The 71,275-nt window shown below is 40.5% G+C and overlaps 3 protein-coding genes and 3 long non-coding RNA genes across 10 annotated transcripts; 2 read left to right on the forward strand and 4 right to left on the reverse strand.

Moving 5' to 3' along the window:
- Positions 1–5,688: 5,688 nt before the first annotated feature.
- LOC128253251 (uncharacterized) lies at positions 5,689–11,356 on the reverse strand. The gene is made up of 3 exons (XR_008267418.1): positions 11,255–11,356; positions 6,189–6,399; positions 5,689–5,897 (listed from the first exon to the last, which is right to left on the reverse strand). It is a non-coding gene; the product is annotated as an uncharacterized LOC128253251 (long non-coding RNA).
- On the forward strand, positions 8,370–10,196 carry LOC128253228 (probable cytosolic Fe-S cluster assembly factor GL21135). Its single transcript, XM_052981488.1, has 4 exons — positions 8,370–8,522; positions 8,581–8,673; positions 8,735–9,392; positions 9,448–10,196. The coding sequence occupies exons 1-4, from the start codon at positions 8,460–8,462 to the stop codon at positions 10,062–10,064; spliced, it is 1,431 nt and encodes a 476-aa protein (XP_052837448.1). The 5' UTR covers positions 8,370–8,459; the 3' UTR covers positions 10,065–10,196.
- Positions 10,128–11,818, forward strand: LOC128253229 (transmembrane protein 53-B). Of its 2 annotated transcripts, XM_052981489.1 has the most exons (4): positions 10,128–10,236; positions 10,413–10,806; positions 10,862–11,222; positions 11,287–11,818. In XM_052981489.1, the coding sequence occupies exons 1-4, from the start codon at positions 10,128–10,130 to the stop codon at positions 11,659–11,661; spliced, it is 1,239 nt and encodes a 412-aa protein (XP_052837449.1). In that variant the 3' UTR covers positions 11,662–11,818. The 2 variants fall into 2 exon arrangements, with proteins under 2 accessions (XP_052837449.1, XP_052837450.1); XM_052981490.1 differs by lacking the exon at positions 10,128–10,236 and having other exon boundaries at positions 10,334–10,806.
- Positions 11,819–28,511: 16,693 nt separating this feature from the next.
- On the reverse strand, positions 28,512–29,966 carry LOC128253244 (uncharacterized). Its single transcript, XR_008267409.1, has 4 exons — positions 29,668–29,966; positions 29,553–29,614; positions 29,044–29,487; positions 28,512–28,845 (listed from the first exon to the last, which is right to left on the reverse strand). It is a non-coding gene; the product is annotated as an uncharacterized LOC128253244 (long non-coding RNA).
- A 6,136-nt stretch (positions 29,967–36,102) lies between these two features.
- On the reverse strand, positions 36,103–37,586 carry LOC128253242 (uncharacterized). 4 transcript variants are annotated; one of them, XR_008267405.1, is made up of 4 exons: positions 37,369–37,586; positions 36,947–37,259; positions 36,438–36,881; positions 36,103–36,238 (listed from the first exon to the last, which is right to left on the reverse strand). It is a non-coding gene; the product is annotated as an uncharacterized LOC128253242 (long non-coding RNA). The 4 variants fall into 4 exon arrangements; XR_008267406.1 differs by lacking the exon at positions 36,103–36,238 and having other exon boundaries at positions 36,294–36,881; positions 36,947–37,008; positions 37,062–37,259; positions 37,369–37,583; XR_008267407.1 differs by lacking the exon at positions 36,103–36,238 and having other exon boundaries at positions 36,294–36,881; positions 36,947–37,248; positions 37,369–37,585.
- A 22,839-nt stretch (positions 37,587–60,425) lies between these two features.
- Positions 60,426–62,022, reverse strand: LOC128253231 (protein CNPPD1). The gene is made up of 4 exons (XM_052981492.1): positions 61,865–62,022; positions 61,514–61,807; positions 61,220–61,342; positions 60,426–61,168 (listed from the first exon to the last, which is right to left on the reverse strand). Exons 1-4 carry the CDS (start codon positions 61,898–61,900, stop codon positions 60,497–60,499), a joined length of 1,125 nt encoding a protein of 374 aa, XP_052837452.1. The 5' UTR covers positions 61,901–62,022; the 3' UTR covers positions 60,426–60,496.
- Positions 62,023–71,275: the final 9,253 nt, after the last annotated feature.

Consider the following 71,275-nt stretch of genomic DNA (forward strand, 5'->3'; position numbering starts at 1 on the left):
TCGACAAAATTATTGATGTCTGGGCCCCATTAGACTTAAAGAAGAAATTTCTTAAAAATGAGCAAACTTTGGAGGAGGTCGTAAAAACATGTTGCATAGATGAGCAAGTAAACAAACAAACGCAGTCTATGGCCGCACCAACTACCTCAAGCAGCATTAACAAAATTATACAGCACGATACGGGTATGGAGTGCGGAAGATGTGGTAGAAGAGGGCATCGGGACAACAGGGCGGAATGCCCCGCTAGGAACATGAGGTGCAGGAAATGCGATAGACTCGGGCATTTTTGTAAGAAATGCCGTACGAGGGTACGAAAATTAATCTTCGGTATGGAAGAATCGGATCGAAAACGGCGACGTCAGGGAAATACTAAGATACAATCAATAAGTAATGAAACTCAAAATGAGTATGGCGATTCAAAGTCTACCAACCTGTTTAGAGTAGCAAATGAGCAATCCGGCGAGGAAGAGATTCGGTGTAAAATAAGTGGTCATACGGTCGCCATGATTATTTATTCGGGCTCAAAGTTAATCATTCGGATTGGCAACAATTGCGCGAGGGAAAAGCAGTCATGTTTAACGCTCGCACAGAATCAGTAAACCAATTTCGGTACGGAACGATTCCGAACTGATTGCTACTTTTTACGTTATTGAAAATAGTAAACAATCTTTGTTAGGACTGACACAGCTATAAAACTCAACGTCTTAAGACTGGGACTAAGCGTACATAGAGTTGAAAAAGATGAACCGTTTCCCAAATGGCGTGACGTTTCAGTCAAACTTTCGATTGACGAATCCATTACTCCCATCCAACAACCCATTAGGCGTGTGCCGACAGCGTTGGAAGAAAAAATTGATAAAAAAAAACTCGAAGAAGCATTAAGCATGGACATTATTGAACCCGTATCTGGTCCAAGCGCCTGGATATCACCTTTGGTTATTGCATTTTAAGATGATGGTGATATTCGTTTATGCATAGATATGCGGCGTGCAAATAAAGCTATTCAGAGAGAAAACTACCCATTGCCAACTTTTGATAATTTTATGACTAAACTAAGGGGTGCCAAACATTTTTCAAGGCTCGACCTTAAAAACGCCGATTATCAATTGGAATTGGCCGAATCCAGCAGAGGAATTACAACATTTATTACGCACCGTGGTTTATTTCGATACAAACGTTTAATGTTTGGGGTGAACTCGGCACCTGAAATATTCCTTGTCAAAATGCCTTAAACTACATTGACGACAAAATAGTCTTTGGGAGCAATATGGAAGAACATGACGCAGCCCTAAAAATGGTAAGGACAATTATGAAAAATAATAATGTCTTGCTGAACGAAAAAAAATGTGCACTAAGAGCTCAGAAATTAAAATATTTAGGCCACATTTTGTCCGAACAAGGGATCGAAGTTGACCCAGAAAAAGTTAAGGTTATTACTGAGTTCAGAGCTCCCAAAAATATAGAAGATATACGCAGTTTCCTTGGTCTAGCTACATACGTGGCTAAATTTGTGTTTGACTTGGCAGACAGTACTGAGCCATTAAGGAAATTACTAAAGAGTCATGAACCATTTGCTTGGGGTAAAGAACAGGATGAAGCATTTAAAATATTAAAAGAAAAAATTGCGGCAGTACCAAAACTCTCATACTTTAACCCTAAAGACAAAACCTGTTTAATTGCGGATGCTAGTCCGGTGGCTCTTGGTGCTGTATTAGTACAGTTTGACAAATCTAACAGCCCACGAATAATATCATTTGCCAGCAAGAGCCTTTCACCGGTAGAAAAAAAATATTCGCAAACCGAAAAGAAAAGCCTGGCGTTAGTGTGGGGTGTGGAAAAATTTTATTTTTATTTGGCTGGTTTAAAATTTGACTTAATAACTGATCACAAGCCGTTAGAGACGATCTTTAAACCAACATCACGACCCCCGGCTAGAATTGAAAGGTGGTTGCTGAGGTTACAATCTTACCGTTTTCATGTTATTTATAAAACGGGAAAAAAAAATATTGCTGACTCGCTGTCAAGACTGTGCCAACATACTGATGCAGAACCTTACGACTGGGCTGGAGAGGAGCATATTTTTCGTGTACTGTCAACATCCATACCTAAATCCATCTCCATATCTGAAGTCAGCGAAATGAGTGTCCTAGATGAGGAGATGGTGGATGCAATGACGTGTCTTAATCAAGACTCATGGAAAGCGAATTTGTCAAGCCCGTATTACCCGTTTCGGCTGGAACTGTCTATAGTCGGTGATATCCTACTTCGAGGCACCCGGTTAGTAATTCCACGAAAACTACAAGGAGTAATCCTTAACCTTGCTCGCGAAGGCCATCTTGGAATAAGTGCCATGAAACGAAGATTGCGTTCAAAGGTTTGGTGGCCATGTTTGGACAAAGATGCTGAACAATGCGTTAAGGCGTGCCGAGATTGTCTTATAGTGTCAATGCCATCAAGGCCTGCTCCGATGCAACGACACCCGTTTCCGGATGGACCCTGGAAATGTCTAGCGACTGATCTTTTGGGACCATTACCTAACGGTAAGAATATATTAGTCCTCATAGATTATTACTCAAGGTATATAGAATTCAAATTAATCAGATCTATATCATCCAAAATAATTATTGATGAGATGGAGGAGATATTTTCACGGCTAGGATTTCCAGAGACGCTAACGACTGATAATGGTAGGCAATTTGTAAGCGCTGAGTTCAAAAGTTTTTGCCACACAAACGGAATTAGGTTAATGCCTACACCTCCCTACTGGCCCCAGGCTAACGGCGAAGTAGAGAACATGAACCAATCTCTTGTGAAACGTTTGAAGATAGCTCACGCGAATAACGACAGCTACAAAAAAGAAATCCAGAAATTCGTATTGATGTACAATGTTACTCCACACGGTACCACAGGCGCTTCACCGACGGAACTAATGTTCAACAGGGTGATTAGGGGTATATTTCCTAGCATCCAGGATCTTGATGGCGTGATGACAGACTCAGAGGAAAAAGACAGGGATCTGCTGGAAAAAGAAAAAGGGAAACAGTATGCAGACAAATCCAGGAGCGCGGGAAACTTGGATATTCGAATTGGCGACAAAGTACTTTTAAAGAACGTAGTATTCCCACACAAATTGACACCTACATTTGATACGACCACTTATGAGGTTACTAAGCGAGAAGGAAATGTTGTCCAGATACTCGGGGGTGGTAAGACGTATACCAGAAACGTTGGTCATTTAAAAAAGATAGTAGAGACTAAATCTTCTATGTCGAAAAATCCGGTGGACGTCGACGCCGACTCCTTTCCTTCAACTTCGATATCTTTACAGCCAACGCCAGAGACTTTAAGCTCACAGGATGTCTCGAAATTCTATGCTTTAACGGGACAGGAGGATTCGATGTCTAGTAAGCAGCATATACCAAACGAGGACCTGAGACTCCGTCTAATGTTCTCTCCCTATCTCCACAGTAGGTTTGGCTGGTACTTTGCCAATCCGTTGGCAACGCCTTATTATTAGTTCCAGAGTCACCGACCAGAGCGGATGGTCAATAAAGAATATAATTATCAGTTGATATAAAGTGTTTTCATTCAGAGGGAGATCGTGGTCTTTTCACATATGTACGATTCAACCACAAAATTTTGGAAAATTAATTTTCGAAAGATATATTTTGTATTTATAAATAAATTAAAGCATCATATATGTTTTAAGTTATTTCTAAAACAAATGTACATTTTCCTAGCAAGTGTTAACATAATTGTAAAAAATAACAGTCTCGCTTATGTTTCTATATTTATTTTTAATAAATATTTAATACACAATAATATCAATTTGTTTTTTTTAATATAATATATGCAATAATAAAGTTATGATATTAAAATAGGAAATTTACAACAAGGTCGATTTAACATAGCTATAGCCGAACCCAAGCTACTTTTTGGTTAAATTCCCACCAAAGTGGTTAAATAGCATCGAAAGTCCGTCAGGAAGAAACGCTGTGTGGGCGCTGGAACTGAAGCAATATGATTTCGAGATCGCTTACAGAAAGGGACAACTGAATAATCGCAAGGGTAGCGGGAAGACGCCGTTTTCCAGGAAGTACGCACAAAATTGTGAGAGCTACTTAAAATACAAGCCAAGCAAAATGCTCACTCAGATTCCAGGTGAACTATGGGCCACGGTGTGCGGGGATTTCATTGGGCCACTGCCCAGGGCAAAACTCGGAAACGAACGTTGATCGACCGATGCTCTAAGTGGACCGAGATAGTACCGATGCGAAGGGCAACGACAGAAACACTGCAGAAAGCGATTCGAAAAGAATAATTGCAAAAACCGAAAGTTCTAATTACTGACAACTGGCTGTAATTCCTAAGTAAATCCTTTAAAAAGTTTGCAGAGGAGCTGGTGTTCGACACCAGTTCACGGACCCATATACGCCACAAGAGAACCCGAACCCGAGAGTACGCAGGGGAAGACCAAAGAACCTGGGACAAAAAATGGCCGCAACTGCAGCTTGCAGTGAACACAAGTATAGCAAACTCCACGGGGTATTCCCCAGCATTTATCGTGCAAGGAAGAGACCAGCGACTACCGAAAGCACTATATGTTAAGCAAACAGTTTGAACAGGACAGCAAACGCAGAAACCGACAGAATACGCTGTAAAGCTTCAAGAAATATTCGAGTTAGTTCGAAGGAATATGTAAAAGACAGCACAGGACCAAGGTACAGAACAGAATGTCGGGAACACGGTATTGGCCAAGGAACAGCATCTGTCGAAAGCAGTGGAAGGGTTCGCAGCAAAACTCGCGCCGAGGTACGATGGGCCGTTCAAAATGATCAGTTTTATATCACCGGTGATATGTAAGCTTAGGGACGACATAACACACACTGACTAAGCCGCACACACAAGCGAAGTAAAATCCCAACAGTCAGATGAACCCGACGAAGGTTCGAGAAACGGCCACTGAAAATTTAACGATCACAAGCCGAAGCCAAACCCAAATCTCGTTGCCGTCATCAGAACTAGCACTGCACCGGAAAAAAAGAGGAATGGCGATACGGTGTATCGTAGGCAATAACGGTTTACCAATATTGTTGAAATAACGGTTCAACACGATCTCGGCACGAAATCAACGAACAACAGAAAGAGGAGGACATAGAACAATTGAAGTTACGTCTTTCGAGGTTTACATCTTTCCCAAAACGTAGCACAATGACCATCCGCGACCAGCGAAGAGATTTCACCTACGTGGAGCTATCCGACAAGGAGCGAAATACGAGGAGGCCAAGCTGTAGAGCACAACCGCTAAGCAGTTATGGCAGTCGCTGGCGCAGCTCCCGCTCCCGCCGCCATAAGCTCAGTTCCGTCCCACCTCTCCGGCACCACCAACGCCGAATTTGTAAATTTTAATTAAAAGGTTTTTGTTTGTTTTATTCATTATTTTAGGCACACAGAAAAAAATGATTAGATATGATACCTATTCTGATGAAATTCCGTACGATTTTGACATATCAATTTTACACAAAAACAGTATCAATATATTTATCATTTTTTTATATTAAAATGTTGAATCGACCATGTTGTAAATTTCCTAATTTAATATCAAAACTTTATTATAGCATATATGATATTAAAAAACAAATTGATATTATTGTGTATTAAATATTTTTTAAAAATAAATGCAGAAGCGAGACTGTTTTTTTTTAACAATTATGTTAACACTTGTTAAGAGTATGTACATTTGTTTTAGAAATAACTTAAAATATGTATGATGCTTTCATTTATTTATAAATACAAAATATTTCTTTTGAAAATTAATTTTCCAAAATGTTGTGGTTGAATCGTACATATGTATGTATATGCGGTTTCTGCTGATACTTAAGCTTCTGGCTTAAATTCTGGAAAGAAAATATAAAGTAAAATGGAATTAGGTCCTGTTTTCTCGTTGTGATGATTGACTAAAAGTCGAGTTTTAAACTTGAAACCTTAAACATTTATAGTGTGTGAGTGAATACGCCGGCCGGCAAAAATAATGCATAAGTGACCTTATATTTCAAAAACGTGTATGTCTGGGATAGACACACATACACATACATTATGAAATTTAAATGCTAAAACAATAACTTTTTTAACTAGTTATTTACAATCCACCTATCACTTGTTTATAAAGTTTAAAAATCACTACTCACCTTTTCTTGCGCTGCACTTGTAAAACGCACTACCCATGTGAAAAGATTAAAGTCAAATCACAGAAAAACAAGCAATGCGAAAACCATGTAAGCAGGACAACACGTGTACAGCTCGGGAGTTCGAATTTCGTAACTGTCCTTCTCCCTCTAACTTATTTAATTTTTTGTCGCCATCTTGCAGGACTCTCTTTTCTTCGACTTTTTAAACTTGCTAAGATAAAGAAATTGAAAAATACCATTTTCCAACATCAAATTTACATTTTTCAATGGTTAAAATAAAAATCTCTTGTAATTATCAAATTGAACAGTCGTTATCAAATTGAACTATACGATTATTTTTTGTGTGTAGTACCTATACTTCAGTAATTTTAATTTCCATCCAATTTTATTTTTAAACTCCACTTCTGACAAACCAGCTTCGGTCATAGATAGAATATTTCATGGGAAATAGATTATTTTTCAATCTTTCCCATACATGTTATAATGAAAGGTTTCCTAAAATAGATGATAGAGCTCGACAAAATTCGATAAAATTTCTAAAACTGAAGTTCCGACAACATAAATTAATACTTAACAAATACAAGCCTGAAAACCGAAAATAATTGTATCAATTTATCTTGAAGATGGAACACTCACAAATCTTACAAGCTATTAACTCCAACCATCCGCCAACAATCTCTTCTTACAACAACAAACAATTACAAAAAAGCTGGCAATAGCAGGAGAATTTAAATTTTAATTGTAATTCTACAAATTGCTGTTACCTTCCCAGACGTTGTTAGATTTCATATACAGATCAAACAAAAAAGTTTTTGAGACACATACACTCTGGCGCACGTGTTTGCAAAAGTAGTCTATCGGTCAATTCCATTGCCGCATTTGTGGACTTTTTAAATGTGCCTGATTCCATTGGCGCATTAGCATTTAGCTAATGTTACTCCAGCTGATCTGGGTGTGTTTTCTTTTAAATTTTGGCAAATCCAAAAGAAAAAAATTAAAAATTATGAATATGAGTGAGTTTACTCAACTCTTTAATGCTCAGCAGGATATGCATAATGCGACCGAGGCAACTTGGACGACAAGGAAGAGAAGCTAATTGCGTTGTTTGACGGGTTTGCAATGGAGACCACCACTGTTTCTAAAAAATGCAAGGATCCCCGTATATGTGGGAGTTATTTTATGCCAGAGATCCACCAGTAATGCAATGTGGTACTGCGAGTAGAAATTGCAGCGTGCGCTCTTGTTTTCAGTAATTTTTATACAAACTAGATTTTATATTCAAAAGACATCAAAAAATGCCCCAACTTTGCATATAGAAAACAGCTGTTGAAGTGGTGGCACAAATAAAATATCGTTAAACATCGGTATTTTCCGTTTTTTTTTTTCTAAATACGTTCGGGACGAATAGTTTTTAATCTCATTTAATTATCGCATTTATTTGGAATGCGGCACTTAGCCCTGTGTAAATAACTGCGCATAAGGCTAAATGCGTTTCAATGCATCAATGGAATCAGGCTATTACTAAGCTATTATACGGACTTCACACAGCCGTTTGAAAGAGTTTTTGCAGAAAAGTTGTTGCGACCCACAGAAAAACAAGCAAACTGTTGCAAAAGCAGTTTATCGGAAAACCGAAAAAAGAAGGAGAGGAAACTTGAAATTTAATATTCTGCCATTAAGATGTTTAATTGCGTTATTAATCTCAATCTTTCTAAAATTCCAAAATTGCCAATTAAAAATCACATAAATTCTTTAAAAATACTTATTTCTGTTGGTATTTCATGACATACAGCACACTTATTAAAAGAGAAGTGGGGGTTTGAAGTTTAACGCTCCCCCAGGCAGCAATTATGTATAAAGAATGTAAGCCATTATATAAACGTTAAGATAACCTTTCAGCCATTATTCCACGGGATTTAATAAAATAAATTCAAGGTAAGGAGTTTGCTACAGTTAAAAGACCGCCTTCGAACAATGTTGTCCTCTGACTGTCAACTTTTTGGATGATGGCTCTGTGGGAACACGAGTTTTGCATCTTTCAAAAATCCCAACCGTTACGCTCGGATGGGCCCTGTGTTATTGGGCAACTAGTGTGAAAAGACCATAAGATTACATAAAAACATCGATATTTATATATTTGGGAAAAAATGTAACGATGTACATAAGTATTACATTTAGCGATAACAACAGTATATATATATATATATAAGGATATATTCTGCACCTATCAAACATTTTACTTATTGAAGTTTTCCGGATCAAATAAAGGTCATGTCTAGGTTCAGTGGAGCACTACAGCTCACCGATATAGACGATTTTATTACGCCTTCACAGGTACATTACACCACAATACTAGCGTATGTTAATATAATAAAATTTGATTGATTGTTAGGAATGCATTAAGCCCGTGCCTATAGATAGGACAAAGTCGAAAACTGGTGCGCAAATCACAGTGGAAGGAGAAAGCTGCTATGAGGAATCCGAAGTGGGTCGTTAATAGCTAATATCTCATGTATTATAATTGTATGTCGAAAATATTTTTGCAGAGTGGAAAGCAAAAGCTTCAGAAAGTGGAAATCACTCTTCAAGACTGCCTGGCTTGTTCGGGGTGCATCACATCTGCCGAAGGAGTACTAATCACACAGCAGAGCCAAGAAGAGCTACTCAAGGTCCTGCGTGAGAACGCTAAGAAAAAGGCTACTGGGGATTACGAAAACGTGCGTACCATCGTGTTCACCGTGGCTATCCAGCCTCTCCTGAGCTTAGCCCATCGCTATCAGATCAGTGCGGAGGATGCTGCGCGTCATCTAGCAGGGTACTTTCGCAGTTTAGGAGCTGACTATGTTCTATGCACCAAAGTGGCTGACGACTTGGCGCTGCTCGAATGCCGTCAAGAATTTTTGGAACGGTACCGTAACAATGCAAACTTAACAATGCTCAGCTCGTCTTGTCCGGGATGGGTGTGTTACGCGGAGAAAACGCACGGAAATTTCATTCTGCCTTACCTTTCCACTACCCGATCGCCGCAGCAAATAATGGGGGTGCTAGTAAAGCAATTTCTGGCAAAAAAGCTGAATATTCCTGGGTCACGAATCTACCATGTGACCGTGATGCCCTGCTACGACAAGAAACTTGAGGCCTCCCGGGAGGACTTCTTTAACGAACAGAATAAGTCACGGGACGTGGACTGCGTAATTACATCAGGTAGGTGAGGCAATCATGACATTCGAGTTGTGATCAGTATATATACCTTTTGCAGTCGAAGTGGAACAGATGCTGACCGAGGATGAGCGTACACTGCCACAACACGATCTTGATAATATGGACTGGCCCTGGTCTGATGTAAGACCCGAATCCATGGTGTGGGCCCACGAGTCGACTTTGTCTGGCGGTTATGCAGAGCACATATTCAAGTTCGTTGCTCATCAGCTTTTTAACGAAACCATGCCCAAAGAGCTAGAATTCAAACAGTTAAGGAATCGCGACTTTCGGGAGATTATTCTTGAAAAGGATGGCAAGGATGTCTTAAAGTTTGCTATTGCCAACGGCTTCCGAAATATTCAGAATCTAGTGCAAAAACTAAAGCGAGGAAAAGGGGCGAACTACCATTTTGTGGAGGTAATGGCTTGTCCCTCAGGCTGCATAAATGGTGGTGCACAGGTACGCCCCACCACGGGACAACACGTCCGCGAGCTAACACTACAACTGGAAGAGCTATACAAGAAGCTTCCGCGCTCCCAACCCGAAAACGGCATAACGAAACACATTTATAGAGACTTTCTAGACGGCTTTCACACGGAAAAATGTTATGAGCTACTTCACACTAGTTACCATGCTGTGGAGAAGCTCAGTACGGCATTAAATATTAAGTGGTAAATGTTAGGTGCTTGACTTTCTTTGTAAGAATGATTTTTATGACTGAATTTGATAGTCCTTGTAATGGCAAATAAAGTGAGTGCGCATGACCAACCCATTGGCGAGCACAGGCGAGTGAAAAAGCACCTACAACGGATTTTTTCATTGGAATGCGGCAAGTTGCTATCGCCAGGTATTGTAGCAAGAGAACTTGTGCGGTAGCGAATGGTCAAAACGTGTTACTTGTGGCTGAGGATCTGTGCTGCGAAAGAAAAATCAACGGCCTGGAGCAAACACCTTAGCAAGACTATCGTTTACGTTCTAAACTATAAACTGCTGACAAAATCAATATTGCGCTTTCCGTTCCAGACCAACCGTATCCTGGCAGTAGTCTTTGCGTGACCAGGCAAAAAAAAAAAAAGAAAATAGAACTCCCTTTACAAAGATCCAAGTGCAATAAGAATGACAAGATGTCGTCCTCGCTTTTGCATCCTTATGGGCTGAAAACGGACGAGATAGGCAGCAAACCTAAAGAAGTGGCGGCGACAATACACAACTCTGGGCGTTGTTCCCTACCACCACAGGAGGTGGACTCGTTGGAGTACTTCATAAAGTTCCCGAAGCCCTCGTCTGAACAGGACTTTGTACTGGCAAACGCTTATGACAGCGAGGACATCAACGTGCCCATCGTAATGCTGTTGGGATGGGCGGGCTGCCAGGATCGATACCTAATGAAATATTCGAAAATCTATGAGGATAAGGGGTAAGTTGAATGTAAGCGTTGGTACACCAATTTAGTTACGTCTCGTTGTTTTTAGCCTTATAACTGTCAGATATACGGCCCCGGTAGATACCCTGTTTTGGAAGCGATCTGAAATGGTTTCAATCGGCGAGAAAATCCTCAAACTGATCCAGGATATGAATTTTGATGCCCACCCTCTAATATTTCACATATTCTCGAATGGCGGAGCCTACCTTTACCAACATATTAATCAAGCTGTGATCAAGTACAAGTCCCCGCTGCAAGTGCGCGGAGTGATTTTCGACTCGGCCCCTGGGGAGCGGAGAATGCTCGGTTTGTATCGCGCCATCACAGCTATTTATGGACGGAAAAAACGCTGCAACTGCTTAACGGCACTGGCCATAACCATTACCCTTACAATTATGTGGTTTGTAGAGGTTGGCGAAGCTAAGTAATAGCACAAACTTACATTGTTACTTATACTGCTCTTTGTTGTTTCAGGAATCTGTTTCCGCCTTCAAAAGTATTTTTGTGCAGTCGTCTTCGGTCCACCACAGCCCGTTTGTCGAACTAAAGAAGGAGAACAATAAGTTCCCACAGCTGTTTTTATACTCAAAAAGTGACATTGTCATCCCATACCGAGATGTTGAGAAGTTTATCCGACTTCGACGCGAGCAGGGCATTGAGGTATCGTCAGTATGCTTCGAAAATGCCGAGCACGTGAAGATCTACACCAAGTATCCTAAACAGTACATCCAGAGTGTGTGTAACTTTATAAAAAAATGTATGGCAATACCTGCTCTGAAAGTGGCCGGCAATTATGAGCCAAGTTTGAACTCAGAAATAATATGTCGATCAAACCAAAAGTACGAATAGAAGGGCAGCCCACGAGTTAAAAAGCACAACTAAATCACCTACGGAAAAAACATGCAAAATATATCTTTTAAACGAATATAATTATTGAAAATTTAAAGCGCTTGAATGTAGAAACGAATTTGAAACTTACTGAAATAAATACATACTACACATTAAATATTCAGTCTTTTTTGGAGTTTCCAAATCGAGAACTAATTAAGCTTTTAAATTGTAACTTAAAGAAATAAAAATGTGAAAAATTAAAAATAAACAAATTTTTAAAAAATTATCAAAGAATATCAAAACGTTTTCAAAAATCCAGATATATAAAGCAAAATAGCTAGTGTTTCAAAATCTACGGCAAGCTCAGAGGTTCCGTAAATAATAACTGGGACTGTTGGACTTCGTACCTTACTACCCTTTTGGTAAAGAATACATTTTAATGTATTTTTGATGATACCCTTGTGCTTGCAACAAACCTCTTCCCTTATTTCGTCATCGGTTCAATAAATGGTTTAAGTATTTCAAAAAGGAAATTTTCTCAGTTCCTAAGCCAAACATCAACAAATATAGAACTCTGAAAAACTTGTAATTAAAAATAGTGAAATAAATATAAATAAGAATTGAAATGAACAATATAAATTAAAAATATGTACATATATAATTGACACAGTCTGTGCAGTCAATGCAAATTTTTCTTTAACGCTACTATCCTGTTTTTTTTATAAATTTTATCCTAAATTTAAACACCGTTTAAAAGCCAGATCACGAGCACGTGGTTTTCCAAGGAACGAAAAACAGAAATTCGCAAGCTAAATTTATAACAAAATTCAGCCAGCTGAGAGAAAGTTTAAATAGCGAAGAATAATACAAGACACGATGACAGCAGAACATGTGTGCGCTGACTCGAAAACAATATATGTACTATGTATGTATGTATGTACATTAAGGTAATTATTTTGGTATGAAAAAAATCTAAGGTCCTAGTCTCACCCCCTTATACAAATGTGTGTATGTACGTTGCGCTTTGGTGAATTTAAGGCACACAAAAAAAAAGTTGACAGAATGCGGTTTATTTTTAAAGTTTATCACTCATACATTTATTTTTATATAGGTGGCGTAGACTTGGTGTTATTTATTGGGCCTTAACGAAATAATAACCTTTTCACTTTTACAAACGGCTAAAGAAATATAAAATATGTATGGCTATAATCCAGGTTACAAGACTTAACCCCCGTGATGGGATCAAAAAATCAAACTTCTTTTATTTCCTGTTTATCTACATATTTTAGCAGATCAAGCGGTTTTTACATATTTCTAATTATACAACATGGAGTGACCCAATTAAGTGTGTATAGTGGAAAAAAAGAAACATTTGCTGAGGTTTTATTAAAATTTGATAAGGGCGTATTTTAATTTTCGTAGTCTTTACGCAAATTCAGGACAACTACATACATACGTGGACTATTATTCATCCAAATCTTCTATATCTCTGTTAATTTCAAGTTGAAATTCAAATTAAGGCTTTAATACCTAAATAAACAACAACAAAAAAGGAAACATTTTTATATCCGATTTTCCATTTAAAAATAAAATTGAAAAATTTAAGAATTCTTCAAATCCGCACCGTTTTTGAAGTTGCTGATTTCTTTTTTTTTATCATCTTTCAGCATCTTGGAATGTGAATACCATACTTTTTAGATTCAGTCCAGATTTCTTGAAATTTTTAAAGGTTTTGCTTGTACGATTAATATTTTTTTTAATACTAAAATATTCTTTATGTAACCGTTAAACTTGCTCGTTAATGTGATGCAATGGCCGTACGCGAATTTCTTAGCTTTTTCGTACGGTAACCAGCATCTTGGCAACAATTTAAGCACATTCAGACACGGTGCGCTATAGAAGAAGTTTCCTGTATAGCAGCTCGGACAGGACGGTCCGTTGTTTCTTCAAAAACGGAATTCAGCTTTCTAACTAAAAAATTTGTCTTCTTTGTGAACGACATCAAAAAATTGACAATACAATACTGGCTTTTGTGCCGAATGACTAATTAATATGGAAACTTTGCGACCACTGCACAAGGTCTAAGACTTAATTTAAAATTGTTTGGATACTATTTAAATTTATTTTGCACCAATATCTACTGTTTAAAAGAGTGAACAAAAGGCTCGAACAGCAACTTGGTTTATAGTATTATAGCGTCTGCACACAGCCGCTTAAGGATATTCTGGTCTAGAAGCATACATTTCAGGCATTTTTTAAAGTTAGATAAAAAAGAAATGAAAACCATTTTTAGTATACAGTTTTTTATTTGGTTGCTATTGACAGTTTAGGAATACAGAACCAAGAAAAAACCAAAAAAAAAACTCAATATTCGCCGAGTTACAGGCCTGTGGATTGGGGTCTTCGAAAAAAAAGCTGCGTCCTGGCTGACATGATTTCAACCCTTGTAGAGATCGGAAAAAAAAATCAAACAAACTCTTCATTAGTAAATATTTAATATGTCGTTATCGGGTTGACTACTAAAAAAAAAAAAATAAAAATAACAAAACGGAGTCGAAAAAATGTTTTTTAACCAACTTGATCGACCTTTTTGAATATTTGAATATATACCAAATTTCAAAGGAATCGGTTCAGTATAACTTGAAATATCATGTCAACCACCTCAATAATAGTAGATTCGCGAAAAAGTTTAAGATTTATTTAAATTATGTATAATGTCTCAGACGCCACGTAACTAAATCGGCTGTGCCTCCTAAAACAATTCGAATTTTGAAAAATCGTTTGAGGATCATATTCATATTGCATTCAAAATATGCATACCAAAAATATCGATTTTTTCAAATATCTAGTCCAGAATGCCCCCTTAAAAGAGTTGTAGCGACCCATTCACCCGTTGATGCAAAAACAGCTGATCGGTCTACTACAAGTAAACAAATCTAAAAAGAAGAGAATAGTGCAATGCACTATGGTCCAAAATTAAAATTTTTGGCAAAAATGATTTTTTTGTTGTTAAATAATTTTATGCGGTTTTGTTTTTGATTCCTTAATAGTTAGATAGTATGAAAAAAGTTGAAACATTTTCTTCAGAATCCCTTAATGTGTTGTGCACTGTTAGAGAGTTATTTCGATTCAGCTAAAAGTGCGGGAAAAATTGAACAACTTTCGACTCCAATATCATTCAAAACTAAAAGTGGGGTAATGAAAATTAATTGTCAAGTTATGTAAATTAATAATTACTAAACGTTATATATATATATATATATATACATACATATATGACCAATGAGTTGCAAAAGTTTAAATCTTGGTTATTATAACAAGCACTCATGTTCTGTTAAACTTTACTTTTAACAGCCTCCAAACGCCTTCAAGGTATAAATCAAAGGTTTTTTACAAAATACTCAAAAACCAATTTCTAATTATTTTTTTTGCTAGTTTTCAAAAAGCAATACTTGTTGCGTTCACCCAAGCAGCCTGCTTCGAAGTTTGGAAACAGAACAAACGCAAAGAAGACGCCTTAAAGAGTTATATGATAAAAATTATAGAAGAAAGCAGACAAACTAAAGACCAAATAGTGGAAATATCTAAGAAAAGAAAAAATTATTTCTAGTATTGAAATCGGTAAAATCGAGTCAATTTATTTAAGGGCCCCTTTACATTTCTTCAGATTTGGTCAAAAATACAACAAAGTTTGACAATTTTGTTTTGGATATTGAAATGACACAGGAACATAAAGTTTTGATTGTCAACTGTTTTTATTATTTCAAAAAACATTAAAATTTTGAATTTTGCCGAAATTCTAAATAGAACACGCAAGACATCGGCTCGGAATTCAACTATGCAGACTCATGTGGTGAGTGATGATAACCATTTCTGAAAATTGATGAAAATTTCTAGAGAATATTCCTAATTTTACCGGATTTCGACGAAAATTGACAAAGTTATGGACATTTTGAGAAAATAAAAAGAATATTCCCATTTAACCACTTATTACTAGAAATATTACGAGAAATATGTATCGTATCCAAAAATCCCTTTACACACATTATCTACGCATACGTGACACAAAATGTGTAAAAAAAAAAATAAATTAAAAAAAAAATTCTACTTAAAAAAAAGTTTGTACCGAGATACCACGAAGATTTTTTTAAATTATTTATAATAACCATCTTATTGACTAATTTTTTTTTAAATACGCCATATTTGGACTATTTTTTTTGTTATGTGGTTTGTATTGGGGCGGTGGGAATGCGTGGTCAAACTGGCAAGCAATTGTTTTCGAAATTCTACTTAAGTCTCCCAAAAATTATGTTTATTTTGACAGTTTCGAAATTCTACTTAAGTCTCCCAAAAATTAGGTTTATTTTGAGAGTTTATGCCAAAAATGTTGAATTTTGGACCATAGCGCAATGACCACAGCTATAAAGTGATTATTTGAAGAGCATTATTATTAATATCGGGGTGTCCAGTGTACCGCGACCTGTAAGATCTATTGTACCCCCATTCAGAGCCTACAGCTCAGATATCAACCCGCTTCCTCGAATAAAGTCGAGGAGTTTTAGTGGGTTGATTCTTCCTAGGAGCTCAGGTGTAAGAGTTCTGGTTCCTAAGATTTTACATCTTATACTTGCTAACGCCGGACAGTCTGCAATGATGTGTCTAGAGGTTTCGTCCTCTATGTCGCAGAATCTGCAAGTTCTACTGCTGGTTATTCCCATCTTACCTAGGTGACTTTTCAGTCTACAGTGCCCGGTTAGTAATCCGGTAACGATCCTAAGTGAATTTTCCCCAGTTCCCCAGTATTTCTCCAGTGTTCTTGTCTCATGGCGCCTTCCACTTTCCTAAGGTATTCTTTTATAGTGTGCCTCCCTATGCCACAGTATGGCTCTGGGCCTACCAGGGGCTGTTCGGCTCCAAGTTTTGCCATTTTATCGGCAAGTTCATTTCCGGATATATCCTTATGTACCGGAATCCATCTGAGGGCCAGCCTGTTTCGGCTGCCCAGTATATTCAGCTTACTCTTCACCTCTAGGACTAGCTTCGAGGTGATTTTGTTGCTATGTAAAGCAGTAATTGCTGCTCGGCTGTCCGAAAGGATCGATATGTCCTTTTCCTTATATCCACGCTGTATGTTGAGCTCCGCACAACGTCCAATGGCACATACCTCAGCCTGGAATATGCTGGTATATTGGCCAAGGGATTCGTGGTATTTTATGCGAGGCCCTACCACTCCAAGGCCCGTGCCTTGTTGTGTCAGGGATCCATCTGTGTACCATGCAATGGTGTGTTTAGCCATCGGGTGCACTTCAGACAGTGTGGTCCAATCTTTCTTATTGCCTAGGTGTGCTGTGAAGTTCTGCTCGAAGATTAGTTCGGCTGTCATTTCATCCCTAGGGTGGAGTATTAGGGGATTAGTCGCATCCCTGTTATTTAGAATGCAACCACTACCTGTGCCCTCAGTGCTTATTCTCAGGAGTGTAGCTTTGCGTTGGATATCAATCACATAGTGGAGTGGTGTTAGCTCCATCAAAACTTCTAAGGCAGTTGTAGGACAGGTCCTCATTGCCCCTGTCATGCATACGCAGGCAAGTCTTTGTAGTTTTCCTAGCTGGTTTTGCATACTGATGAGCTTAGCTCGTTTGCCCCATGCAAGTGCTCCGTAAGTGAGGATTGGTCTCACGATCATTAAGTATAGCCATCGTATTATCTGAGGCCTGGTTCCCCAGGATTTCCCAGCAATTTTCCGACAGGTATAGAGTGCTCTGTAACACTTTTCCAATGTCTTTTGGACATGGAAAGCGAAAGTCAGTTTACTATCTAAAGTGATTCCTAGATATTTAACCTCTCGGCTAGTTTCTATAGGAGTTCCTAGCAGTGAGATTTGTCTCATTCTCTGTAGTTTGTTCTTCCTTGTGAAAGGAACGATGACTGTCTTAGCAGGATTTAAGTTGAGTCCAACCTCCCTGCACCAGTCCAGCGTTGTCCTTAGTCCGAGTTGGACGATGTCGCAGAGTGTCGCTTCAAATTTGCCTCTGGCGATTATCACGATGTCATCGGCGTATCCCTGACATTGAATTCCTTTTCCAGCAAGTTTGCTGAGAAGGTCATCTACTAGCAGACTCCATAGCAGAGGGGACAGTACTCCTCCTTGCGGGCAGCCTTTGCTGGTAGCAATTGTCACTCTTTCCGAACTCAGTGTACATGTTGCTTGCCTGGATTCAAGTAGGTTGCCAATCCATTTTCTCGTAGTAGTGTATATGTTCCTTCTGGACAGGGCAGCTCGAACTGCATCATGTGATGTGTTGTCGAAGGCTCCCTCTATGTCTAGAAAGGCAAAGATAGCTATTTCTTTGCTGTCAATTGTCCCTTCTAGGGTGCGACATAGTTGATAAAGTGCAGTGTCTGTTGAACGGCCTGCTCTATATGCATGCTGTGTGTTTTGCAGCGGACAGTCTCTGAGAGCTGTTCTTCTGATGTTGTAGTCTACCAGTTTTTCCAGCGTTTTAAAACAAAACGAAGTTAAGCTGATAGGTCTGAAGGACTTTGGGCTGGTGATGTCTTTCTTCCCGATCTTGGGGATGAAGACCACTCTAGCGCTGCACCATGAACTTGGGATATACCCGAGGGCTAGGCTGCTCACCATTAGTCTTCTTAGGCGGGTTAGGAGTAGTTCCTGCCCCTGCTGTAAGAAAGCTGGAGAGATCATGTCTAATCCCGGTTATTTAAATGGTTGGAAGGTTCCAATAGCCCATTTGAGTTTCTCGGGCGTAACTATAGATTTGGCTGCTGCCCAGTCACTGGCTACTGTCCTAGGGGTTCTATGTTGATCACGCCTTGCGTTTCCCATAGTGGGAGTATTCCCCGGGAAATGCGTGTCAAATAGCAATTCTAATTTCTCCCGATCCGTGGTGGAGAAGGTGTTATTCCCTTTCCTCAGGGCTAAATTACTATCCGCTGCACTTTTAGCCATTGCTTTTTGCAGTCTCGCGCCCTCGTTGACGTTACTTATTGCCTCACAGAAGTTCCTTTAGTTTTTCCGTTTGGCCTTCCTGATTTTTTTTGTTGTAGAGCGTCAGGCTTTGCCTGTATAGTTCCCAGTTTCTATCAGTTTTTGGTTTGTTGAAGAGCTTCCGAGTGGTTACTCGTAGTCGTTCAAGACTAGCATTCCACCATGGTGCGTCTGTTTCCCGCCTCTGTCTGCCTAGAGGACAACTGTCTTCAAAGGCATTTACTATCTTGTGGCCCAGGTTGTCTACCGCTCTGTCTAATTCCAAGGGATGTCTAGGGTATCCTGACGGTTCGTTGGAAAGATTGAGCTCTAGAGTTGACCTGAATTTGTCCCAGTTTGTTTTTCTGGGGTTTCTTTTAGGGTTACATCTTTTTGTTTTGAAGGCTACTTCAAACAAAATTGTCCTGTGGTCGGACATTGATTCTTCTGGTGACACATGCCAATTCTTTATGTGGGGTTTAAAAGAATTGGTTGCCAGAGTTATGTCTAGCACCTCTTCTCGTACCCTAGTAACAAATGTCGGCCTGGCGCCGACATTACAGATCTCTAGGTTATTGTTTAAAATAAATTCTAGTAATTGCTCACCTCTGTTGTTGACATCCGTGCTACCCCAGATCACGTGATGTGCGTTGGCATCACATCCTATGATGAGGGGGATCTTGTTCGTCCGGCAGTGGTCCACTAGCCCGGGTATTCCTGGCGGTGGACAGGCCTCCTCCCCGGCAAAGTAGGCGGAGGCCACTGCTAGCTTCGGTGCAGCTTCTGTGCCGTTGATGGCATGACGCAGTCTCTGCTCATGAACTCTGAAAAGATACTATAATTGATATCTTTCCTTATAACGATGCATGATCTGGGAGGTGATCCTCCTGGATCGCATATTACCTTAGTGTCCTTCGTGTACAGGCCTTTTATGCCATGGTGCCACCATGGCTCCTGTACAAGGGCTAGCCCGAGGTCTTGGGAGGTCTGGTTAAGAGAGAGAGCAAGTCTCTCCACCACCGTCTATCACGGTAACCTCGGCTTCTTCGCAGCTTTCGTCCAGGAGGAGCTCCTGGGCCAGCTCTTGGGATGACATAGGGTGTCCATCCCCTTGGTCGTCCCCAATGTCCATGCTGGTGATGGATTGTTCATCCTGCTCACCACTCTGTAGCTTCGGCCCCACATTCAGTGGTTCGAGGGTATCCTCGACAACCTTGCATGTGCCGTCATTGGGCGTCTCTTCCGAAGCTCTCTTGGTCTTTTTCAGACCGCTCACGGTGACGTGGCCAAACCGGAAGTTGAGTTTGTTATCACGCTCCACTATCTCATCCCTTCCGGTCTGGTCCATCCCTACGACCAGGAGTGCACCAGCTCCGTCGTTCTTCCTGGAGATGACCTTCCAGGCGTTCGTCTCGACCCGGTTTTGGAAACCAATGAAGGCCAATATTTCCTCGTTGGTCCGGTCGGAGCTCCTCGGGCAGAACAACGTGGCGTTGTACGCTGCCGGGATGTCTGCTCCCGTGCGGGTTTCTAGGGGTACTCCCTTCCACGTCCGCAGCTGAGGTACGGCAATCTTGAGCCAATCAGCTGAGCCTTCATCCAGGCGATAATCAGGTAACCCACCCTGAAGTGGATTCCCCTGAACACGACGGGACCGCTCCACGCTGACGTGAGCATCTCGTCCATGACCGACTCCTGGAGCCCGGATAGTTCCTCTGCGGTCAGGCTGGCCGCCGGGAAACCCTCCGGGAGTATAGCCACCCTGATGAGGGTGGCTTTCTTGGCAGCCTCCGCGTAAGTCGGACGGGGTCCGATGACCGGTGGTGCCGAGCTAGAGGGTCTTCCTCCAGCGGTTGTCGGCTTCTGGTTTTGGTGGGGCTGGGAAGGTATCTTCCTGGCCTGCACTTTTGCCTTTTCTGCCGCTGCTGCTGATGTGCTAGGCCCCTCTTGCTCAGGGACCCGTGAGGACGTCTCACTAGCCCCTGGGCCGTGCCTAGACCTTTTGGGGGTGTCCGTTGGTGGTGTGCGGCTGGTGTTCAGCCGTTTGCCAGCCGGTGCTGTCCCCAATGCCGGCTGCTCCCTCGGCTCCTTTGCCTTCTTCAAGGCCTCCTCCGGTGTCATGCCCTGCATGAGGTACCTCAGGTACCACTTTACCTTTGACCCTGGCAGGCCACGCCTGTTGGGGTCGTCCAGTCCTCCGCGCTGTCCCAGGGCTGGAAGGGCGTCCTGCTTCTTCAGCTGTCTGATAGAGGTTGGCCTATCAGATGCGAGAGGTGGGCGTGCTGGCAGGGTAGCTCCTGCTGGCACCCCACGCTCCCTGGCTGGGAATGTCTGGGCTGCTGGTGTAGTCCTAGGCGGGTGCGCTGCCGCCTGGGATCTGTCGCCTTCGAGGGATCTTTCTTTGAAGAGCATTAGTAGATATAATATTTACGTCAGATTTTAAATTTGATGTTAGTTCCCCAAGTAAATTAAGACATGTTGCTCAAAAACTAGAAATTTACAAAAACTAGAATCACAATTTAATGCAAAGTCAAAATTATCAGAATAAGAAATTTTATAACACGGGTCAACCGTTTTCTAATTAAAACCATCATTTATTCCCAAGCAAAACTTAAATAGTCTATTATAACAGAGTTTTGTTCCTAACATAAATATTAATCATTCATATCCACAGTTAAACAACCAATTCCATAATCAAAACTATTTTAGAAACCAAGCTAGGCAAAATAGAAACTAAAGATTTGACAACAACAGGTTTCAACAGAATGATGATAACAAAGACTAACCGTTTTTAAAACAAGATATTGTAACAAGTTATAAAAGTAAGAGTCAGGAAATACAAAAATGTAGAACCGATGGATACTAACGAACACTTTTAAATTGGAGCGTCGGATTATTTTTGCCTCGTATATTGATCTACTTTTAGTTTAATAAGGCCAGAAACATTAAATACCCACTTTTATCATAAAATAATCCCTAAGGTCCAAGCCACAGAGCCCATCCAAGCGAAACTGTTCGGATTTTTGAAGGATCGTGGACTGGTTTTCCCACAGAGCCACCATCCACCATCTACCGTCCATCAAAAGTCACAGTAATGTATGCAACATTTTTTGGGAGGGTTCTTTCACTCTATCAAACTCTTTTAGAAGTACTTGTTCTTGTTTTTCTTATATTTCAATTCTATGGATTAGTTGTTAAATGGTTATCTGAACTTTTAAATAATGGCTTATTTAAATTGCTGCCTGGGGGTGTTAACCTCCTAAGGTCTCCTTCTCTTGCGATTAAGCCTTTGGTTCACAGAAACAAAAAAGGCCGCCAAGTTGATTAAAATTCTTTCCCGCCAAGAATTTTGAGTTACTCCGAAAAACATCACTAAAAATCGGCAAGAAACGTGCGGTTAGGAACGTAAATTCCACTGTCAAGGAATAACCGGAAAATTTTTGGCACGGCAAGCTGGATAATGGTGCTTTTTGGGACTAGGACATAAGGTAATAATTTCAATGATAGGGAATATAACGTATAAGCCATCGGTAAGCGACAAAAGCGGAGTGGTGGAATTTGTAACACGGAATCGTTTTAAATTTTTAAATATTTTCGAAATCCCGATGCCATTTTAACGAAGCTGATTGCGTTGTTATGACGGTTTTGCAATGGAGACCACCACAGTTTCTAAAATAGGGCAAGGATCCCCTTATATGTGGGAGTTATTTTATGCCAGAGATCGAGCAGTAACGCATTGTGGTACTGCGAGCAGAATTTGCAGCGTGCGCTCTAGGTTTCAGTCATTTTTATACAAAACAGATTTTATATTCAAAAGACATGAAGAATTGCGCCAACCTTGCATATAGAAAACAGCTCTTGTAGTGGTGCCACGAACAAAATATCGTTCAACATCGGTATTTTCCGGTATTTTTCCTAAAAACGTTCGGGGTGAATGGTTTTTAATCACATTTAATAATCGCATTTATTATAAATGCGGCATTTAGCCTTATGGGATTCTCTGTGTAAATAATTGCGCATTAGGCTAAATGCGTTTTATAGTCTGATTCCATTGCCGCATTAGTGGACTTTTCAAATGTGCCTGATTCCATTGTCGCATTAGCATTTAGCTAATGCTACTCCGACATGTGAGTGGCACGAGCAGCTGATCTGGGTTTGTTTACTTTTGTATTTTGGCAAATCCAAAAGAAATTAATCAAAATTAATGAACATGAGTGAGTTTACTAAACTCTGTAATGCTCAGCAGGACATCTATAATGCGACCGAGGCATTTGCCAACTTGGACGACAAGGAAGAGAAGCTGATTGCGTTGTTATGACGGGTTTGCAATGAAGACCACCACAGTTTCCAAAAAGGGCTAGGATCCCCGTACATGTGGGAGTTATTTCCAGACAGAGATCCAGCAGTAATGCATTGTGGTACTGCGAGCAGAATTTGCAGCGTGCGCTTTAGTTTTCAGTCATTTTTATACAAAATAGATTTTATATTCAAAAGATATCAAAAATTGCGCCAACCTTGCATATAGAAAACAGCTGTTATAGTGGTGGCTCGAACAAAATATCGTTCAACATCGGTATTTTCCGGTATTTTTTCTAAAAATTTTCGGGGCGAATGGTTTTTAATCGCATTTAAAAATTGCATTTATTTTAAATGCGGCATTTAGCCTTATGGGATTCCCTGTGTAAATAAATGCGCATTCGGCTAAATGCGTTTTAATGCGCCAATGGCGTTGCCGCATTAGTGGACTTTTTAAATGTGCCTGATTCCATTGGCGCATTAGCATTTAGCTAATGCTACTCCAACATGTGAGTGGCATGAACAGCTGATCTGGGCTTGTTTACTTTTGAATTTTGGCAAATCCAAAAAAAATTAATTAAAATTAATGAACATGAGTGAGTTTATTAAACTCTGTAATGCTCAGCAGGACATCCATAATGCGACCGAGGCGTTTGCCAACTTGGACGACAAGGAAGAGAAACTGATTGCGTTGTTATGTCGGGTTTGCAATGGAGACCACCACAGTTTCTAAAATAGGACAAGGATCCCCGTATATGTGGGAGTTATTTTATGCCAGAGATCCAGCAATAATGCATTGTGGTATTGCGAGCCGAATTTGCAGCGTGCGCTCTAGGTTTCAGTCATTTTTAAACAAAATAGATTTTATATTCAAAAGACATTAAAAATTGCGCCAACTATGCATATAGAAAACAGCTGTTGTAGCGGTGGCACGAACAAAATATCGTTAAACATCGGTATTTTCCGGTATTTTTTCTAAAAACGTTCGTGGCGAATGGTTTTTAATCGCATTTAAAATTCGCATTTATTTTATATGCGGCATTTAGCCCTTTGAGATTCCCTGTGTAAATAAATGCGCATTAGGCTAAATGAGTTTTAATGTGCCAATGGAATCAGGCTATAAAATGAGTAACGCGGAGCAAGAAAATGTCTCTATGCAGCTGTTTGTTTATTTAGCCGAAAACAAAACAAACTCTAAACGTACATATTTTCTCTTTACACATACACGTTCCACTGAGTTCTGTACTTAAAATCCTTGAAGTTGGCCTTGAATTTTTGTTCAAACGTAAATGCCTTCTGGATTTCAATTCTTGTCAATTTGATTTACAAATTATGTTGACAACGAGAAAAGAACAAAACAAAGAGGTGTGTTTTGAACTTAGATTGCAAGTGATTAGTGGCGCACCTGCCTGAATGCAATATTTATTCTGTATTATTCTTTCTTAACTTTTTTTAGAGGGAATTTTGAATTATGTATAATAATATATATTAAATTATTAAAGAAAAAAAAGGAATAAAACAATTAGTTGGTCGTGTTTTTGTCGAACTGACTTTATAGTAAATAATGCTTTCACCTTAAGTCTTTAAAGTTTAATACAATTTTTACTTTTACATTGCAAGCATTTTTTATTATGTTTTTTACACTTTACTTAGCCTATCATCAAATACATACAAATAAATCTAACAAAAAATATTATAAAAAAAGTCCCAAGGTTAAATTAACTAAAAAAAAATTAATAAAAAAAGGTATTAAAACAGGTCTGGAGCTAGATTTGAACCCGCGCCGTCCTGCCTTAGAGACGTGTACTTTGACCACAATACCAGGATGCGACCACTAACCATACAACATTTCTTGCTTTCTTAATAAAACCCCTTTTTTTTATAAATTCGCTTTACAGTGACCAACAGACAGATCCGCTCCATACAACAAAAGTAAGCAAAACTTAAATTGCCAATTGCAGAATTTTTAGAATTTGTGCATTTATACCGGGTATACCATAATAAAGGGGGCCTTACTGAAGTAAGTGTGGGCCAAGTTTCATGAAAAAAAACCCACCGTATTTTAGACATTCGCTTAACAGTGAATACCTCAATGAATACCTCAATATCTTGCACTAGTTAATTACAGCTAGCGATTTATTTGTATTTGGCACCGAAATATTGTTCATTTGTGAACATATGCTATCTTCCGACCGCTAGTTCCAAAGAATACTCGATGTTTTGATTAAAAAAAAAACATGTGTTTTATATACAGCCACGGCCAATCGTTCCCAAAGGCAACATATGGTAGCGCCATAACCGATGGGCGTTGCAACTTCAAATTTTGCCCAACATTTTCTTAAATTATCATAAAAGCAAAAACAAAAAATTTCAGGCTACAGGAAAAAATTTGGACCCGAAAGGGTTAAGAAGAAATATTTCAAAACAATTTTCAAATTTGTCCCATACTTCTAAGATGTAATATTGGTCGTAGTTTAGTAGTTTAAACGGTTCGTTATTCTTTTCTTTATATGTTTACATATTAATATTTTTAAAGTTGGCCTCGGAATTTTGAAAATATTTAAAAATCAAAAACGTTTCCTTGTTCAAAATTCCACAATTCTGTTTAAGTCGCTAATGCCCTCTATCCACATTTGTGAAACTCCGATTTCCACTGAGCACATCCACCTTCCGATTTCAGCTGATCTGAACAACTGTGGCTCGTCAACACGTTAACAAAGTCAACAGGTCAACCATCTTTGTTTATGTTCTGATGAGCTACAAACGCGTATGATCACTTATCATGTTGCAAAAATTCACGAGCGTAAAAATAGTACGCTACCTTTTCTTGATATATGATACATATCTGCTAGTCTATATCTATGGCGTAAATATCGATAATCAAAAATAAAATACAAACATAATAAGCAAAAATTAATTAATTAATGCAAAATGATATTTCGAACAAATACGATATCTTGGTCAGAAGATTTATACAAGAACTAACTGAAGAATATGTAAAATTGAATAACTTAATTTTTAATTTCACCTTTAAAACTAAATAAGTCAATCATAGTCCGACTTCAAATAAAAATGTCTAAAATTTTGGCGAGAAATTGGAAGATAATAACTTTAATGACTTATGAAGATAATGACTGAATTAAGCCAAAAGATCAGCTTAATCTGCCCAACACATAATAAATCATAAAACGTGCTAGCTCCAATTAGTAAGTCTATTCGTTGAGGCTTGTGAAGAAGGGATCCGCTGGTTGGAAATTTGCCGGAATATTCCAATGCTCTATGTTTAGGGCTATGCTCGGCTGATTATCAGTGATAGTAGGCGTGATGAGTGCAGATAATAACGCCAAATAGTCAGATGCGTGTGATTTTAACCAAATATCGACGATGTATCTTCAGTTAGAACCTTTGTCTCACCGAGTCCCGAAACCAGAGATTCTGAGGTAGTCCTTTTTAGCTGTAACTGCTGAGCAAAACGAGACGTTAGAAGATGCAACCATTTAAAGTATAACTCCCCATGGCATGTTGAAGGTTCTCCAGTTCACGGCACCGGTTCTCCAAAAACTCATAGAATTCCTTCGCCAACGGGAATTTTGTCCACAGAGGTTGCGAAAGCATGTACATGATGAAGGCATCAGCAATCTCATGAGATGATCCCAACGAATCCAAAGCGCGCATGTGTGAGTTGATTTTATCCGAAAACTCCCGAAGTTTATTTGCCGCCGAAGAATCGACCCTTTTCAGACCAAGTATTTCCTTGATGTAAGACTGAAAAACTAGACTTTAATAGAATACCGTTTATTAAGAAGATTTAAAGCCACTTAATAGTTGGCTGACGATATATCTAACGACTTTATGGCATCCAGCGTTGGGCTAAGTAAACAGGAACGTAAGTGCTGCAGCTTTTCGATGTTGGTTGACTCAGGGTCCTTATCAATGATTGTGTAGAACATCGTGTAGAAATCTGCGTACTCAGTATATCCTCCAGAAAAAGATGGCAACTTTAGTTCGGGAACACGAGAGCGATTACACACCATAACGCGAGCTGGAGTAGAGGAATAAAGGGACCATTACAGGCTATAAAAGAGCGGCGCATGCGCGGCTTAACCCGAAGTAATAGTGCGAGAATCAAAGCGAGTGCGTGTACGCAAGAACAGAAGCAAGTTAATCACGTGCCGAGTGCCAGGATCAAGATCGCAAAGTCTGAGACTACAACGATGAGTTCCAACGAGCGCTAGGCCGTGATTAAATCGAGCTCAGGGATATATTATATAACGTATAAGCCATCGGTAAGCGACAAAAGCGGAGTGGTGGAATTTGTTACACGGAATAGTTTTAAATTTTTAAATATTTTCCCGATGCCATTTTGAAAAAATTAGAACGCAAACATGTTATGGAAAAAAATAACGAAGCTGATTGCGTTGTTATGACGGTTTTGCAATGGAGACCACCACAGTTTCTAAAATAGGGCAAGGATCCCCTTATGTGTGGGAGTTATTTTATGCCAGAGATCGAGCAGTAACGCATTGTGGTACTGCGAGCAGAATTTGCAGCGTGCGCTCTAGGTTTCAGTCATTTTTATACAAAACAGATTTTATATTCAAAAGACATGAAGAATTGCGCCAACCATGCATATAGAAAACGGCTCTTGTAGTGGTGCCACGAACAAAATATCGTTCAACATCGGTATTTTCCGGTATTTTTCCTAAAAAACGTTCGGGGTGAATGGTTTTTAATCGCATTTAATAAACGCATTTATTATAAATGCGGCATTTAGCCTTATGGGATTCCCTGTGTAAATAATTGCGCATTAGGCTAAATGCGTTTTATAACCTGATTCCATTGCCGCATTAGTGGACTTTTTAAATGTGCCTGATTCCATTGGCGCATTTAGCTAATGCTACTCCGACATGTGAGTGGCACGAGCAGCTGATCTGGGTTTGTTTACTTTTGTATTTTGGCAAATCCAAAAAAAAATTAATCAAAATTAATGAACATGAGTGAGTTTACTAAACTCTGTAATGCTCAGCAGGACATCTATAATGCGACCGAGGCATTTGCCAACTTGGACGACAAGGAAGAGAAGCTGATTGCGTTGTTATGACGGGTTTGCAATGAAGACCACCACAGTTTCCAAAAAGGGCTAGGATCCCCGTACATGTGGGAGTTATTTCCAGACAGAGATCCAGCAGTAATGCATTGTGGTACTGCGAGCAGAGTTTGCAGCGTGCGCTTTAGTTTTCAGTCATTTTTATACAAAATAGATTTTATATTCAAAAGATATCAAAAATTGCGCCAACCTTGCATATAGAAAACAGCTGTTATAGTGGTGGCTCGAACAATATATCGTTCAACATCGGTATTTTCCGGTATTTTGTCTAAAAATGTTCGGGGGGAATGGTTTTTTTTTATCGCATTTAAAAATCGCATTTATTTTAAATGCGGCATTTAGCCTTTTGGGATTCCCTGTGTAAATAAATGCGCATTAGGCTAAATGAGTTTTAATGTGCCAATGGAATCAGGCTATAAAATGAGTAACGCGGAGCAAGAAAATGTCTCTATGCAGCTGCTTGTTTATTTAGCCGAAAACAAAACAAACTCTAAACAAACATATTTTCTCTTTACACATACACGTTCCACTGAGTTCTGTACTTAAAATCCTTGAAGTTTGTTGCATTTTCAGTTGAAGCCGTCTGGAAAATACTGAAACGAACCGATACGTCAGCAGGTCCCGCTATCGATAAGATTTTGGTGGTGACACCGACTATTGATAGCGGGAGAGGATCTAGCTATTTAAATTTAGCCCGGTTCGCTCGTTAACTGGGTTAAATGGCCTTGAATACGTTCGCTGACCCATCTTGAGAGAGCGGGAGGGAAAATGGCGAGCGACTTTGGTGTAGGTCAGGGTTTTGCTTTAGTTGCTGCAAGAAGTAGTAGGAGAAGGGTCGGAAAAAAACCCAAAATTTAAGTTCGTGATTAGTGTTTGAATAACTCAAAGTGAGTGGTTATTTATTAGTCCGGAACTTGTAAATTACAGTGTTTTTTTTTATATTGAAGCCGCCGGGGACCCTAACTAAAGGGCCCCGGAAATTTCAAAGATTTGGGAAGTGAAAACTTACCAGGCGGACCTAACCTGGTCGTCGTCCACCAGCCGCCGCAGCATCAGCAGCGGCAACATCAGCCGCAGCAGCATCAGCAGCAGCAACACCAGCCGCAGCAGCATTAGCCGCAGCAGCAACAGCCGCAGCAGCATCAGCCGCAGCAGCATTAGCCGCAGCAGCATCAGCCGCAGCAGCAGCGATCAGTAGCAGCAGCAGCAGCCTCAAGCGCCAGCAGCTACAGCGACTGCCTCTAAGACGGCCAGATACGGAGATTCCCTCGGTGAGTCCGTTCCGGGAACGAATGCCCGCGCTGGCCACGTGGTCATCTCCAAGTCCACCGACGCCCTGCTTCCGGCCACGCTACGCTATCCCCCGGACCAATTGGCCCCGTGCGGACTCGCGCTGGTTTTCGCCGTCAGCGTTTTTTTCTGCTGCAGTTTCAACCACATCCGACGTTGAACTCTGCAATAAATAAGTTTTAGTTATTGTTTTGTGATATCATGCAGTCAAGATTGTCAAGTACTTACTGTGAAATCTATTCTAAAATTAGAGGCTCAAGCCCGAACCCTAGCCGCGCGTCCATCTACATCTAAATTGGGTCGCGAAATTTAATAACTTGTGGGATTTGTTTAGCGTACTTACCTTATCAGCACGTCCCTTCTTTTCCCTTGGAGCTCCTCAGGATTAGGCGACCCGGTTGGCAAACGCCTCCAATTTAGTGCCGTGCGGCGACTTTGCCTGACACTTGGAACTTTAAGCGTCTAAAAATTTCCCCTTCGGTTGTTGCCGCTTTGACCGCTTCTCATCTGGGCGACGGTCTGAGATCGGCCTTAAGAGTTTCTAACGAAAAGAATAGATTATCAGTAGGAATCAATAATGAATGTATTTACTTATTAATCTTGCCAAGAATTAAATGTGAACAAGCTACCGAGATGGTTGTGTGAATTACCTTGGGCGGGGAGATGAGCCGATCCTAATCCACCAGGAATAGACTCCGGTCTGCCGGAGATGGGGTGTGCCTCTCACATCTTTCTTGGGGCACCCAAGGTTGGGTGGGTGCGTCGTGGCAAGGACATCGAAGCCACCAATTTCGTCGAATTGTCTTAGTTTGCTTGATGTGCATATAACTTTGTTTTGTTTTGATTTGTGGTAGAGATGGTAAATCGACGTGAGACGTCCGATGAGTCGGAATCGATTGTTCGGACTGCAGGGCATAGGGGGTACTCCGCCCTGGGACTCCGTGGCTAGCCGGCGCTGCCCTCCGGGAAAGATGCAGTTCCGTAACAATATGGCGCCCAATTTAACAAATAAAATATGTGATTGCCGAGTCGACGGCGTCTCGCATATTTAATATCTCCAGCCAGCCCACGAACGGTGGCTTGCATGACACACATGCAATTGCACCGGGATGCGGACTGGTGGAGAAAAGTTGTTTAAATTTTGTAGGAAGAAAGGGAGGCGTGTCCACTAGAAGTAGGACAATTGCTCCCGAGGCACAGTTCACAGGGATTAGCTGTGATTTAACGGTGACATCCTCTTCGAAGGAAATCGAAGGATTCGCATCCCAGGTCGGCCGTGCAATAAGCACGAAAGGTTAAACCAAAAACGGTGATAAAACTGTGATATAGGTATTAGGGACATATTTTTTTTGTTAACGTAATTTTAATGAATGTCTTGTTTTGGGGTTACAGTGTAGTTGTTTGTTTTGTGCAGATCCTTGGGTTTTCTGGGTATTTGAGTTTTCATATCATATCGGTTTGAAACTTAAATGTGTGGTCGTGACCCGTGACGTCGTCACGCGCTGCTCGGCCACCGCGACTTGAATGAAAAACGCAAAGTCCAAAAGGAAATCCTATGCGATCCTGCAAACAGCCGAAGTCCTTAACTGGCGACTTTCAGCACAGCTGAAAGTTAGTTCAGTTGACGAGCGGTTTGTTTAGTGGGAATTCGGACGAAATTGTAGACGCAAGACGACTGGCGCGGAGTCTACCGGCTGGGGATCGGCTCCATCTCCCCTTATTGAGGCTGGAAAAAAAAAATAAAAATAGAGAAAGAAATTTAGTCGAGGGACTTGTTTTTTGATAAGAGCTAATATTTGGTGTGAATTTGTTTAGCCTTAGGTATTTGTGGGTCTTTAATATGTTTTCTTATTTATTTCTTATCTATTCATGGTTTATTGTTTCTATTTATTTATTATTATTATTTATTGGCCTGGTAATATAAGTATTCGTATTATTTAGGTGCATATTATTTATTGTTTATTATTATTTACTAGCATTCAGTATAATTAATTTATTTATACATAATTTGGGCTTTTGGTGGCCACGTTGAATTCGGGGTTTCAGAAGTCGTGTTAGGGGTTATCAAAATTCAGGATGTCAAAGCGACAAGGCAGCAAGCATGATTACCTGCTTCGGTCGAAAGGTTTTCCAGGCGAGGACGACGAAAAGATGTGGTCCACGGATGTGGAGGGCGCTACCGAGGCTGGCTTGCCGCGCATATCGGAAGGGCTGCCCAGGACTCCGCTTGCCCGTTTGCGCCAGGGACTGCAACAAGAGCAAAAAGGACCACAGGACACAGAGCTGCAGCCGGACCTAAGGCAGCAGCAGATCCTGGAGGGAATTGGTTCCGCGGCGGATGAGTTATTGCAGCTGGACGATAAGGACGCAAGACTCCACGATCCCTTTGTGGATTCCGCGGCAAGGTCGGCCGTTAATGTGGCTTTGGCACAGGCGGCGGAGTCCCATCGGAAGGCCCAAGAAGGAGGGATCAATCAGGCACTGAGGGACGAGATCCGAAGTGGCTTCCTGGAGATGATGAAGCTGATGAACGAGGTGTTAAGGCCTGCTGCTCAGCGGCCTCAGCTTCCCCTGGAGAGCATGCCGGATGAGCGAAGGCGTCCGGATTCAAGGATCAACGCGGGAATCCCTGGTCAAGCCCCGCAAGGTGCGGTGCCGAAGAGCACACAGGTCGCCGGCAGGGACGGTTCCAGGCTACCTCCGCCGAGGGTGCCACCCAAACCGACGAGGAGGCCGCTGGATTTCCAGGAGTTGGAAAGTAGCAGTCCCGGGTATCCTCCGGATCATTTCAGGTCGCGCCGAGACGATGGCCCGGCCCGCAGCTGGTGCATTGAGGACCGCAGGGCTTCAGAGTTCCGGGAGGAGCCGCGTCTGTATGCCAATGTGGGGCCGGCAGCCGCCCACCAGCAATGGCGAATTGAGCGGTGGGGCGTATCCTTCGACGGGGAGGATGAGCGAAACTCGGTGGAAGATTTTCTCTTCCGGTTGGAGTTCCTGCAGCGGCAGTGCCAATGCCCGTGGCAAGAGGTGCTCCGAAACTTCCACCTGCTGCTCACTGGGCGGGCTCGGGAGTGGTACTGGGTGCACGTGCGTCACTGCAGGGTGGACAGGTGGTCCCAGCTTCGAGCCTCGCTGATGGATAGGTTCCGATGCCATCAGACGGAGCACGATCGGGTGCACCAACTTCTGCAGAGGGAGCAGCAGCCCGGAGAAGGAGTTGGCGATTATATTCATGTGATGCAGCAGTTGGCGGCTCGAATGAAAAGGCCACTGTCAGAGCGGCAGCTGGTGAAGATTATTAAAAAGGGCTTGAGGGAGAGCATCGCAAGGTTTGTCTACGCGATGGATGTGCTCACGGTGGATGAACTGCGGGAAGAGTGCTGCGAGGTGGAGCGCAGTTTTGGACGACGTGGACGGACCACGTACACGCAGCCGATGCGGTATCCTCTGGCGGAGAAGGCCAAGGTTAGCGAGGCGATTGGCCCAGATCCTGGTGAGGATCCTCCGTGGCAAGAGGTGGACGAAGTGCGGGCGAAGCCTAAAAATCCGTTCCGAGCCGGCTGCTGGAATTGCGGAGCCGTGGATCACGGGTTCCGGGACTGCGCAGCAACAGAACGCAGACTGTTCTGCTACCGATGTGGGAAGCCCAACACCGTGTCTCCCAAATGTCCGGATTGTGCGGAAAACGGTCGGCTGGGCGATCCGAGGGCGGAGAGGATGCGTCCAGACAGGAGTTCCGCAGACAAGAAGAGCTGGTTGGGTTAGATAAATGTTTACCTTCTAAAAATAGTAATAAGTTTGCATTACGATACTTACCTTATGCGGAGAGGATGCGGCGGTATCTAGAGACCAGGAACAGGATCTTCTCAGAGCACCAGTTAGGCGGGATGCGTATGGTGTCTCGCAAGGTGCAAAAGGCCAGGGACCGATTTCGCAAACGTCGGAACTGCCGACGCGAAGCAGTGGCCGCCGTGAGGCGCAGTTTATCGCGAGAAGAATTACACGCCAGGGAGATGGAACACTACGCGGAGGTCGAGGATGACGATGGGGAGAAACCCGATCCCGAGTCCTGGACGCTTTCCAAGGCCGAGGAACAAGAGCTGGAGGAGATCAAGCAGCAGTTCTTGACTTTCGAGAGGGATGGCTTAGGTACCACCAGTCTGGAGAAACACACTATTGAGCTGATGGACGGAGCCAAAGTGTTCAAGGATCGACCCTATCCGATGTCTCCCGCGAAGCAGAAGGTGGTCGAGGACGAGGTCGACAAGATGCTAGCGCTCGGAGTCATCGAGGAGAGCAAAAGCCCCTGGAGTAACCGCACCACCGTAGTATCAAGATCTAAAAAAACACCGGTTCTGCTTAGACGCACGTAAGCTTAATGATGTGACCATCAAAGATGCTTACCCGTTGCCCAGCATAGACGGCATCCTGTCCAGAATTGAGCAAACATACTACATTTCCAGCGTGGATTTGAAGTTCGCTTTTTGGCAGATTGAGTTGGACACGAGCAGCAAGGAATACACAGCCTTTACGGTTCCTGGTCGGCCTCTTTACCAGTTCCGTGTGATGCCTTTCGGACTCTGCAACGCATCACAGAGGCTGGTGAGACTCATGGACCGAGTAATTCCCGCTGAAATCCGCTCGAACGTGTTCGTCTACTTGGATGATCTGCTAATACTAGCGCCTGACATAAGAACGCACTTGAAGTATCTTCGCCGAGTCGCTGAATGCCTGAAGGAAGCAGGGTTAACCATTGGGCTGAGCAAGTCGAAGTTTTGCTTCAAGTCTTTGACCTACCTCGGCTTCATAGTGGGTGGAGGACGTCTGCGGATGGATCCAGGGCGTGTAGCAGCTATTAGGCGGATGCCTGAGCCAAGGACCATGAAGGAAGTGAGAGCCTTTCTTGGGACCGCTGGTTGGTACCGTCGGTTCATAAAGAACTTCGCAACTTTGGCTGCCCCGCTCACGGAATCCTTGAAGAAGACGGGAAATAAGAAGTTTTCCTTGAGTCCAGAAGCACAGCTGGCAGTAGAGTCCCTGAAGATGGCCCTAACTACTGCGCCAGTGCTGGTACATGCGGACTTCAAGCGGCACTTTTTCATCCAGTGCGATGCATCCCAGATCGGAGTCGGTGCAGTGTTGTTCCAGCGGGATGAAGACGGCAGGAACAACCAATAGCGTTCTTCTCGGCCAAGATGAATCGTCACCAAGTCCACTACACCGTCACTGAAAAGGAATGCCTCGCAGCCCTGCTGGCCATTCGAAAGTTCCGGCCGTATCTGGAAGGAATGCCGTTCACGTGCATCACCGATCATGCCAGCTTGAAGTGGCTCATGTCCATGAAAGATCTTTCGGGTCGGCTGGCTCGGTGGTCATTGCAACTCCAGGGATATGACTTCAACATCGAACACAGGAAAGGAAGCGAGAACGTTGTGGCAGATACCCTTTCGCGTTGTGTTGAAGAGCTAACGGTGGACCCGTCAGAGTTGCTCGGCTTCGAGACCACTGAGTTTGCTGGAGAAGAGTACACGGAGTTGTTACAAGAGGTGGAAAAAAACTTGGCCAACCTACCTGACTTGAGGATAGTGGATGGTCTCATCTTCAAGAGAGTCTTTTCGGCAAATCTGGATGACGAGGTGGAAGGCTTCGAATGGAAGTTGTGGATTCCCCAGAGTCTGACCCACAGCATGATTGAGCGTGCACATTCGGATCCAACGGCAGCTCATGGCGGAATGGGAAAAACTCTGGAAAACCTACGGCGGCAGTTTTGCTGGCCTGGCATGGCACTGCAAGTCCGGGAGTTCATACGCAGGTGTGAAGTGTGCAAGGAGACGAAATCCCCGAATTTCCGGATGCAAGTTGGTATCGGTGAAAGAGTCCAGACTGAGCAGCCATTCCAGAAGCTGTACATCGATTTCCTGGGGAAGTATCCGAGGTCGAAGAAGGGACAGGCCTACATCTTCATTGTGGTGGATCACTTCTCCAAATACACATTTCTGAAAGCCATGCAAGAGGCATCGGCCTCCAATGTAGTGGAGTTCCTCATTCACGAGGTTTTCTACAAGTTTGGGGTTCCAGAAATTGTGCATTCGGACATCGGCCGCCAGTTTACGTCCAAGATCTTCGAGGAGGCGATGGAAAGCTTTGGCGTCACGCACATCAAAACGCCAGTCCACTCTCCGCAAAGCAACGCAGCGGAAAGGGTAAACCAAAGCGTGTTGGCGGCGATCCGAAGCTACTTAGAAGAAGACCATCGAGAATGGGACACGTATCTTCCGGAGATTGAGGTGGCCCTCCGCAACGCGGTCCATTCAGCAACTGGAGAAGCTCCGTTCTTCACCGTATTCGGACGACACATGTTCCTGAACGGAGCCAGCTACAAGTTGGCAAGGAAGTTGAAGTCGCTGTGTGATCACGAAATGTCTGGGATGAGAACAGCTGATAAACTCCAAGTAATCCATGACAAGGTGCAGAAGAACCTCGAAGATGCATACGATCGGAGTCGCCTGCGGTACGACAAAAGGGCTCGTACTTTCCTTGCGAAGCCAGGTCAGGAAGTGTATCGCCGCAACTTTGCCCCCAGCGATTTCAAAAAGGCCTTCAATGCAAAGTTTGCTCGGAAGTTCCTAAAAGCTCGGGTGGTCAGGACAGTCGGCAATAATGCGTACGAGCTTGAAGATCTTCAAGGACGACCGATCGGAACGAACCGATACGTCAGCAGGTCCCGCTATCGATAAGATTTTGGTGGTGACACCGACTATTGATAGCGGGAGAGGATCTAGCTATTTAAATTTAGCCCGGTTCGCTCGTTAACTGGGTTAAATGGCCTTGAATACGTTCGCTGACCCATCTTGAGAGAGCGGGAGGGAAAATGGCGAGCGACTTTGGTGTAGGTCAGGGTTTTGCTTTAGTTGCTGCAAGAAGTAGTAGGAGAAGGGTCGGAAAAAAACCCAAAATTTAAGTTCGTGATTAGTGTTTGAATAACTCAAAGTGAGTGGTTATTTATTAGTCCGGAACTTGTAAATTACAGTGTTTTTTTTTTATATTGAAGCCGCCGGGGACCCTAACTAAAGGGCCCCGGAAATTTAAAAGATTTGGGAAGTGAAAACTTACCAGGCGGACCTAACCTGGTCGTCGTCCACCAGCCGCCGCAGCATCAGCAGCGGCAACATCAGCCGCAGCAGCATCAGCAGCAGCAACACCAGCCGCAGCAGCATTAGCCGCAGCAGCAACAGCCGCAGCAGCATCAGCCGCAGCAGCATTAGCCGCAGCAGCATCAGCCGCAGCAGCAGCGATCAGTAGCAGCAGCAGCAGCCTCAAGCGCCAGCAGCTACAGCGACTGCCTCCAAGACGGCCAGATACGGAGATTCCCTCGGTGAGTCCGTTCCGGGAACGAATGCCCGCGCTGGCCACGTGGTCATCTCCAAGTCCACCGACGCCCTGCTTCCGGCCACGCTACGCTATCCCCCGGACCAATTGGCCCCGTGCGGACTCGCGCTGGTTTTCGCCGTCAGCGTTTTTTTCTGCTGCAGTTTCAACCACATCCGACGTTGAACTCTGCAATAAATAAGTTTTAGTTATTGTTTTGTGATATCATGCAGTCAAGATTGTCAAGTACTTACTGTGAAATCTAATCTAAAATTAGAGGCTCAAGCCCGAACCCTAGCCGCGCGTCCAACTACATCTAAATTGGGTCGCGAAATTTAATAACTTGTGGGATTTGTTTAGCGTACTTACCTTATCAGCACGTCCCTTCTTTTCCCTTGGAGCTCCTCAGGATTAGGCGACCCGGTTGGCAAACGCCTCCAATTTAGTGCCGTGCGGCGACTTTGCCTGACACTTGGAACTTTAAGCGTCTAAAAATTTCCCCTTCGGTTGTTGCCGCTTTGACCGCTTCTCATCTGGGCGACGGTCTGAGATCGGCCTTAAGAGTTTCTAACGAAAAGAATAGATTATGAGTAGGAATCAATAATGAATGTATTTACTTATTAATCTTGCCAAGAATTAAATGTGAACAAGCTACCGAGATGGTTGTGTGAATTACCTTGGGCGGGGAGATGAGCCGATCCTAATCCACCAGGAATAGACTCCGGTCTGCCGGAGATGGGGTGTGCCTCTCACATCTTTCTTGGGGCACCCAAGGTTGGGTGGGTGCGTCGTGGCAAGGACATCGAAGCCACCAATTTCGTCGAATTGTCTTAGTTTGCTTGATGTGCATATAACTTTGTTTTGTTTTGATTTGTGGTAGAGATGGTAAATCGACGTGAGACGTGAGACGATGAGTCGTAATCGATTGTTCGGACTGTTCGGTACTCCGCCCTGGGACTCCGTGGCTAGCAGGCGCTGCCCTCCGGGAAAGATGCAGTTCCGTAACAAGTTGGCCTTGAATTTTTGTTCAAACGTAAATGCCTTCTGGATTTCAATTCTTGTCAATTTGATTTACAAATTATGTTGACAACGAGAAAAGAACAAAACAAAGAGGTGTGTTTTGAACTTAGATTGCAAGTGATTAGTGGCGCACCTGCTGAATGCAATATTTATTCTGTATTATTCTTTCTTAACTTTTTTTAGAGGGAATTTTGAATTATGTATAATAATATATATTAAATTATTAAAGAAAAAAAAAGGAATAAAACAATTAGTTGGTCGTGTTTTTGTCGAACTGACTTTATAGTAAATAATGCTTTCACCTTAAGTCTTTAAAGTTTAATCCAATTTTTACTTTTACATTGCAAGCATTTTTTATTATGTTTTTTACACTTTACTTAGCCTATCATCAAATACATACAAATAAATCTAACAAAAAATATTATAAAAAAAGTCCCAAGGTTAAATTAACTAAAAAAAAATTAATAAAAAAAGGTATTAAAACAGGTCTGGAGCTAGATTTGAACCCGCGCCGTCCTGCCTAAGAGACGTGTACTTTGACCACAATACCAGGATGCGACCACTAACCATACAACATTTCTTGCTTTCTTAATAAAACCCCTTTTTTTTATAAATTCGCTTTACAGTGACCAACAGACAGATCCGCTCCATACAACAAAAGCAAGCAAAACTTAAATTGCCAATTGCAGAATTTTTAGAATTTGTGCATTTATACCGGGTATACCATAATAAAGGGGGCCTTACTGAAGTAAGTGTGGGCCAAGTTTCATGAAAAAAAACCCACCGTATTTTAGACATTCGCTTAACAGTGAATACCTCAATGAATACCTCAATATCTTGCACTAGTTAATTACAGCTAGCGATTTATTTGTATTTGGCACCGAAATATTGTTCATTTGTGAACATATGCTATCTTCCGACCGCTAGTTCCAAAGAATACTCGATGTTTTGATTAAAAAAAAAACATGTGTTTTATATACAGCCACGGCCAATCGTTCCCAAAGGCAACATATGGTAGCGCCATAACCGATGGGCGTTGCAACTTCAAATTTTGCCCAACATTTTCTTAAATTATCATAAAAGCAAAAACAAAAAATTTCAGGCTACAGGAAAAAAGTTGGACCCGAAAGGGTTAAGAAGAAATATTTCAAAACAATTTTCAAATTTGTCCCATACTTCTAAGGTGTAATATTGGTCGTAGTTTAGTAGTTTAAACGGTTCGTTATTCATTTCTTTATATGTTTACATATTAATATTTTTAAAGTTGGCCTCGGAATTTTGAAAATATTTAAAAATCAAAAACGTTTCCTTGTTCAAAATTCCACAATTCTGTTTAAGTCGCTAATGCCCTCTATCCACATTTGTGAAACTCCGATTTCCACTGAGCACATCCACCTTCCGATTTCAGCTGATCTGAACAACTGTGGCTCGTCAACACGTTAACAAAGTCAACAGGTCAACCATCTTTGTTTATGTTCTGATGAGCTACAAACGCGTATGATCACTTATCATGTTGCAAAAATTCACGAGCGTAAAAATAGTACGCTACCTTTTCTTGATATATGATACATATCTGCTAGTCTATATCTATGGCGTAAATATCGATAATCAAAAATAAAATACAAACATAACAAGCAAAAATTAATTAATTAATGCAAAATGATATTTCGAACAAATACGATATCTTGGTCAGAAGATTTATACAAGAACTAACTGAAGAATATGTAAAATTGAATAACTTAATTTTTAATTTCACCTTTAAAACTAAATAAGTCAATCATAGTCCGACTTCAAATAAAAATGTCTAAAATTTTGGCGAGAAATTGGAAGATAATAACTTTAATGACTTATGAAGATAATGACTGAATTAAGCCAAAAGATCAGCTTAATCTGCCCAACACATAATAAATCATAAAACGTGCTAGCTCCAATTAGTAAGTCTATTCGTTGAGGCTTGTGAAGAAGGGATCCGCTGGTTGGACATTTGCCGGAATATTCCAATGCTTTATGTTCAGGGCTATGCTCGGCTGATTATCAGTGATAGTAGGCGTGATGAGTGCAGATAATAACGCCAAATAGTCAGATGCGTGTGATTTTAACCAAATATCGACGATGTATCTTCAGTTAGAACCTTTGTCTCACCGAGTCCCGAAACCAGAGATTCTGAGGGAGTCCTGGGTGCCTGAATCAAGCAATGCCCTGCATGTAATGAATAAACCGTAACGGCTTTTTACGAGTACAACAGCAGTGGCCAAAAGCGTAATATCAGAAGCTCGACCTTAAACGACTAGAGAGGTAGGTGGCTGAGAACTGGATGCGTTAAATTCAGAAATAATTGCAGAATCAGTTTCAATTTCTAGCTGCAAAGAGTTTGTATAAAACTGCAATAATGTGTGGTGCTTATTTCCACAAACGTGGCAATTTCCGCTTGTACAAGCTTGAGTATGGTGCCCACGTTTTTAGCAATTGAAGCATAGAGACAGCTTCTTGATCTCAGCATGCCGGAAGGGGGGAGATAAATGTTCAAACGTAGGACATAGATGAATGGGATGGTCAGACGGATTGCAAAATGCACATGGTAGATTGTTACTCTTGTAGGCAACAAACGATCTCCTGCTATTAATAGATCTACCTCTACTATTTGATCCCACCTGACCATTTAAAGTATAACTCCCCATGGCATCTTGAAGGTTCTCCAGTTCACGGCACCGGTTCTCCAAAAACTCATAGAATTCCTTCGCCAAAGGGAATTTTGTCCACAGATGTTGCGACAGCATGTACATGATGAAGGCATCAGCAATCTCATGAGATGATCCCAACGAATCCAAAGCGCGCATGTGTGAGTTGATTTTATCCGAAAACTCCCGAAGTTTATTTGCCGCCGAAGAATCGACCCTTTTGAGACCAAGTATCTCCTTGATGTAAGACTGAAAAACTAGACTTTAATAGAATACCGTTTATTAAGCAGATTTAAAGCCACTTAATAGTTGGCTGACGTTATATCTAACGACTTTATGGCATCCAGCGTTGGGCTAAGTAAACAGGAACGTAAGTGCTGCAGCTTTTCGATGTTGGTTGACTCAGGGTCCTTATCAATGATTGTGTAGAACATCGTGTAGAAATCTGCGTACTCAGTATATCCTCCAGAAAAAGATGGCAACTTTAGTTCGGGAACACGAGAGCGATTACACACCATAACGCGAGCTGGAGGAGAGGAATAAAGGGGCCATTACAGGCTATAAAAGAGCGGCGCATGCGCGGCTTAACCCGAAGTAATAGTGCGAGAATCAAAGCGAGTGCGTGTACGCGAGAACAGAAGCAAGTTAATCACGTGTCGAGTGCCAGGATCAAGATCGCAAAGTCTGAGACTACAACGATGAGTTCCAACGAGCGCTAGGCCGTGATTAAATCGAGCTCAGGGATATATTATATAACGTATAAGCCATCGGTAAGCGACAAAAGCGGAGTGGTGGAATTTGTTACACGGAATCGTTTTAAATTTTTAAATATTTTCCCGATGCCATTTTGAAAAAATTAGAACGCAAACATGTTATGGAAAAAAATAACGAAGCTGATTGCGTTGTTATGACGGTTTTGCAATGGAGACCACCACAGTTTCTAAAATAGGGCAAGTATCCCCTTATATGTGGGAGTTATTTTATGCCAGAGATCGAGCAGTAACGCATTGTGGTACTGCGAGCAGAATTTGCAGCGTGCGCTCTAGGTTTCAGTCATTTTTATACAAAACAGATTTTATATTCAAAAGACATGAAGAATTGCGCCAACCTTGCATATAGAAAACGGCTCTTGTAGTGGTGCCACGAACAAAATATCGTTCAACATCGGTATTTTCCGGTATTTTTCCTAAAAAACGTTCGGGGTGAATGGTTTTTAATCGCATTTAATAAACGTATTTATTATAAATGCGGCATTTAGCCTTATGGGATTCCCTGTGTAAATAATTGCGCATTAGGCTAAATGCGTTTTATAACCTGATTCCATTGCCGCATTAGTGGACTTTTTAAATGTGCCTGATTCCATTGGCGCATTAGCATTTAGCTAATGCTACTCCGACATGTGAGTGGCACGAGCAGCTGATCTGGGTTTGTTTACTTTTGTATTTTGGCAAATCCAAAAGAAATTAATCAAAATTAATGAACATGAGTGAGTTTACTAAACTCTGTAATGCTCAGCAGGACATCTATAATGCGACCGAGGCATTTGCCAACTTGGACGACAAGGAAGAGAAGCTGATTGCGTTGTTATGACGGGTTTGCAATGAAGACCACCACAGTTTCCAAAAAGGGCTAGGACCCCCGTACATGTGGGAGTTATTTCCAGACAGAGATCCAGCAGTAATGCATTGTGGTACTGCGAGCAGAATTTGCAGCGTGCGCTTTAGTTTTCAGTCATTTTTATACAAAATAGATTTTATATTCAAAAGATATCAAAAATTGCGCCAACCTTGCATATAGAAAACAGCTGTTATAGTGGTGGCTCGAACAAAATATCGTTCAACATCGGTATTTTCCGGTATTTTTTCTAAAAATTTTCGGGGCGAATGGTTTTTAATCGCATTTAAAAATTGCATTTATTTTAAATGCGGCATTTAGCCTTATGGGATTCCCTGTGTAAATAAATGCGCATTCGGCTAAATGCGTTTTAATGCGCCAATGGCGTTGCCGCATTAGTGGACTTTTTAAATGTGCCTGATTCCATTGGCGCATTAGCATTTAGCTAATGCTACTCCAACATGTGAGTGGCATGAACAGCTGATCTGGGCTTGTTTACTTTTGAATTTTGGCAAATCCAAAAGAAATTAATTAAAATTAATGAACATGAGTGAGTTTATTAAACTCTGTAATGCTCAGCAGGACATCCATAATGCGACCGAGGCGTTTGCCAACTTGGACGACAAGGAAGAGAAGCTGATTGCGTTGTTATGTCGGGTTTGCAATGGAGACCACCACAGTTTCTAAAATAGGACAAGGATCCCCGTATATGTGGGAGTTATTTTATGCCAGAGATCCAGCAATAATGCATTGTGGTATTGCGAGCCGAATTTGCAGCGTGCGCTCTAGGTTTCAGTCATTTTTAAACAAAATAGATTTTATATTCAAAAGACATTAAAAATTGCGCCAACTATGCATATAGAAAACAGCTGTTGTAGCGGTGGCACGAACAAAATATCGTTAAACATCGGTATTTTCCGGTATTTTTTCTAAAAACGTTCGTGGCGAATGGTTTTTAATCGCATTTAAAATTCGCATTTATTTTAAATGCGGCATTTAGCCCTTTGAGATTCCCTGTGTAAATAAATGCGCATTAGGCTAAATGAGTTTTAATGTGCCAATGGAATCAGGCTATAAAATGAGTAACGCGGAGCAAGAAAATGTCTCTATGCAGCTGTTTGTTTATTTAGCCGAAAACAAAACAAACTCTAAACGTACATATTTTCTCTTTACACATACACGTTCCACTGAGTTCTGTACTTAAAATCCTTGAAGTTGGCCTTGAATTTTTGTTCAAACGTAAATGCCTTCTGGATTTCAATTCTTGTCAATTTGATTTACAAATTATGTTGACAACGAGAAAAGAACAAAACAAAGAGGTGTGTTTTGAACTTAGATTGCAAGTGATTAGTGGCGCACCTGCTGAATGCAATATTTATTCTGTATTATTCTTTCTTAACTTTTTTTAGAGGGAATTTTGAATTATGTATAATAATATATATTAAATTATTAAAGAAAAAAAAAGGAATAAAACAATTAGTTGGTCGTGTTTTTGTCGAACTGACTTTATAGTAAATAATGCTTTCACCTTAAGTCTTTAAAGTTTAATACAATTTTTACTTTTACATTGCAAGCATTTTTTATTATGTTTTTTACACTTTACTTAGCCTATCATCAAATACATACAAATAAATCTAACAAAAAATATTATAAAAAAAGTCCCAAGGTTAAATTAACTAAAAAAAAATTAATAAAAAAAGGTATTAAAACAGGTCTGGAGCTAGATTTGAACCCGCGCCGTCCTGCCTTAGAGACGTGTACTTTGACCACAATACCAGGATGCGACCACTAACCATACAACATTTCTTGCTTTCTTAATAAAACCCCTTTTTTTTATAAATTCGCTTTACAGTGACCAACAGACAGATCCGCTCCATACAACAAAAGTAAGCAAAACTTAAATTGCCAATTGCAGAATTTTTAGAATTTGTGCATTTATACCGGGTATACCATAATAAAGGGGGCCTTACTGAAGTAAGTGTGGGCCAAGTTTCATGAAAAAAAACCCACCGTATTTTAGACATTCGCTTAACAGTGAATACCTCAATGAATACCTCAATATCTTGCACTAGTTAATTACAGCTAGCGATTTATTTGTATTTGGCACCGAAATATTGTTCATTTGTGAACATATGCTATCTTCCGACCGCTAGTTCCAAAGAATACTCGATGTTATGATTAAAAAAAAAACATGTGTTTTATATACAGCCACGGCCAATCGTTCCCAAAGGCAACATATGGTAGCGCCATAACCGATGGGCGTTGCAACTTCAAATTTTGCCCAACATTTTCTTAAATTATCATAAAAGCAAAAACAAAAAATTTCAGGCTACAGGAAAAAATTTGGACCCGAAAGGGTTAAGAAGAAATATTTCAAAACAATTTTCAAATTTGTCCCATACTTCTAAGATGTAATATTGGTCGTAGTTTAGTAGTTTAAACGGTTCGTTATTCTTTTCTTTATATGTTTACATATTAATATTTTTAAAGTTGGCCTCGGAATTTTGAAAATATTTAAAAATCAAAAACGTTTCCTTGTTCAAAATTCCACAATTCTGTTTAAGTCGCTAATGCCCTCTATCCACATTTGTGAAACTCCGATTTCCACTGAGCACATCCACCTTCCGATTTCAGCTGATCTGAACAACTGTGGCTCGTCAACACGTTAACAAAGTCAACAGGTCAACCATCTTTGTTTATGTTCTGATGGGCTACAAACGCGTATGATCACTTATCATGTTGCAAAAATTCACGAGCGTAAAAATAGTACGCTACCTTTTCTTGATATATGATACATATCTGCTAGTCTATATCTATGGCGTAAATATCGATAATCAAAAATAAAATACAAACATAATAAGCAAAAATTAATTAATTAATGCAAAATGATATTTCGAACAAATACGATATCTTGGTCAGAAGATTTATACAAGAACTAACTGAAGAATATGTAAAATTAAATAACTTAATTTTTAATTTCACCTTTAAAACTAAATAAGTCAATCATAGTCCGACTTCAAATAAAAATGTCTAAAATTTTGGCGAGAAATTGGAAGATAATAACTTTAATGACTTATGAAGATAATGACTGAATTAAGCCAAAAGATCAGCTTAATCTGCCCAACACATAATAAATCATAAAACGTGCTAGCTCCAATTAGTAAGTCTATTCGTTGAGGCTTGTGAAGAAGGGATCCGCTGGTTGGACATTTGCCGGAATATTCCAATGCTTTATGTTCAGGGCTATGCTCGGCTGATTATCAGTGATAGTAGGCGTGATGAGTGCAGATAATAACGCCAAATAGTCAGATGCGTGTGATTTTAACCAAATATCGACGATGTATCTTCAGTTAGAACCTTTGTCTCACCGAGTCCCGAAACCAGAGATTCTGAGGGAGTCCTGGGTGCCTGAATCAAGCAATGCCCTGCATGTAATGAATAAACCGTAACGGCTTTTTACGAGTACAACAGCAGTGGCCAAAAGCGTAATATCAGAAGCTCGACCTTAAACGACTAGACAGGTAGGTGGCTGAGAACTGGATGCGTTAAATTCAGAAATAATTGCAGAATCAGTTTCAATTTCTAGCTGCAAAGAGTTTGTATAAAACTGCAATAATGTGTGGTGCTTATTTCCACAAACGTGGCAATTTCCGCTTGTACAAGCTTGAGTATGGTGCCCACGTTTTTAGCAATTGAAGCATAGAGACAGCTTCTTGATCTCAGCATGCCGGAAGGGGGGAGATAAATGTTCAAACGTAGGACATAGATGAATGGGATGGTCAGACGGATCTTGTAGGCAACAAACGATCTCCTGCTATTAATAGATCTACCTCTACTATTTGATCCCACCTGACCATTTAAAGTATAACTCCCCATGGCATCTTGAAGGTTCTCCAGTTCACGGCACCGGTTCTCCAAAAACTCATAGAATTCCTTCGCCAAAGGGAATTTTGTCCACAGATGTTGCGACAGCATGTACATGATGAAGGCATCAGCAATCTCATGAGATGATCCCAACGAATCCAAAGCGCGCATGTGTGAGTTGATTTTATCCGAAAACTCCCGAAGTTTATTTGCCGCCGAAGAATCGACCCTTTTGAGACCAAGTATCTCCTTGATGTAAGACTGAAAAACTAGACTTTAATAGAATACCGTTTATTAAGCAGATTTAAAGCCACTTAATAGTTGGCTGACGTTATATCTAACGACTTTATGGCATCCAGCGTTGGGCTAAGTAAACAGGAACGTAAGTGCTGCAGCTTTTCGATGTTGGTTGACTCAGGGTCCTTATCAATGATTGTGTAGAACATCGTGTAGAAATCTGCGTACTCAGTATATCCTCCAGAAAAAGATGGCAACTTTAGTTCGGGAACACGAGAGCGATTACACACCATAACGCGAGCTGGAGGAGAGGAATAAAGGGGCCATTACAGGCTATAAAAGAGCGGCGCATGCGCGGCTTAACCCGAAGTAATAGTGCGAGAATCAAAGCGAGTGCGTGTACGCGAGAACAGAAGCAAGTTAATCACGTGCCGAGTGCCAGGATCAAGATCGCAAAGTCTGAGACTACAACGATGAGTTCCAACGAGCGCTAGGCCGTGATTAAATCGAGCTCAGGGATATATTATATAACGTATAAGCCATCGGTAAGCGACAAAAGCGGAGTGGTGGAATTTGTTACACGGAATCGTTTTAAATTTTTAAATATTTTCCCGATGCCATTTTGAAAAAATTAGAACGCAAACATGTTATGGAAAAAATAACGAAGCTGATTGCGTTGTTATGACGGTTTTGCAATGGAGACCACCACAGTTTCCAAAAAGGGCTAGGATCCCCGTACATGTGGGAGTTATTTCCAGACAGAGATCCAGCAGTAATGCATTGTGGTACTGCGAGCAGAATTTGCAGCGTGCGCTTTAGTTTTCAGTCATTTTTATACAAAATAGATTTTATATTCAAAAGATATCAAAAATTGCGCCAACCTTGCATATAGAAAACAGCTGTTATAGTGGTGGCTCGAACAAAATATCGTTCAACATCGGTATTTTCCGGTATTTTTTCTAAAAATTTTCGGGGCGAATGGTTTTTAATCGCATTTAAAAATTGCATTTATTTTAAATGCGGCATTTAGCCTTATGGGATTCCCTGTGTAAATAATTGCGCATTAGGCTAAATGCGTTTTATAACCTGATTCCATTGCCGCATTAGTGGATTTTTTAAATGTGCCTGATTCCATTGGCGCATTAGCATTTAGCTAATGCTACTCCGACATGTGAGTGGCACGAGCAGCTGATCTGGGTTTGTTTACTTTTGTATTTTGGCAAATCCAAAGAAATTAATCAAAATTAATGAACATGAGTGAGTTTACTAAACTCTGTAATGCTCAGCAGGACATCTATAATGCGACCGAGGCATTTGCCAACTTGGACGACAAGGAAGAGAAGCTGATTGCGTTGTTATGACGGGTTTGCAATGAAGACCACCACAAGCAAGAAAATGTCTCTATGCAGCTTTTTGTTTATTTAGCCGAAAACAAAACAAACTCTAAACGTACATATTTTCTCTTTACACATACACGTTCCACTGAGTTCTGTACTTAAATCCTTGAAGTTGGCCTTGAATTTTTGTTCAAACGTAAATGCCTTCTGGATTTCAATTCTTGTCAATTTGATTTACAAATTATGTTGACAACGAGGAAAAGAACAAAACAAAGAGGTGTGTTTTGAACTTAGATTGCAAGTGATTAGTGGCGCACCTGCCTGAATGCAATATTTATTCTGTATTATTCTTTCTTAACTTTTTTTAGAGGGAATTTTGAATTATGTATAATAATATATATTAAATTATTAAAGAAAAAAAAGGAATAAAACAATTAGTTGGTCGTGTTTTTGTCGAACTGACTTTATAGTAAATAATGCTTTCACCTTAAGTCTTTAAAGTTTAATACAATTTTTACTTTTACATTGCAAGCATTTTTTATTATGTTTTTTACACTTTACTTAGCCTATCATCAAATACATACAAATAAATCTAACAAAAATATTATAAAAAAAGTCCCAAGGTTAAATTAACTAAAAAAAATTAATAAAAAAGGTATTAAAACAGGTCTGGAGCTAGATTTGAACCCGCGCCGTCCTGCCTTAGAGACGTGTACTTTGACCACAATACCAGGATGCGACCACTAACCATACAACATTTCTTGCTTTCTTAATAAAACCCCTTTTTTTTATAAATTCGCTTTACAGTGACCAACAGACAGATCCGCTCCATACAACAAAAGTAAGCAAAACTTAAATTGCCAATTGCAGAATTTTTAGAATTTGTGCATTTATACCGGGTATACCATAATAAAGGGGGCCTTACTGAAGTAAGTGTGGGCCAAGTTTCATGAAAAAAAACCCACCGTATTTTAGACATTCGCTTAACAGTGAATACCTCAATGAATACCTCAATATCTTGCACTAGTTAATTACAGCTAGCGATTTATTTGTATTTGGCACCGAAATATTGTTCATTTGTGAACATATGCTATCTTCCGACCGCTAGTTCCAAAGAATACTCGATGTTTTGATTAAAAAAAAACATGTGTTTTACTATACAGCCACGGCCAATCGTTCCCAAAGGCAACATATGGTAGCGCCATAACCGATGGGCGTTGCAACTTCAAATTTTGCCCAACATTTTCTTAAATTATCATAAAAGCAAAAACAAAAAATTTCAGGCTACAGGAAAAAAGTTGGACCCGAAAGGGTTAAGAAGAAATATTTCAAAACAATTTTCAAATTTGTCCCATACTTCTAAGATGTAATATTGGTCGTAGTTTAGTAGTTTAAACGGTTCGTTATTCTTTTCTTTATATGTTTACATATTAATATTTTTAAAGTTGGCCTCGGAATTTTGAAAATATTTAAAAATCAAAACGTTTCCTTGTTCAAAATTCCACAATTCTGTTTAAGTCGCTAATGCCCTCTATCCACATTTGTGAAACTCCGATTTCCACTGAGCACATCCACCTTCCGATTTCAGCTGATCTGAACAACTGTGGCTCGTCAACACGTTAACAAAGTCAACAGGTCAACCATCTTTGTTTATGTTCTGATGGGCTACAAACGCGTATGATCACTTATCATGTTGCAAAAATTCACGAGCGTAAAAATAGTACGCTACCTTTTCTTGATATATGATACATATCTGCTAGTCTATATCTATGGCGTAAATATCGATAATCAAAAATAAAATACAAACATAACAAGCAAAAATTAATTAATTAATGCAAAATGATATTTCGAACAAATACGATATCTTGGTCAGAAGATTTATACAAGAACTAACTGAAGAATATGTAAAATTAAATAACTTAATTTTTAATTTCACCTTTAAAACTAAATAAGTCAATCATAGTCCGACTTCAAATAAAAATGTCTAAAATTTTGGCGAGAAATTGGAAGATAATAACTTTAATGACTTATGAAGATAATGACTGAATTAAGCCAAAAGATCAGCTTAATCTGCCCAACACATAATAAATCATAAAACGTGCTAGCTCCAATTAGTAAGTCTATTCGTTGAGGCTTGTGAAGAAGGGATCCGCTGGTTGGACATTTGCCGGAATATTCCAATGCTTTATGTTCAGGGCTATGCTCGGCTGATTATCAGTGATAGTAGGCGTGATGAGTGCAGATAATAACGCCAAATAGTCAGATGCGTGTGATTTTAACCAAATATCGACGATGTATCTTGAGTTAGAACCTTTGTCTCACCGAGTCCCGAAACCAGAGATTCTGAGGGAGTCCTTTTTAGCTGTAACTGCTGAGCAAAACGAGACGTTAGAAGATGCAACTGGGTGCCTGAATCAAGCAATTCCCTGCATGTAATGAATAAACCGTAACGGCTTTTTACGAGTACAACAGCAGTGGCCAAAAGCGTAATATCAGAAGCTCGACCTTAAACGACTAGAGAGGTAGGTGGCTGAGAACTGGATGCGTTAAATTCAGAAATAATTGCAGAATCAGTTTCAATTTCTAGCTGCAAAGAGTTTGTATAAAACTGCAATAATGTGTGGTGCTTATTTCCACAAACGTGGCAATTTCCGCTTGTACAAGCTTGAGTATGGTGCCCACGTTTTTAGCAATTGAAGCATAGAGACAGCTTCTTGATCTCAGCATGCCGGAAGGGGGGAGATAAATGTTCAAACGTAGGACATAGATGAATGGGATGGTCAGACGGATTGCAAAATGCACATGGTAGATTGTTACTCTTGTAGGCAACAAACGATCTCCTGCTATTAATAGATCTACCTCTACTATTTGATCCCACCTGACCATTTAAAGTATAACTCCCCATGGCATCTTGAAGGTTCTCCAGTTCACGGCACCGGTTCTCCAAAACTCATAGAATTCCTTCGCCAAAGGGAATTTTGTCCACAGATGTTGCGACAGCATGTACATGATGAAGGCATCAGCAATCTCATGAGATGATCCCAACGAATCCAAAGCGCGCATGTGTGAGTTGATTTTATCCGAAAACTCCCGAAGTTTATTTGCCGCCGAAGAATCGACCCTTTTGAGACCAAGTATCTCCTTGATGTAAGACTGAAAAACTAGACTTTAATAGAATACCGTTTATTAAGCAGATTTAAAGCCACTTAATAGTTGGCTGACGTTATATCTAACGACTTTATGGCATCCAGCGTTGGGCTAAGTAAACAGGAACGTAAGTGCTGCAGCTTTTCGATGTTGGTTGACTCAGGGTCCTTATCAATGATTGTGTAGAACATCGTGTAGAAATCTGCGTACTCAGTATATCCTCCAGAAAAAGATGGCAACTTTAGTTCGGGAACACGAGAGCGATTACACACCATAACGCGAGCTGGAGGAGAGGAATAAAGGGGCCATTACAGGCTATAAAAGAGCGGCGCATGCGCGGCTTAACCCGAAGTAATAGTGCGAGAATCAAAGCGAGTGCGTGTACGCGAGAACAGAAGCAAGTTAATCACGTGCCGAGTGCCAGGATCAAGATCGCAAAGTCTGAGACTACAACGATGAGTTCCAACGAGCGCTAGGCCGTGATTAAATCGAGCTCAGGGATATATTATATAACGTATAAGCCATCGGTAAGCGACAAAAGCGGAGTGGTGGAATTTGTTACACGGAATCGTTTTAAATTTTTAAATATTTTCCCGATGCCATTTTGAAAAAATTAGAACGCAAACATGTTATGGAAAAAAATAACGAAGCTGATTGCGTTGTTATGACGGTTTTGCAATGGAGACCACCACAGTTTCTAAAATAGGGCAAGTATCCCCTTATATGTGGGAGTTATTTTATGCCAGAGATCGAGCAGTAACGCATTGTGGTACTGCGAGCAGAATTTGCAGCGTGCGCTCTAGGTTTCAGTCATTTTAATACAAAACAGATTTTATATTCAAAAGACATGAAGAATTGCGCCAACCTTGCATATAGAAAACGGCTCTTGTAGTGGTGCCACGAACAAAATATCGTTCAACATCGGTATTTTCCGGTATTTTTCCTAAAAAACGTTCGGGGTGAATGGTTTTTAATCGCATTTAATAAACGTATTTATTATAAATGCGGCATTTAGCCTTATGGGATTCCCTGTGTAAATAATTGCGCATTAGGCTAAATGCGTTTTATAACCTGATTCCATTGCCGCATTAGTGGACTTTTTAAATGTGCCTGATTCCATTGGCGCATTAGCATTTAGCTAATGCTTCTCCGACATGTGAGTGGCACGAGCAGCTGATCTGGGTTTGTTTACTTTTGTATTTTGGCAAATCCAAAAGAAATTAATCAAAATTAATGAACATGAGTGAGTTTACTAAACTCTGTAATGCTCAGCAGGACATCTATAATGCGACCGAGGCATTTGCCAACTTGGACGACAAGGAAGAGAAGCTGATTGCGTTGTTATGACGGGTTTGCAATGAAGACCACCACAGTTTCCAAAAAGGGCTAGGATCCCCGTACATGTGGGAGTTATTTCCAGACAGAGATCCAGCAGTAATGCATTGTGGTACTGCGAGCAGAATTTGCAGCGTGCGCTTTAGTTTTCAGTCATTTTTATACAAAATAGATTTTATATTCAAAAGATATCAAAAATTGCGCCAACCTTGCATATAGAAAACAGCTGTTATAGTGGTGGCTCGAACAAAATATCGTTCAACATCGGTATTTTCCGGTATTTTGTCTAAAAATGTTCGGGGCGAATGGTTTTTTTTTTATCGCATTTAAAAATCGCATTTATTTTAAATGCGGCATTTAGCCTTTTGGGATTCCCTGTGTAAATAAATGCGCATTAGGCTAAATGAGTTTTAATGTACCAATGGAATCAGGCTATAAAATGAGTAACGCGGAGCAAGAAAATGTCTCTATGCAGCTGCTTGTTTATTTAGCCGAAAACAAAACAAACTCTAAACGAACATATTTTCTCTTTACACATACACGTTCCACTGAGTTCTGTACTTAAAATCCTTGAAGTTGGCCTTGAATTTTTGTTCAAACGTAAATGCCTTCTGGATTTCAATTCTTGTCAATTTGATTTACAAATTATGTTGACAACGAGAAAAGAACAAAACAAAGAGGTGTGTTTTGAACTTAGATTGCAAGTGATTAGTGGCGCACCTGCCTGAATGCAATATTTATTCTGTATTATTCTGTCTTAACTTTTTTTAGAGGGAATTTTGAATTATGTATAATAATATATATTAAATTATTAAAGAAAAAAAAGGAATAAAACAATTAGTTGGTCGTGTTTTTGTCGAACTGACTTTATAGTAAATAATGCTTTCACCTTAAGTCTTTAAAGTTTAATACAATTTTTACTTTTACATTGCAAGCATTTTTTATTATGTTTTTTACACTTTACTTAGCCTATCATCAAATACATACAAATAAATCTAACAAAAAATATTATAAAAAAAGTCCCAAGGTTAAATTAACTAAAAAAAATTAATAAAAAAAGGTATTAAAACAGGTCTGGAGCTAGATTTGAACCCGCGCCGTCCTGCCTTAGAGACGTGTACTTTGACCACAATACCAGGATGCGACCACTAACCATACAACATTTCTTGCTTTCTTAATAAAACCCCTTTTTTTTATAAATTCGCTTTACAGTGACCAACAGACAGATCCGCTCCATACAACAAAAGTAAGCAAAACTTAAATTGCCAATTGCAGAATTTTTAGAATTTGTGCATTTATACCGGGTATACCATAATAAAGGGGGCCTTACTGAAGTAAGTGTGGGCCAAGTTTCATGAAAAAAAACCCACCGTATTTTAGACATTCGCTTAACAGTGAATACCTCAATGAATACCTCAATATCTTGCACTAGTTAATTACAGCTAGCGATTTATTTGTATTTGGCACCGAAATATTGTTCATTTGTGAACATATGCAATCTTCCGACCGCTAGTTCCAAAGAATACTCGATGTTTTGATTAAAAAAAAACATGTGTTTTATATGCAGCCACGGCCAATCGTTCCCAAAGGCAACATATGGTAGCAACATATGGTAGCGCCATAACCGATGGGCGTTGCAACTTCAAATTTTGCCCAACATTTTCTTAAATTATCATAAAAGCAAAAACAAAAAATTTCAGGCTACAGGAAAAAAGTTGGACCCGAAAGGGTTAAGAAGAAATATTTCAAAACAATTTTCAAATTTGTCCCATACTTCTAAGATGTAATATTGGTCGTAGTTTAGTAGTTTAAACGGTTCGTTATTCTTTTCTTAATATGTTTACATATTAATATTTTTAAAGTTGGCCTCGGAATTTTGAAAATATTTAAAAATCAAAAACGTTTCCTTGTTCAAAATTCCACAATTCTGTTTAAGTCGCTAATGCCCTCTATCCACATTTGTGAAACTCCGATTTCCACTGAGCACATCCACCTTCCGATTTCAGCTGATCTGAACAACTGTGGCTCGTCAACACGTTAACAAAGTCAACAGGTCAACCATCTTTGTTTATGTTCTGATGAGCTACAAACGCGTATGATCACTTATCATGTTGCAAAAATTCACGAGCGTAAAAATAGTACGCTACCTTTTCTTGATATATGATACATATCTGCTAGTCTATATCTATGGCGTAAATATCGATAATCAAAAATAAAATACAAACATAACAAGCAAAAATTAATTAATTAATGCTAAATGATATTTCGAACAAATACGATATCTTGGTCAGAAGATTTATACAAGAACTAACTGAAGAATATGTAAAATTGAATAACTTAATTTTTAATTTCACCTTTAAAACTAAATAAGTCAATCATAGTCCGACTTCAAATAAAAATGTCTAAAATTTTGGCGAGAAATTGGAAGATAATAACTTTAATGACTTATGAAGATAATGACTGAATTAAGCCAAAAGATCAGCTTAATCTGCCCAACACATAATAAATCATAAAACGTGCTAGCTCCAATTAGTAAGTCTATTCGTTGAGGCTTGTGAAGAAGGGATCCGCTGGTTGGAAATTTGCCGGAATATTCCAATGCTCTATGTTCAGGGCTATGCTCGGCTGATTATCAGTGATAGTAGGCGTGATGAGTGCAGATAATAACGCCAAATAGTCAGATGCGTGTGATTTTAACCAAATATCGACGATGTATCTTCAGTTAGAACCTTTGTCTCACCGAGTCCCGAAACCAGAGATTCTGAGGGAGTCCTTTTTAGCTGTAACTGCTGAGCAAAACGAGACGTTAGAAGATGCAACTGGGTGCCTGAATCAAGCAATTCCCTGCATGTAATGAATAAACCGTAACGGCTTTTTACGAGTACAACAGCAGTGGCCAAAAGCGTAATATCAAAAGCTCGACCTTAAACGACTAGAGAGGTAGGTGGCTGAGAACTGGATGCGTTAAATTCAGAAATAATTGCAGAATCAGTTTCAATTTCTAGCTGCAAAGAGTTTGTATAAAACTGCAATAATGTGTGGTGCTTATTTCCACAAACGTGGCAATTTCCGCTTGTACAAGCTTCAGTATGGTGCCCACGTTTTTAGCAATTGAAGCATAGAGACAGCTTCTTGATCTCAGCATGCCGGAAGGGGGGAGATAAATGTTCAAACGTAGGACATAGATGAATGGGATGGTCAGACGGATTGCAAAATGCACATGGTAGATTGTTACTCTTGTAGGCAACAAACGATCTCCTGCTATTAATAGATCTACCTCTACTATTTGATCCCACCTGACCATTTAAAGTATAACTCCCCATGGCATCTTGAAGGTTCTCCAGTTCACGGCACCGGTTCTCCAAAAACTCATAGAATTCCTTCGCCAAAGGGAATTTTGCCCACAGATGTTGCGACAGCATGTACATGATGAAGGCATCAGCAATCTCATGAGATGATCCCAACGAATCCAAAGCGCGCATGTGTGAGTTGATTTTATCTGAAAACTCCCGAAGTTTATTTGCCGCCGAAGAATCGACCCTTTTGAGACCAAGTATCTCCTTGATGTAAGACTAAAAAACTAGACTTTAATAGAATACCGTTTATTAAGCAGATTTAAAGCCACTTAATAGTTGGCTGACGTTATATCTAACGACTTTATGGCATCCAGCGTTGGGCTAAGTAAACAGGAACGTAAGTGCTGCAGCTTTTCGATGTTGGTTGACTCAGGGTCCTTATCAATGATTGTGTAGAACATCGTGTAGAAATCTGCGTACTCAGTATATCCTCCAGAAAAAGATGGCAACTTTAGTTCGGGAACACGAGAGCGATTACACACCATAACGCGAGCTGGAGGAGAGGAATAAAGGGGCCATTACAGGCTATAAAAGAGCGGCGCATGCGCGGCTTAACCCGAAGTAATAGTGCGAGAATCAAAGCGAGTGCGTGTACGCGAGAACAGAAGCAAGTTAATCACGTGCCGAGTGCCAGGATCAAGATCGCAAAGTCTGAGACTACAACGATGAGTTCCAACGAGCGCTAGGCCGTGATTAAATCGAGCTCAGGGAGTCCTTGCGTGTAGTCTGCGACAAAGGTAGCTAGGCGAAGAGGGAGAACCTTGTTCTACCTGCTAGGCGAAACACCTTGCCGACACAATCCAAACCGATCTTAAGGAGCCTGCGATAAAGGTGGGTGGGGGAAGAGGCAGAACCTGGTTCTGCCTGCTAGGCGAAACACCTTGCCGGTCCCGACAGTGAGGTTCGCATAGAGTCTCGGTGGAGCCGTCACGAGTCAGTTAGAAGGCAGCGACGAGGTGCGACGCCGCAGAAGACAACGACGAGGAGCAGCAGTAGCGGCAGAGCCGCGAGGCTGTATTTAAGGAGACGAATAAAACCTTTACGATCCCAACACAACCCTTGCGTTATCTTTGGTCAAAGGCAATCACCCAATTTAAATTTGGTGAAACGATGCCACAACCTCTCTGAGCTAGCCGCACGTTTACGTAGCGTGCGAGATATATAAGAAATCAGGTCGTTACATCTGGAGCCCATGAGTGATTGCCCTGACCAAGAAAACAAAAGATTTAAGATGGGAAAGTTCTGGATTTATAATCTCAGGAAGGACGATTTCGATGAGGTGAGCAAGGTTCTTGGAATAGAACTCGAGGGCTTAGTAGAGGCGATGAGGAAGACCTTGGCAGACGCTGTTTACCGTAGAGCAGAACAACCGGACATGGCGGAGTTGGTGTCAGGTCTGGAGAAAAAATATCAGAAGCTGCCGGTCCCAAAATTCAAAATAACCACCGCAAGCGCCGAAGGATTGATATTAAGCCTGGATATGCAAAGCATGGCAAGCAACGGAAGGCAGCGAAAAGGTAGTCGAGAGAAGGGAAAAAGCGTACGACCAAATCCACAGGACAACGCCAAAGTAGCCAAGAGTGGAACATTTGGTATGACGGCAACTATAAGCCGTTGGAGTTCCTGTTCTGGAAATAAACTAGATCCCACGAGCAATGCCGGAGCTTCTGCAAGGCAGAGCCCTAAAGTTGTTCATAGCCAACAACCGGCAGTGGGACAACTGAGGAGTTTTTATATACAGCTCCCAAGGCTATTTCTTTCATGGAGAAGCTAGCGGACCGGGTCAGGCAGCGTAGGCAGACATATGGGGAAAAGTTTAAGGACTACATGGTGGACGTTGATGCGGCCCCTGGGTATGTCTGCCAAGGAAGTCCTGAACAGGATCAAGGAGAACAGCACTCCGCCCTCCGAATGTTTATCCGGCCGTATGAGTGTCGGCACCTGGACACCCTGATGGCGCTGGCAGATGAGTTCGAGGAGCTGGACGAGCAAGGTATGTAAGGTTCAAACTAGAGAACAACTCCCACAAGCAAAAAATACAGAACCACCGTGTGCCAAGGCCAAGGGCAGAGAAGGGTGCGGTGTGTAGGCGGTGCCAGAAAGACACGGACGCGCCACGGAGGCATACGCCTTTCTGAAAACGCTGCATAATGTTTTTATGCAATATTCCTGAAAAACTTTTAAATTAACCCTCCGCCCTTGGAACAGGCTCTGTGAACGACGATATTGCTAATTGTATTTTTTTGCGGATATTTTGGTATAGGCTTGTCAGAGGTGTCCCCTACTGTTATGCAATTTCCTCAATACGTGTGCATACAATTTTTATGAAATTTCCTCCAAATGTCCTTTAAGCTGCAAAAGCACGCAACTTGAACAACGCTCTGTGAAAGGCGCAGAAAGGCTAGCGTCGTCGGAATTTTAATTTCAAAGTAAGCGTCGAGTTGGTATATAATTGGTGGATTAATTTTGGTGTGTGCCTCGACTTACTGGTTAAATTATGGAGTGCGCGGCCTTTTTATATCCATTTAAAATCTTTCCCTTGATAAGCGATTTTCTCAAAACGTATGCATTTGAGCTGTACTAGCGTGAATTCTAGAACAAGCTCTCTAATAGCCTGATTCCATTGCCGCATTAGTGGACTTTTTAAATGTGCCTGATTCCATTGGCGCATTAGCATTTAGCTAATGCTACTCCGACATGTGAGTGCCACGAACAGCTGATCTGGGTTTGTTTAATTTTCAATTTTGGCAAATCCAAAAGAAATTAATCAAAATTAATGAACATGAGTGAGTTTACTAAACTCTGTAATGCTCAGCAGGACATCTATAATGCGACCGAGGCATTTGCCAACTTGGACGATAAGGAAGAGAAGCTGATTACGTTGTTACGACGGGTTGCAATGGAGACTACCACAGTTTCCAAAAAGGGCTAGGATCCCCGTCTATGTGGGAGTTATTTTATGCCAGAGATCCGGCAGTAATGCATTGTGGTACTGCTAGCAGAATGTGCAGCGTGCGCTCTAGCTTTCAGTCATTTTTATACAAAATAGATTTTATATTCAAAAGACATCAAAAATTGCGCCAACCTTGCATATAGAAAACAGCTGTTTTAGTGGTGGCACGAACAAAATATCGTTCAACATCGGTATTTTCCGGTATTTTTTCTAAAAATGTTCGGGGCGAATGGTTTTTAATCGCATTTAAAAATCGCATTTATTTTAAATGCGGCATTTAGCCTTATGGGATTTCCTGTGTAAATAAATGCGCATTAGGCTAAATGCGTTTTAATGCGCCAATGGAATCAGGCTATAAGTGGAGAGTGCATGCCAATATTAAGTGTTTGCTGGCCTCAAACTTGCTTAAAACCTTTCCTTTCTAACAGATCTGCATTTGTTTTTTTGATTAAGTCTCCGCTAACTCAACGAAAATTTGACGCACATGAAAATTTGATCATTCACTACTAAAACGCAAATAATCGGTGTATTCAGCAGAACAACATGATCACTGATCACTGATAAATTTCTAATGATAATTCTGCTGGACGCGTATGATCACTGATTATGACCAAAAATTCTTTTATCATGAACAGCAAAAAAGGAGCGTATACATGATACATATCTGCTAGCCCATATCGATGGTGTAAATATCGATAAGAAAAATGAGAAAAACCAGAATGTAAGCAAAACAAACATAACAACCAATAATTTATTAATTAATACGCTCAGCAGAAAAAACTTGATCACTAATTACTGATCCATTAGTTCTGCTGAATACGCTCAATGAAAATAAGAAACAATTGAAAAATGGAATTATAATTGTAATTGTGAATTCTGAATTTATGCTTTCTTTCCACACAGCCCCTCCGTTGGAAACGTTTAGAAATTTAAAAAAAGAATCACCTTTCGATAATAGCTGATCTGGCTCTTCAAAAGATAAACTAAGTTATGTTTTGATGAGCCACAGCTGTTCAGATCAGCTGTTATCGGAAGGTGGATCTGCTCTGTGGAAACCGGCGGTCTAATGCCCTCTTTCTACAGAGTCCATACCCTGGAAACGGTTAGAATTTTCAACAAATGTGAAACTCCGATTTCCACAGAGCACATCCACATCAGCTGATCTGAACAGTCAAAACGTAAACAAAGTTAACCATCTTTGTTTATATTTTTTATGAGCTACAGATGTTAAGATCAGCTGAAATCGGTAGGTGAAAGGTGGATGTGCTGTGGAAACCCGAGTTTCACTTATTTCAAAAATCACAACGGTTTTTAAGGGATGGACTGCGTGGAAAGAGGGCTGCTCCGCAGAAACATCGACTAACTATGGCATATATTAAAATTTTAACGGCGGACTAAGTGGGATATTTTTGGAACGACAAAACCTTATGGACCATCCGTTCAATAGAGCCGTGAAAATATCGATGGTTGGCTTATTCGATATTTTGAAAGCAGGTATTCGATTGTGTTGATAGTATCAAAATTAAAAATGTATTTTTGTTTTATATTTGGAATAACAAATCTCTGAAAACGAAAAAAAAATTTATTCGTAAAAAGTGTTTGATTTTTAGCCTCCTAAGGGAGTAATCTTGTCTAGAAGCCTTAATTTAAAGAATTTGTTCAAGATTATTAAATTGTTTAATTTAAAATTTTTTAATTTGTTATGTTTTTATTATTGACATTTTGACAATATATAAAAAAAAAAATACAAAAATTCGCCGAGGTACAGGCCGGTGGATTGAGGTCTGTACGGCTGTTTCGAATAAACGCCTTATTTATTTATATTAAGAACTTTATAAAAAAAACTTCAAAAGAAAAGTTGTAGATCTAGTTGAAATTCACATTTTATGCTATGCGACTATTGAGGAAAGTTGATAGTGTAGGTACAAAATTAATAAAACTGGTTCCTTCAAACTGTCATATTAAAAAATAAAAATAGCGTGTTTACCATACAAAACAAAAAAAGCAATGATCGAGTCGCTTGAAACGCTGTAACTTTGTCAGTTTTAACCCGACAAATACCCTTCTAACCCCCTTGAAAAATTGGTAATGTATTTTTTAACGCATAAGTTACTTCATTAGTTAGTAACGTAATTATAATACCCTCTTAAGAAAAAAGGTATGCAATTTATCAGATAATGAAAACAATAACGTTGAATTCTAAATTCTTAAGCGAAAAATAATTTATTTCATATAAACTTTGGAGACAGTTCTGGCCATCGAATCAAAAAGAAACATTTTGACCATGTTTCGAATGATTTTCCAATTGTATCTTGAAAAGAGTTATCCAACAATTTGTATGATCTTGGTGGGGTTTGTACTGTGGTTTGATGCTAAGCCAGTTTTGAGTGTCATCCATTGAAGGGAATAACTTGAGTTTCGCATAGTTGCTTATTAATGGTAGATTAGGTACGGATCGGACTAAGTAGCGCGAAAGCCCTATTTTATTCAGTCTTGCCTCTGCGTAGAACTGCTGTTTAAGAATTTGCAGGTCCTCATTTACGTTTAACGCACGGCAACTTTCGTTTAATGGTAAAGCGGAGATTTCGCGCTGATTAACAGGAGGTACTTGTGGTTCGAATTCTGATGTCACAAGATTCAAAGTGCTTGATTGTACTTCTGGGGCACTACATACTCGACGATGCCACAGAGTGCCCGGAACTTGGCTGGCTACAAAAAAAGCTCCCGCCAAGGTAATTACACTAGCTGCATAGCTCAGCGCTAGAACGGAAAAACTGTTTACCAGGAATTTCGTCCACGCAAAGCTGGGCAGCAGCTGCACCAGCTCACTGTAAGTAAACCAGCCTCTCCGCAATCCCTGTCGCTCAGCTAGAGTTCGTTCAACACTGTTTAATTTATTAAAAAAGTGCTCGTTGGATATGTATATATTCCAGTCCTACAACGAAAATGTTTTGTAAAGGTGGCTATACACTTTTGAATTGCTTACCATAGCGGAAAGAAAATTTAGCTCCATTTCCTTGATTCTGCCTTCTGTCATGTTGCCTTCATTGGCCCAGTCTTCCAGATAAAACCGTTCGTCATGACCGACATAGAACTTAGTGGAAATCATCTAAAAAAAATATTGAATAGACAAAAAGGCTGACAGCTGGATTGAAAATCATTTCATTCCATTGAGAACTAGAGGAACCAGTGCTTTATATCTTATCACTGTCCACATGGTCACGTGCTTATGTGTTGGTTCTCGGCTCAAGTCGATGAACAGGTGTTCATGCTGACTTACCAGTGATACAACGAAAAGCTCATGCGGGGTGATTTGGGAGCTATACCCCGGGTCGATGATGTTTAATCGGTCCAAATAGATCAGTGCCATAATTAGAGAGCAAGGTGTGGCCTGTACTTTTGCAGCAGCAACCCAACTTAAGCGATGTAAGGAGTGACCCCGATGTGGCTCCGAAAACATATCTGCTGCGTACTCCGCCAAGGGCAGGGAGACTTCCATGTCTGTATCGGCTGTTCCCACACCATAATAAAGGCTTTTACGAATCCGATTTATAAACACGTCGTGCTGCACAACCTGTCAATTAAACTAATATTTAAATACCTTTTACACTTAAAGTTTTTTGTTTCGTACCTTTTTCGTCGGGAAAAGCAACTTACTTCGTCCCATTTGGATAAAACGGTTAGAGCCGATATCGTTAATCAAAAACAATCGCACTTTTTATTCGGTAATATTAATTTAATAGTTGAGCTGTCAAACTTAGAGCTGGGTTGGCCACTCATGATAGTATCGATATATCGGATAATTGGGTTTAGAAACACTATCGATGTTTTAAATTCGATAGTAAACGAAAAGTGGTAAACGACTTCTGCCCTCTTTTCCATCCGTTTTAAATAGTTGGAATTTTCAACATGTGTGAAGCTTCGATTTCCACAGAGCACATCCACCGTTTCCAACGGATGGACTTTGTGGAAAGAGGGCATTAGTCCGCCGTTAAAATTAAACGGACTTCGACGGACTAATTTATGCGATAGTTGGCAGATGTTTTTGCGGTGAAGCCCTTTTCCAAAGCAGTCCATCCCTGAAAAACCATTGACATTTTTGAAATAGAGTAACTCCGGTTTCCACAGAGCAGATCCACCTTCCACCATCCGACTTCACCTGATCTGAACAGCCAAATTTCGTCTAATTTTAACGGCGGACTAACTGGGAAATTTTTGGAACGGCCAAACCTTCAACGGGTGGTGGAAAGTGGATGGATCTCTGTGGAAATAGGCTATTAAAGCGTCTGCACACAGCCGCTTAAAAGATTTGTAGCGAAAAAGTTGAAGCGACCCATTCAGACGGGCATCCACTGATACAAAAACAACTAATCAGCTTCTAGTAGGAAACAAAAATTAAAAGAAGAAGAAAATAACACTGTTTATGGGGAAGACAACACAAATGCCACCATTTAGTTTAGAAATAGAAATTAAAAGCACGATAGGTTCAATTGAAATTATTTCTTGATTTTATTAGCTGTGCTCGGAGTAGCAGCGATTCTGTATTACTGACTTGCCGAAAGCTTGACTTAAAATTTTTGTACATATTTTCGCTGTAGCTCAGCTGAATAGATAACGCGACCAATGTAGCGAGATGAGAAAGACGAAGAACAATAATTATGCACGGTTCCAATCAAATGGGATTCGATGGGCAGAGCGGCCAAGCTTTCATTTCATCGGTGGTAAGTTGTCCTCCTGAAGTTAACTCCTTCAGTTCAGCTAGCTCCCTTTTAGCGCCAACAAAGCTTGTCGGATTATCACTCCAAATAGTACGTGGGTTGCCTCTAAGGCTAATGAATCTTCTAAGGCAATGAAACGTTTACGATAAGCTCAGCCAATAAACACGCTGCTAAAAGTTCTAATCTTGGTATTGTTAAAGCTTTTAAGGGAGCTACTCTAGACTTGGCGCAGAGTAAATGTGCTTCAGCGTTACCATTGGCCTCCGACCGCAAATATAAGCACGCGCCGTAAGCTGCTGTGCTAGCATCACAGAATCCGTGCATCTCGACGGAAGCCTGCGATTGCATTACGAATCGTGGAAATTTTAGGTTCTGGACGATCGACAACTGAGAAGTCAACTCCCCCCATGACGAAAGAAGGGGCTCTGGCAGTGTGTCGTCCCAATCCATGTTAATGCTCCATATCTTTTGCAAAAAAATTTTGGATTTTGTAACAATGGGTGCTATTAAACCAAGCGGATCATAAAATTTCACAATTGTTGACAACACAATCCGTTTTGTTGCTCGTTGACTTGTAAAAATTTGTGCAAAGTTAAAGAGAAGATTATCCGAAGATGGATCCCAGACCAACCCCAAAGCTTTGGCGATAGCTGATCCGTCGTGAAATTTTTTTAATTAATTGCTCTTTATCGCGATCAGACTCTCCTTCGAGAGCGCTTGCTTCATTCGAACACCATTTTCGGATCGGAAAGTGGCCGCGCGCCAGTAGCTCCTTTACCTGATGAAGAATTTCTTTCACCTCTTCAACTGAATAGCCACAAGAGATTAGATCGTCCACATAGAAATCTCTACGAACAATTTTAGCTCCAACTGGAAATGATTGCTCTTCATCATAAAAGAGCTGATGCATGGCTCTTATAGCCAAGAAGGCAGCCGGCTTGGATCCATAAGTTACCGTGTTTAGTTTATAAACACTCAATTTATCTGTGGAGTTCTCTCGCCAAATGATACAAAAAGTCATCAGGTTACAAAACACGAACGCAGCGGTACATCTTGCAGAGCTACTTTAAAAAATCTAAACCGAAGCAAAATATTAAAGATTTTTGCTGAATTGTTGGTCCTGCTAGAAACAAGTCGCTTAGAGCTATCCCAGATGTAGTTTTAGCAGAACCATCAAAGACGACACGTAGTTTAGTGGTAGTGCTTTCAAGCTTCTGAGGCAAGAAAAATTGTGGCACCGCTGGATCCCTTAATGCGAGAGACATGTGGCCTAAGTTGAGGTATTCCTGGAAAAATGCCGAATACAGCGCTTTCAAATTGAGGCTTTTGTTTAGTTTTGATTCCAAACTTTTAAAACGACGACGGGCCAGACAGTAGGAGTCACCTAAAGATTCGAATCCTGAAACGGATAAAAGGCGAACCGAATATTGACCATTCTCCAGCCTAATGCAGTTTTCTTTGAAATGCTTCTCGCATCGTAAGTCCTCGGCCAGCACCGATGGTTTTTCTGAAGTAATGTCTTCAATCTCCCAAGTGTGTCATCATCTGAATGATCAGCAGGATCCTTGGGCAAGGTGCTATCCAAATTAATTTTCCCTTTAGCGATTATTTCGAAGAACAGACCAGCGCCAATTAAAAGATCAATTCGTTGTGACTGGTTGAAATGAGGGTCAGCTAGCGAAATGTTTTGTGGCATCCTCCATCCTGTAGTATTTATATTGAAATTTGGCTGGTAATCAGTCATACTATGGGTTACAACAGCTGCGAATGACGCACGATAGCTAGCATCCCGTGATTGCGCCAAATTATCGACTGCCTTATCAGAGTTCATGGGAGATTCCCCTATCCCAGAAATAAGTGTGTGCGATTGTCTAAGTTTCAAATTAAGTTGGCTAGCTAGGCGCGTATTAATAAAGCTTAACTGAGAAGCTGAATATAATATTGCTTGGCAAGGCATATTTGCACCAACTCTATTTTTTACGTAGATTATAGCAGTTGGAAGCAGCACGTAATTCATTGGCGTTGTATTTAAAGTTTGTGGTGGAGCGTGCGTTAAATAATGATTAGGTTGTGATAATGGAGATGAGCATGACACTAGTGATGATGAAGACGATGGTCGATGGTATGGATGCCTCTGGGAAAATGTGGAGTAATGTGTGGTGCTTCATGCGACAATGTTTACAGTGAGTTGACTTACATTGCTGCAAGCTATGCCCCTTGCGTAAACAGTTGAGGCAAAGGTGCATTTTCTTTGTTTCCCTATATCGAAGATTGGGAATCAAGCCTAAAAATCGGGAGCATTTTGGAAAATAATGATCTCTAGCATCGCAAACTAGGCAAATTGGATGGTTTGAGTTAGTAGCAGACGTAATCAGTACACTTGGGTTATATCTATGCATGCTTTTTCCCACCTGATGGTGTGGTGTTTGAATTACCACAGATTGGTCTAAGTTTTCCATCATCCGACACCTCTTCTCCAAAAACGACTCCATAGCAGCCCAGGTAGATAGCTCAGAGATTGACAAATCATCTTCCCATTTTTCACGGGTCCTTTGATCCAGCTTGTGGGTCACGATATGAATGAGAAATCCATCCAGAATTTCTTGTGTAGTGGCCAAGGTACGGATTGCTCGAAGATGCGAATTCATCCAATCGCTGAGCTCCCGAAGACCCTTAGCTGATCCCTTCTCGACACCTTTTAAGCCAAACATTGCCTGAACGTGTGCCTGAAAGTGTAAAACTTTATTATCAAATCGATTAATAAGTAAATTTAAAGCCTTTTTATAATTTTCATTTGAGGGCCGAGCGATCGTATGGTTTCCAAAGCCACGCCGCCTAAAGAGGACCTCAAAAATTGTTATTTTTCAATATCACTTAGCTCGTCATCATTTCCAATGACCGTGGTAAAAGTTGCAATAAAGTCCGGCCATTCTGAGTACGATCCTTGAAAACGAGCAATCTCTAGATTTGGCAATCGAGGCTTCCTAAATCTGAAAAAAAGATCCGCTTTGTTTATAATATCAAATGATGTAGAATTGGCAGCTGTGGAACCCGGCAAATGCAGTTTGCGCAGAGCTGCTAAGGCCCGATTTAGTTTCGTTTTTAAATCCATTAAGATTGCGGAAAATTCAAACCGCATATCTTTACTAATCTCCGAAAAGTCCAGTTTTTCCAGAGAAGTCTGTGCAGAATCGAATTCCAAGTTCATGAAGTTCACCCATTCCATCCGCGAGAGGACATCAGATTAATCAAACTGCTCAGTAGCTCCAGCAGTTAAGTAATCTTTCATTGCGTTAACTGCCGCAAAACGGAACGCACTTTGGTTCGGTAAAACTTGAGGCTGAATCGCGTCTCCTGGGTTGACCATTTTTTAATTGTCTGACCGGATTCAGAGGGCAGGAAACACCCCATGCCTAATACCGCGCAAATGTCAATGCACCGAGCGTCGCCAACAACGTAACAGAAACTTTGACTTTGTTTTTGTTCTTTTTACCGAAAATTTTGCCTAGCAACAGCGCATTGACTTGGCAAAGTATTGTATGTGACCACATACATAAATAAGTGACGTATTACCAAATACTCTAGACATCAAGCCTAACACCCAGCCTGTATATCCTGAGATACCCATTACTTCATTTGTCAAAAATAACACCCAACCTGTATATCCCGAGATATCCATTAATTCATTTGTCAAACATAACATTTCAGAGCCTACTATAGCCTACTATATAGGAGTTATTCAAATTAATCAGACATAAACATTTCCCGTTAGACATAAACATTTCCCACGCCTGTTATCAACAGTCCCCTTATTATAATCATTTCACACGCCTTTACCGACGACAGCAGACATAAGCAAGAGGTAAACTTTTAAACAAAAGGTCCAGCATGAGAACCCATTCATCAGCATAAAAGCTTTGACCAATCCAAATTTAATAAACAAAAGATGCAGCCTGACAACCCACCCATCAGGCCACCAATTCGACCAATCGAAATCTTCTGATCGAAGTCCACTTTCGCTGCTAGCGTCGCTGTCACCGATAAAAGCCATAGTTATAAGAATAATGCAATTGTAAAGACAGTTCAATTTTGGGAATCTAACTATTAAGACATTACCAATAAAACTCCACTGTATATTAAAATAAAAATCGCTTTTTTTTTAATATATCGCAAAGTGAAAAATTTAATTGGCGCAGCCGGTAGGATACAAGTAATATCCTCGCGAGGGACTACCTAAAAAGGACTTCAAAAAAATCACTTCGTGAAAATAAATTTATTTGTATCCGCAAAACGAACTTACTTAAAATATTGTGAAAATAAAACAACAACATTAGTCAAATAACGAATGAGGATTTCTAATATCTAAATTCAGCCAATTTTTAAAAAAAAATTTTAAAAAATATTTTAATAAACTTTAAAAATGGTAATGCCATCAACATCAGCCGCAGCCACAGCCGCAAAAGCAACACAAGTTCTTACAGACGTGGCCATGAACCATTTTCTTCTGCAACTTAAGCAGATAAACAAATTTAATGGAGACCCACTCTACTTGGCTCTCTTCATAAAGGAAGTTGACGAACTAGTTTACCATTATCCGACAACATCAGAAGCCCAACATCAAATTATACGAGCAGCCATCCGAAACTTTCTAATAGGACGAGCCCGAACATTGTTGATGAGAAATATACCACAGGACTGGAAGGAATTAAGGACTTTGCTTATCAGCGAATACAACAGCGCAACACCTCCACATCGGATGATTATGGAATTACGTGGGACTAAATATTTTTTTGGTATTGCTGGATCCCTTAATGCGAGGGACATGTGGCATAAGTTTAGGTACTCCTGCAATACTGCGCATTCAGATTGGGGTTTTTGTTTAGTTTTGATTCTAAACTTTTGAAACGACGACGGGCCAGACACCTAATGATTCGAACCCTGAAGGGGATAAAAGGCGAACCGAATATTGAACATTCTCCAGCCTAATGGAATTTTCTTTGAAATGCTGTTCGCATCGTAAGTCCTCGGCCAGCATCGATGGTTTTGCTGAATTGAAGTCTTCAATCTCCCAAAACCGCTTTACTACGGCAGTAAGTGTGTCATCATCTAAATGATCAGCAGGATCCTTGACAATGGCAGCCAATACAGTTTTGCGATATAGCGTACTTGACTTCCCTCCAGAAAGTATCCAACCAAGCTTGGTGGGCAAGGTGCTATCCAAATGAATTTTCCCTTTAGCGATTATATCGTGAACAGACCTGCGCCAATTAAAAGATCAATTCGTTGTGATTTGTTGAAATATGGGTCAGCAAGCGAAATGTTTTTTGGCATCCTCCATCCTGCAGTATTTATATTGAAAATTGGCTGGTAATCAGTGATACTATGGGTCACAACAGCTGCGAATGACGCATGATAGCTTGCATCCCGTGATTGCGCCAGAATATCGACTGCCTTATCAGAGTTGATGGAAGATTTTGTCTAAGTTTCAAATTTAGTTGGCTAGTTAGGCGTGAAGTTATAAAGGTTAACTGAGATGCTGAATCTAATATTGCTCGGCAAGCCATAAATGCACCAACTCTATTTTTTACGTAGATTATAGCAATTGGAAGCAGCACGTAATCCATTGGCATTGAATTAAAAATTTTTATTAGAGAGTGCGTTAAATGGTGATTAGGTTGTGATAATTGAAATGAGCATGACACTAGTGCTGATGAAGTCAATGTTAATAGCTGAGAGCTTATTGATGGGTCGGATGATGGAGATGAAACTGAGGTCGATGGTATGGATGCGTCTGGGATAATGTGCAATAATGAGTGGTGCTTCATGCGAAAATGTTTACAATGAGTTGACTTACATTGCTGCAAGCTATGCCCCTTGCGTAAACAGTTGAGGCAAAAGTGCATTTTCTTTGCTTCCCTACATTGAAGATTGACACTCAAGCTTAAAAATCGGGAGCATTTTAGCAAATAATGACCTCTAGCATCGCAAAATAGAATAAACCGAATATTGCCTGAACGTGTGCCTGAAAGTGTAATCTTTATTATCAAATCGATTATTAAATAAATTAAAAGACTTTTTATAATTTTCATTTGAGGCCTCGAGCGATCGTATGGTTTCCAAAGCCATGCCGCCTAAAGAGGACCTCAAATATTGTAATTTTTCAATATCACTTAGCTCGTCGTCATCGTCATCACTTCCAATGACTGTGGTAAAAGTTGCAAGAAAATCCGGCCATTCTGCGTACGATCCTTAAAAACGAGCAATCTCTAGATTTGGCAATTGAAAGAAAGATCCGCATTGTTTATAATATCAAAGGATGTAGAATTGGCCGTTGTGGAACCCGGCAAATGCAGTTTGCGCAGAGCTGCTTAGGCCCGATTTAGTTTCGCCTTTAAGTCCATTAAGACTGATGAAATTCAAAACGCGTATCTTTACTTAGAGTGTTGGTGTGTTTGTGACCGAGATGCAGCAAACGACAGCGAAAATAAGTTATTGTTTAAACGATATTAAAAAATGTTAAAAGTTGACATGCAGACTCCGATTAAACGAATATCACGTCGGGGTCACCAAAATGTTTTTGGGGAAGACAACCAAAATGCAGCGATTCTGTATTACTAACTTGCCGACTTCAAATTTTTGTACATGTTTTCGCTGTAGCTCAGCTGAATAGATAAAGCGACAAATGTAGCGAGATAAGAAAGGCGAGGAACAACAATCATGTAAAGCTGTATAACAGCCCTGAGTGTGCAGCGCACACCTATGAGCATTTGACTAGGTGCTGGAGCTCTGCTCTAAACAAACACAAAATACAATTTTCCCACCAACAAAATGGATATTAACGAAAAACTAAATAAATCTGCTATTGATTTATCCACGAGTGTGGGATTTTTATGGATGATATTGTGATCACCCGATCCATTGATATCTGCTTGCTTTCCCCATAAATGGATATTAATTCAACACTAAACACACAATTTTGACATTCGAAACTGCAGTTTTTTCTTAGATAACGATTTGTTGGGGGGTTCCCGCAAGTCAAATAAAAGTCAAATGGTATTTGTACATTTAATTTCAATCAAAGGCACTGACCTTAAAACCGCTAGCCTCATTCATTGCTAATTTTTTGTTTTAACTATACGATTTTACGTAAGTGCGAGCAAGACAACCTATGCTATGAGCAATGAATAACGAAAATTGTCAGTCCCGATACCCGATAGTAAAATATATGAACCTGATTTTGGTAAAAAAATACCATTCTATAAAATACAACCGGGGCCAATACATCAATGAGCAAAAATGTATTGTATCATTTATTCGAGTTGACGACAAAACGAAATGAAAAAGCGAGACCTAAATGTATACGAAATACTTTTTACCATTAAAAGGTAACAACTGAAAACCTTTAAACGTTAAAATATAATAAATATATAATAAACAATAAAAGTTTGAATTTAACGTTAGAAGGGCAGTGTGACCGTGATTTTATAACCAACAAAATGTCAAGCAGTTTCCATATAGCTGTCTATGTCTCTAAGCTTCAATGAATTCGTCAATGAATGAGGCGAACAATGTCATACCCGTATCAGTGTTTTCATTCTGAAATGCGCTAATCGTACTTAAGCTTTACTCCTAAAATTGAATGACATCGAATAAGGCTTATAGCTTGATTCCCTTCCCACGTTAATCATTATTATGAGCGAGTTTACGGAAGTCTCTTACGGTCAGCACGACATCCACAATGCTATCGAGGAATTTGCCAACTTGGACGACAAGAAAGGAGAGCTGTTTGTGACACTTACGAAATATCGTTGAAAATCTGTATTTTCCGGTGGTTTTACTAAAAATGTTCGGCATTCAGCCATATTTGGGTTTTAATACGTGTTTAAATTTGATGATTATTATGTGTGCGAAGACTAAATCAATTTTATCGGTTAAAGCCTTTAATTTGAGCATGTGAATTGAATCATTTGTAGAGCCAATAAACGTTCTCAATTGCCTAACTTAGATAACACTGAACACACATTAACACTGCCAATTACAGAGACTACCCTGTCTATAAAGAGCTAAAACACGCCTAACACAACAAATAACTGCAGCTCGAAAACCAGTCAGCCGACAAAACACACTGTATATACCATCAACCGCGACACCAGGAGTTTTTTTTTTCTCAGGCGCTAAGCTATAACAACGTGTCATATGCCTCACGGCCTAGGCCGACGCCTTCCCAAGCCAATGCTGGAAAAACCCAGCAAAAGACATTGAAGCTGGGTCCTGAAATTACCGCCCAATTGAAAAATGGGTTAGAATAAATGTTGGTAGCTATA

Source organism: Drosophila gunungcola (genome assembly GCF_025200985.1).
Source record: "Drosophila gunungcola strain Sukarami chromosome 2L unlocalized genomic scaffold, Dgunungcola_SK_2 000007F, whole genome shotgun sequence".
Taxonomy (NCBI): Eukaryota; Metazoa; Arthropoda; class Insecta; order Diptera; family Drosophilidae; genus Drosophila; species Drosophila gunungcola.

Excerpts from the sequence above, each read along its gene's own strand:
- LOC128253228 (XM_052981488.1), top strand. The coding sequence starts at position 8,460 with ATGTCTAGGTTCAGTGGAGCACTACAGCTCACCGATATAGACGATTTT. Across the intron at positions 8,523-8,580 it reads ATTTTATTACGCCTTCACAG|GAATGCATTAAGCCCGTGCC; the intron begins GTACATTACACC and ends ATTGATTGTTAG. Across the intron at positions 9,393-9,447 it reads GGACTGCGTAATTACATCAG|TCGAAGTGGAACAGATGCTG; the intron begins GTAGGTGAGGCA and ends TACCTTTTGCAG.
- LOC128253229 (XM_052981489.1), top strand. The coding sequence starts at position 10,128 with ATGGCAAATAAAGTGAGTGCGCATGACCAACCCATTGGCGAGCACAGG. Across the intron at positions 10,237-10,412 it reads CGGCAAGTTGCTATCGCCAG|ACCAACCGTATCCTGGCAGT; the intron begins GTATTGTAGCAA and ends TTTCCGTTCCAG. Across the intron at positions 10,807-10,861 it reads AAAATCTATGAGGATAAGGG|CCTTATAACTGTCAGATATA; the intron begins GTAAGTTGAATG and ends CGTTGTTTTTAG.
- LOC128253231 (XM_052981492.1), bottom strand. The coding sequence starts at position 61,900 with ATGGGACGAAGTAAGTTGCTTTTCCCGACGAAAAAG. Across the intron at positions 61,808-61,864 it reads TGCTTTTCCCGACGAAAAAG|GTTGTGCAGCACGACGTGTT; the intron begins GTACGAAACAAA and ends TTTAATTGACAG. Across the intron at positions 61,343-61,513 it reads AGCTTTTCGTTGTATCACTG|ATGATTTCCACTAAGTTCTA; the intron begins GTAAGTCAGCAT and ends TATTTTTTTTAG.